Below are 72,089 nucleotides of genomic sequence, written 5' to 3'. Positions count from 1 at the left end.
AGTCTGTGAAAAGAGATTACAAAAGTCATCATTGTCAATCCGGTGGGAGGTGGGGTCGGAATGAGACAACAAGGTATTGACACCGACACCAGAAAGAAACTGAACATAGAGACGTGGCAAACGTTAGTGGCAAGCCAGAGTCAGAGAGAGACACAGCACAGAAACATACCCTTTGGTCCAACTCATCCATGTCGACCAGATATACAAAATTAAACTAGCTCCATTTGGCAGCATTTGGCCAATAACCCTCTAAACCCCTCCTATTCATATACCTATCCAGATGCCTTTTAAATGTCATAATTGTACCAGCACCCACCACTTCCTCCAGCAGCTTTGTACACACACCACCTTCTGCATGAAAAACTTGCCCCTTAGGTCCGTTTCTAACAAATTGCTCTCCATCTAAACCCGTAGCACTATGGCAATCCCAGTCTATGTTTGAAAAGTTAAAATCCCTAACAATAACCATCCCATTACTCTTACAGGTAACTCAAATCTCCATACAAATTTGTTTCTCAATTTCCCACTGACCATGAGGGTGTCTACAACATAATCCCAATAAGGTGATCATCCCTTCCTTATTTCTCAGTTCCAACCAAATAACCTTCCGGGATGTATTCCTAGGAATATCCTCCTTAAGTCCAACAGGAATACTATCCCTTATCAAAAACACCACTCCCTCTCATCTCTTGCCTCCCTTTCTATCCTTCCTGTAGCATTTGTATCCTGAAACATTAAGCTGCCAGTCCTGCCCATCCCTGAGCCACGTTTCTGTAATTGCTATGATATCATATCCCATCTTCCTAATTAAGCCTGGAGTTCAACTGCCTTCCCTGTTAGGCCTCTTGCAATGAAGTAAATGCAGTTTAATTTGTTAGTCCTACCTTGCTCTCTGCTTTGTCCCTTCCTGACCTGACTGTTTGACTCACTCCCTTTCCCAACTGTACCAGTCTCAGATTGATCTCTTTCCTCACTATTTCCCTGGGTACCTCCCCACGCACTCACCTTGCTAGTTTAATTCCTCCCGAGCAGCTCTTGCAAATTTCCCTGCCAGTATATTAGCACTCTTCCAATATTCAGGTGCAATCTATCCTTCTTGTACAGGTCACATCTACTCCAGAAGAGATTCCAATGATCCAAATATGTGAACCCTTCTCCCATTCACCAGCTCCTCAGCCATGCATTCATCTGCTCTATCCTCTCTATTCCAACCCTCACTAGCTCATAGCACTGGCAGTAATCCAGATTTTTCTTGACTCTAGGACCTCTTTTTTAAAATTTGTGCCTGACTTTCTACACTTTCCCTTCAGAATCGCATCCTTTTCCCTTCCTATGTCATTGGTTCCAATGTGTACAATGATCTCCAACTGGTCCCTCTCCCTTTTGAGAACATTCTGCACCCTCTCGGAGACATCCTTGATCCTGGCACCAGGGAGGCGACACACCATTCTGATTATTCGCTGCTAACCACAGAAGCGTCAGTTTGTACCTCTGACTAGAGAGCCCCTTATCACAATTGATCACTTGGAACCCAACGTACCCCTCATTGCATGAGAGCATGTCTCGAGACCAGAAACTTGGCTGTTTGTGCTACATTCCCTGAGAGACCGTCACCCCCTACATTTTCCAAAACAGCAGACTTGTTTGAAATGGGGACAGCCACAGAAGACTCCTGCACTACCTGCCTACCCCTCCTACCTTTCCTGGAGTTAACCCATCTCCCTTACTGTAGCTGTGGCTTTTCTCCCTTCCGATCATTGCCAAACCATCATAGACCCAGGTCTTGTAAATTACTCATTTGCAGCGACAGTTCGAGGTACTTATCCACGCAATCCAATAGGATTTGTAAGCAAACACACTTACTGCAGACATAATCATCAGGAACATGATACTCTCCCTAATCTCCCACATCTGACAGGAAGAGCATATCACTCTCATAAAGGCTCCTTTGCTCCTTCACAATTTACAGACCCAGAAAATAGCACCGTCTTTTTGCTCTTAAAAAGTGCTCCGGGCTAACACAGTACTTGTGGTTTATATTTTTAAAATTTAATCAAGAGACAGATGTCAGTAAAACATATAATCAAGCAAGAATCCACTCCATTCACAACTGCAGACTTACAGCTAAGTTACACGTTAAAGACTATACACTTCTCTGTTCCTGTTCTGTGAGCTCCCCCACACAGGTTCCTCCATGGTCAGCTGTGAAGTTTGCTGTTCATTAACCTTTCCCAGATGCACTGCAATGTCCAGTAACTGCAGATTCACTGCAATGTAAATTTCTTTTTCTCTCTCCCTCACTTTAGACTTCTATCCATGCCCCTTATAAACCTCTATAAAGGTAATCTCTCAGCCTCCTACGCTCCAGGGAAAACAGCCGCAGTCTTTTCAGCCTCTCCCTATAACTCAAACCCTCCAACTCTGGCAACAGCCTTGTAAATCATTTCCAAACTCTTTTAAAGTTTCACAACATCTTTCTAACATAGGAGGCCAGAACTGAATGCAGTATTCCAAAAGTGGCCTAACTAATGTCATGTACAGCCATAACATGACTCCCAACTCCCGTACTCAATGCTCTGCTCAATAAAGGCAAGCGCCACCAAATGCTTTCTTCACTACCGTGTCTTCCTGTGACTCCACTTTCACAGAACTACAAATCTGCACTCCATGGTCTCTTGATGCAGGAACACTCTCCACAGCCTTACCATTAAGTGTGTAAATCCTGCCCTGATGTGCCTTTCCAAGATGCAACACTTCACATTTATCTAAATGAAACTTTATCTGCCACACCTCGACCCATCAGCCCATCCATTCAATTCTAATTTAGATTGAACTTTCTTTCCTCTCTTATTTCCTAAATGCTGAACATCTCCATCCCACACATTCTCCCTCCATTCTCACTTTGCTGAACCTAATCCATGCTGTACCTCATCCTGAAGGGTCTGGTTTACGCTGATTTACAGCCCACGCTTGGGGGATCTAATTGAAACATACAGAATACTGATTCGCCTGGACAGGGTGGATGTTGGGGAGATGTCTCCATTGGTAGGAGAGACTAGGTCCCAAGGGCACAGCCCTAGAGTAAAGGGAAGACCTTTTAGAACACAGATAAAGGGGAAACCTTTGTAGCCAGAGAGTGCGAAACCTATGGAATTCATTGCCACAGAGACTGTGTTGGGCAAGTCACTGAGTATATTCAAGACAGAGATAAATAGGTTCTTGTGTATCAAGGATATTGAGTGTTGCAGGGAGAAAGCAAGAGAATTTGGTTGAGAAACTTGTCAGCCATGATTGAATGGTGGGAGCAGACCTGATTGGCTGAATGGCCTAATTTCTGCTCCTAGGTCTTATGGTCTCTTGCTGTCCTGGACATAGTGAGAGAGAACTGGGAGCAGGAGTAGGCCATTTGGTCTTTCAAGCCTGCACCAACATTGAACTGGATATGAATATACCTACATCTTGGTGGATAGGCTGGGACCTTTTTCACTGGAGCATAGGAGGTTGAGAGGTGATCTTATCAAGCTTTATAAAGTCATGAGGGGTATAGATGAGGTGAATGATGGGTTTCCTTTCCTTAGAGTGGGGGTTTCAAGGTTAGGGAGCAAATTTTGAAGGTGAGTGGAGAAAGATTTTAAAAAGACAGGAGGGACACCTTTGTTTTCCCATGGAGAATGGTTCGTATGTGGAATGAATGTCCAGAGGAAGCGGGGATGCAGGTACAGTTACAACGTTTAAAAGACATTTGGATAAGGACATGAATGGGAAAGGTTTGGAGGAGTTATGGACTAGGCCAGACCACTCAAAACATTCTTAAGCAGGCACCGCAGACCATAACTTTGCTATTTGTTTCAGTAAGTGCACAGTGAAAATTACCCAAAGTTAGCTAGGTTGACTACCAGGATTTAAAACAGATAAATGTATTCACAAGAATACAGAATGAAACACAAAGAACAGAATATAAATACTCACAGAACTCAGTCTATCTAAACTAGACTTAATTATGCTGTTCCTTTCTCCACACAGTCCACTACTGAACTCACTCAAACAAGGCCTCAGCTTTCACAACAGATCACTTGTCTTTCATTATGCAGGTCACTTTGAAAACATAAAAGCTTGGGCCAAAAGTCTCATCGGTTGACATGTAAACAAAAAAGCCAATGAATACTCTTTCCATTTCTGTAAAAAACCATCCATTTTGGAGTCCGGGGCCATTTTACCACCACTCTGAAAAAAACGCCAGGACACAGTATCCTGGAGAAGAAGGACCAGCTTTTTAGAAAAAGGACCAGCTTTGTGACAGAGGGATATGGGCCAAACACTGGCAGATAGGATTAGTTTAGTTTGCAAACATAGCATGGACTAGTTGGACTGAAGGGTCTATTTCTGTGCTGTATGATTCTGTAATGGTCTCAAAACCATTTTCTTTACTTCCCCTATAACCATCCACTTCTTTGTTGTTCAAAAGTCAGATGACCTCAGCCTTGAATATATTCAATGACCAACCCCCCTCCACCCCAACTGCAGGAAGTCAACCCCATTTTTGAACTCAATTCCTATTGCCTTGCTGACTGCTTGCTGCATCTGCCTGACAACTGGTGCAGAAGGACGCTGAGGACCCTTTGTACATCGACACATCATTCCTGATGAAGGGCTCGTGCCCAAAGCATCGACTCTCCTGCTCCTTGGATGCTGCCTGAACTGCTGTGTTTTTCAAGCACCACACTTGACTCTGATCTCCAGCATCTGCAGTCCTCACTTTCTCCACATACCAATATATTATCATTTAAACCATGCACATCCTTTCTGCCTTTTTTTAAAGCAAGAGGCTTTAACTTTACATTGCGGTACTGCATTTGTTGTGCGTTTGCCAACTGAGACACAGACGTGGACCAACTTTTCCAAAGTCTGTCCCCCTCCTGGATTCACTCCCTTTCCCTTCAGTTCGTGCAAGTCAGTAACTGAATCCCAGAACGAAAAAGAAATGAAAAACTGGGTGAGAAAAAAAAAAGAGTGCCGTACCCACAGATGTTGGACAGAGTTGCAGTCTGGCGTGAAGCTCAATCTTCATTCAAAGAGAGAGAGGAACAACCACATCTTGAGAAACTCACAGCCCAACTTCTGCATTCAGACAAAGAGGCGGCTCTGAATGGCAGGAGGACCAGGCTCCTTCCGGTCCTCCGGGTCTCACCATTGGTCCTTCAGAAGGAAGTCAAGCGCTGTTTCCGTGGACAGTTGCTTGCATGCTCAGTGCTTTTGCTGACACCGCAGTACATGCGCAGTTGTTGCTGACACCGCAGTACATGCGCAGTTGTTGCTGACACCGCAGTACATGCGCAGTTGTCGCTGACACCGAGAAGCATGCACAGTACGCTCTGTGGGGGTGGTGGCGTGACTGACAGATTTTAAGCGTCCAAATGTCAATAGCAGAAAAAAAGCTGCAGCCACAATTTTATTTTTCCCTGTGGCTCGACATTTTAATCCTTTTGAATTTCGTCCGGCTTTGTATGTCTTTTCCCCAGGGTAGAGGAAGTCCAAAACTAGCGGCATAGGTTAAGGGTGAGAGGGGAAAGATTTAAAACGGTCTTAAGGGGTAACTTTCATGTAGAGTGTGGTGTGTGTATGGAATGAGCTGCCCAGAGGAAGTGGTGGAGGCTGGTACAATTACAACATTTGAAAGGCATCAGGGCCAGGATGGGTATCTGAATAGGAAGGTGTGAGAGAGATATGGGCGAAATGCTGTCAAATGGGTCACTAGATCAATTTAGGAGATCTGGAGGGGATGGGCGAGTTGGACTGAAGGATCTGTTTCTGTGCTGTATGACTCTATGCGTCTATTTCAATGCAAGTTTCAGAAACATTACTGCAGCTTTTTAAAAAATAAATTAATATGCTTTTAGATGTTAACAACGTTTCTGAATGTATCATTTTAGCTGTTCTTAATTTTAAAGATCAGCCATTTCTTGCGCACCCCTGTCTTCCAGGTAGAGTCATCACTATCGATTCTCTCTCTTTCCTGAGAAAGAGGTACAGCAATCAAAGAGGGCACGAGAAAGCATGGAATGGTAGAAGGGATGGAGAATGGACAGGGGAGTGGGGGTAGAGAGAGAGAGAGAAGATGACAGGGGACAGAGGGTGGGGTGCAGAAAATGAGGGGAAGAGAGAGAAGAAGGCTGAGCACAGAGAATTGGTAGGTGCAGGGTGTGAGGAGAGAGAGTGGACGGTGACCAAAAGTTTGGGGGACTGACAGCACAAATCTCACCTTCCTCAGGACTGGTGTCAGTGTCTCATGAATTGGAACCCACTCCACCCACAGCAGACCTGAGGCAATTGTTTCTCAATAGATGCTTGGCTAATGCAGTAGAATCGTATAATCCTGACAGGCCATTTGGCCCATAAAATTCAGACTGACCTTCCAAACAGTATCCCATCCAGACCCACACGTTTTTCCTGCAGTTCCCCATGGTTAACCGACCCTCAGTTGCACATATGTGGACACTTTAGCAAGGCCGATCCACCCTGAACTGCACCGAGTTAACTCACGCAGACAGAAGGGTGAGAACGTGTTAAAGTCCAGACAGACAGCTGCTCAAGTGTCCCAGGTCCCTGACATTGTGAGTCAGTGGTATGAACCACTGAGCCACCGTGCTGCCCAGAGCTTTCATGTTCTGCTTTGTCCTAGTAGATTCTAACTTCTCATGTGCCCTCAGCAGAGGCTCTCTCCTCCTGACATTCTTGGACCACACCCACTGCAACCTTCTCCAGCCCTGAGCACATCGGTTCCTGAATCCTGGCACCAAACAGACACCAATGCCATCTGTGCTCCTGCTGATAACTGCAGAGAACGGAGACCATCCCTGTCACTGTTCTGTCCCTTACCACCACCTCCCCCTCCCCAATGTTGTTTTTACTCTCACTGCCCAACCAGTTTGCTCCTACCACCTGCAGCCCTCTCTCAGATCCCCTTTACCTGCCAGACCTGCACTTACACCCTCCTGACACTGTCCACTGATGCAAACAAAAGGCTCTCTCCAGAAGGGAATGACCGTCTCCCACAATAAAGTGCCTGGCTAACTTTCCCACTTTATCCTCAACATGTCTGCAGCCTGGCTTCCAGCTCCGTCTCTGTGAACGAATGTCCTCCAGGATGTGTTTGCCCTGGATCACAGCATCCAGAGCCTCCCACCTTCTGCAAATTGAAAGACAAGCCCCAGCCTGCCCTCTCCAATGTGTGTTGTATAACTGATAGCCAAGTACGGAACCCATGAGGATGGCCTCAACATGGACCTTGGTTTCATGTCACACTATAAGTGACCCCACTTACACAGGCTTGTACCCCATTACTTACACACGTTACCAAGCATGGTCGAATGCAAACACATGCTTTTATGCACAAACACACACGCTCTCATGCATGCACACACATCACTTTATGGGGTGAAATTGTAATTGCAGAATTTTATTTGCAGGTACATTATATTTTGCTCAAAAAGCACACAATCTTCAGGCAGTCAATCCATGTGACATGTTATAAATCCTTACTTTGGAAACAGAACCAATCTGACTCAAGATTGGGTTGCAGACAGACTCGAACATGAGTGAATCAGAGGGTTTTCTTTCCCCAGAAAATGATTTCATCATTAGATTCTGAACTCCAGATTTCTGACTGAATTCCAATTCCGCCATCTGCTGTGGTGGAATTCAAACCCAGGAGTCCTGAGAAGTCCCCAGAACTGGGTTGATAGTCCAGTCAATAATGGCACTCGGCCCTTGTTCCTTCAATCACCCTGTGATGGCACATGAACTCACTGGTGCCTCCGCAGGTGGGAGGAGGGGGTGATGCCCTTTCCGCACTGAGAGCAGGTGAGCATGCTGTGCCTGGTGTGGACCCGCTCGTGTGTCTGCAGGCTGGAAGAATTGATGAATCCCTTCCTGTGCTTGGAGCAGGTGATTAGCCATTCTCTGTTGTGGACTCGCTGGTGAACTTCTAAAATCTCAAAACATATAATCAAGAAAGAACCCACTCTATTCACTACTGCAGACTTACGGCAAGGTTACACGTTAAAAACTCTGCAGTAATCTGTTCCTGTGCTGTGAGCTCTCCTACACATGTTCCTCCAAGATCAGCTGTGAATTTTGCTGTTTGTTAATTTTTCCAAGATGTTCAGAGATACATGATTTCAAACAGCAAAGGCAGTAACTATGCAGATTCACTGCTGTATCCGTTAGTAGTATATGTTTCTTTCTCTCTCTCTCTCTCTCTCTCTCTCCCTTACAGACCACGTGCTTGCTGCCTTTGGCTGTCTTTCTCCATTTTGAAATTGCTGTTGTCTTGATTTTTTTTACTCTAAAGTTCCAAAACAATGCATCAGCATATAAAACATTAATTGCTGCTCCTGGAATTCAAGGAAATCGCCTCCAACACTGAAAATACCTCAAAAAAGGAGCAGCTCTTACAGCCACAAATTTTCCAGTCCTCCATCCTGGAGTAGTTCTTGGTGAACCTTCCCATCTCCTAGGTTACAGTTATTCAAATAATTTGCTTTTCTATTTTTGCTAGAAAAGTGGATAACCTCACGTTTATCCACACTAACTGCATCTGACATACATTTGCCCACTCACTCAGACTGTCCAAATAACATTGTATCCTCCTCACAGATCACCCTTCCACCCAGCTTCGTGTCATCTGCAATTTGTGACATATTCCAATTAGTTCCCTCATCTAAATCATTGACACATACTGTGAATACCTGGGGTCCTAGTCCCAATCCCTGCAGTTATAAAACATCGATCTGACTGACCATACAAAATAGCAGATGTTAGCTTGACGATCACAACTGACGAAGACCTGATAACCAATTATGAACCACTGAATTACTAAATCACAGAATCAGGCCATTCAGCCCATCGTGTCCATGCAGCTCTCGAAATGAGCTTTCTGACGTTGTGCAATTTTCCTGACGTTTCCTTGGAAACTGGTACATTGCTTGTCATCAAATAATTTTCCAATGCTCTTACCTGAATCTGCTTCAACCACTGTTCCATGCGATGTCTTCCAGATCTATTTACTCACTGTGTGAAATTTCTTTATCACATCACATTTTCTTCCTTGTAATCGATTTGAAATCTGCATTCTTATTCTCAATGCTTTTACCATGGTGAACAGTTTTTCACTGTCTTTTCTGGGTATGATTTTTCTCATAATTTTCAAAACTTATTTTGAATCTGACTTCAGAGATCAGTCCATGAGGCCAAGCCTCGTCAACAACACAGAAACAACCGAGCATCTAAAGGGACGGCCCCTCAGTCATCGCTGTGAGCCCCATAGCAACCATTGTTACCTGGGCGGCCATGCATTCCAAACCTGGTCTCTCAACATCACTAGTATTGTCCCACAGTTTGAGAAACTGTGATTCTCGTTATGACTATAAAAATGAAACTTTTTAAAAGCGGTTGTTGCTGAGAAGTTTAATCCTTTCTGTCCAGTAGGAAGTCAATGATGTGTTTGAGTTTGAATGATTCAGTGAATCCCTTCCCACATGTGGAGCAAGTGGATCACCACTCCCCCTGTGTGCCTGTGGGGATTACATTCCAGGTCAAACTGGGAATTCGATCTCTTCCTACAGCCTGAACATACTCCTGGTAACTCTCCAGAGGGACTGTGCTTGTGTGGCACAGGTCAGATAATTGGCTGGCTTAGTCCTGCTCCTCGAATGCTGCTGGCCTGCTGTGCTTTTCCAGCACCACTCTAATCTAGATTCTGGTTTCCAGCATCGGCACTCCTTGTTTTTACACAGTACATAAGGATGCCATTCACACTTTCATGTCTGTAATAGTTCCTGAAGCACCCACCTATTCTCCACCCCTATCTCCATCATCTTGCAACTGTCCAGCATCCTCGGTAGTGTAGTGGTTAGTATCCCCATCTGTGACTCAGGACACTGGGGGTGCAATTCCCCGATGGGGAGGATTTGATATTTTTCTGGATGTCATGTCACACAGAGGGAGTGACCCTAACCCTGGATCGGGTTCAAGTCCTGCCTGCTCCAGAGTTCAAAAGTTCACAAATATAGGAGCAGAATTAGGCCATTCAGCCTATCAAGTCTGCTGCATCATTCGATCAAGACTGCTCATCACCCCATCTTCCTGCCTGCTCCCTTGAAAGGGTTCAGAAAAGATTTACACTGATGTTTCCAGAGTTGGAGCATTTGGGAGAGGCTTAATAGGCAGGGGCTGTTTTCCCTAGAGGTTCGGAGGGTGAGGGGTGACCTTATGGACGTTTATGAAACAATGAGAGGCATGGATAGGATAAACAGACAAGGTCTTTTCGATGGGGTGGGGGAGTCCAGAACTAGTCGGCATACATTTAGGGTGAGAGGGGAAAGATGTAAAAGGGACCTAAGGGTCATGTAGAGGGTGTGCTTGTATGGAATGAGCTGCCAGAGGAAGTGGTGGAGGCTGGTAAATTACAGCATTTAACGGGCATCTGGATGAGTAGATGAATAGGAAGGGTTTAGAGGGATATGAGTCAAGTGCTGGCAAATGGGACTAGATTAGGTTAGGATATATTTTGACATGGTCAAGTTGGACTGAAGAGTGTTTCCGTGCTGCACATCTCTATGACTCTATAACAATTGTTCAATGAACTGGTCTGCAATTTCCCACATATGGCCTCCCTCCCATTCTGAATACAGGTGTTACATTAGCATTTTTCCAATCCAATGGAACCATAAGACCATACGACACAGGAGCAGAAATTAGGCCATTCAGTCCATCGAGTCTGCTCCACCATTCAATCATGGCTGAGATGTTTCTCAACTCCATTCTCCAGCCTTTCTTCCCATAACCTTTGATCCCCTTGACAATCAGGAACATATATATATATCAGTCTTAAATAAACACAATGAATCTTTCCCATGTTAAGAATTTTTGGAATATTGTAACTAATGAGTTCACGATCTCCGCTGCCACTTCCTTCAGGAGCCAGGGTGTAGGCCATCAGCATCAGTGGACTTGTCTGTCCTCAAACCAAATAGTTTCCTGTGTACCTTTACCCTCTCAACGTTGATTGTTTAAGTTCTACCCTTTCTATAGCCTCTGACTTGCCAATTCTAATAGGAATAGTTCTGTTGTCTGCCAACATAAAAACTGAGATCATCCCTGCCACTTCAATGTTCCCCCATTAACTCAGTTTTCATCTTCCAAGGTACCACACTTAGCTCAGCGACTCTGTTCCCATTCGCATATCAACAGAAGCTTTTGCTGTCCTTTTTGATATTTAGTGGAGGTCTCTTTTGTAAGTTAACATACCTATTTTTATTTATATTTTTTAATATCCCTTTATTTATGTTTGAAACTTTCCTAATGTTTGACCCTTCCAGAGGTCCTGAATAACATTTCACAACAGGCTGAAAAGTTAAAAAAACACTACGTTTAAACTTTTTTAAATCGCACCTTTCTGGAGGCTGGGGGCCGGCCAAACGATCGCCCCGCCCCCATTGTCACCGATTGTTTGGTGGCCTCCCCAACCACGCCCCCTCAACCCAGGAGACGTCACATACCTGGGCCACACCCCTTGTGAGCTGGCGCATGTGCAGTGCAGGTCCTGCAGCGGGACTGAGGCGGTGTTACTGAGTGTGGGAGGAGAATGGTGCCGGTGGCTGAAGTAATAAGAAGTGCTGGAAAAGCTGAGCAAGTCCGGCAGCTCGTGCCGAGAGAAATCATTTCGGGTCCCGGTGATCCTCCTTCAGAACAGGACCAGGTTTCAGAAACATCCCGGGGAGGTCGCCAGGCCCGAGCGCCAAGACCTGGCTCCTGCCCCCGGAGAGAGGAGACAGTGAGACAGGGTAGGATTGGGAACCGCGGGAGGAGGGAGACTGGGGAGTTTATAAACTCCTAGGGGAGGCCTGAGGCCTCCAATAAAATCACCACAGGCCCAGTGTTTACTTCACGGGCGAAGGCGCTCTCGGGTTGCCCGGGCAACCGGCCGCCATCTTTGTAAGGGTCAGGCGCATGTTGTCTTGGGGCGGGGAGCGCGGGCGGCCATCTTGGTGAGGGCACCATCAACTGTCATTTCTGGGAGAGAATTCCAACCTCGTGGTAACGTCGGCCTTGGCCGAGCTTAATTCCCCAGACTGTCCAGCGATGTGCAGGTTAGAGGGGGGTTCAGCCATGCTAAATGACTGATAATGCCCAAGGATGTTCGAGTTAGTGTATGTTGACCATGCTAATTTACCCCCAGTGTCCAGAGATGTTCAGGTTAGCGTGGATTGGCCGAGGTAAGTTTATCCATAGTGTTCGGGGTTCTGCAGGTTAGGGTGAAGGTCTGGACCCCCTCAATCGGCTCTCTCGATCCGAGATCGGTCAAAAGAATCAGTAGGAGTACGGTCTATTTAAAGCAAGGTTATCAGCTTAATGAGATAAGGCAGCCTAGCACAGATTTGTCCAGCAACACAGGTTAAAAGCTTCTATGTTCCGTGGCAAAATTACATAATTACACTTGAAAATTACGCATTATTTATTTTTGTGACAGCACAGCCTGAATTACAAGAAAAGACCAATAAAATGTAATAAGGTGACATGATTGACAGCAGATTAGTCCAATGATATTTCATGGGAAACCGATTGTTTTACGTGCAAAATCATCCCACGCTTGCTTGTTCAAGATTAGTTCGAATACCAAATTACTTATGATTCATATTATGCAAACTCCATTGTTCTCATTTATTTCTAAATCCAACCAACTCAGTAAAGCAGCAATTCAAGTTCAATGTCAAATCATAACCTGAAGCCATTTTGTTATATTTATTTTAAAATATTATTTACAATTGAAATGCCATTTTGTGGTTAATACAAACCTACATACACCTGTTGCTCCTAACAACAGCCTAAATTCAAATTTTAAATCCTGATCTCAATAAATCAGCAGTTATCTCATTACCCAAAAGGTTGAGACCACAAACGATATAAGTACGGTTTTGATGGCTCATAACTCCTGAAAATCTTCCTACAGAAAAAAGTCACCGAGAGCTGCATATCCCAAAGAGTGATATTACTGTTTTGTAGAGCTTTTGGATTCTTCCATTCGATGCAAAACTCAGGGGAGACTACATTCCTACAGTTACAGCACGAGAAGTACTTACTTTATTCAAAATAAATACCAGGTTTAGTATAGCTAAGGGAGGGACCTTGCCAGTAAGAGGCATGCCTGTCTTTGTGACTTCCTTGAGGCTGTTCAATAGATAGGTCTTTTGGTAAGAGATGCAGTTATTGTCCCAGAACAGTTCCACCCATCCCATAATTGGGAAGACATTGGTGCCAGTAGGGGTCAAAGATTCTTTTGCTGAAGTCAGCACATAACAGACCACTTCATCTCTGCCAAATATTCTATTGTGACTTTGAAGAAACAAATTGTAATCGAAAGATAATATTTCCCTGTCTTCTCTTTTGTGGTGTGACCTATTTGGATGGGGCAAGGCTTACCAGGGTAGCTCATAGCACAACTGGTATCAAACTGGCACACAACACCTTTCCAGGGTAAAGACCATTTAGACTTGTTCTGGAAATGAACTGTTCAATCTCTGACCACTGCAATAGTCATTCTTGGTAATGTTCAGTCCCTCAGCAGACGAGGACATCTTCCTGGCATAGTTGGTACACAGTCTCTGGTTGCTCAGGATCGCACAGGTAAACTGTTCCTTCTTGTGCACCAATGCTGGCAATGGCAAGTCCACACAGCAGGGCAAGTTTGATCTTTATCATCCACCCCCCTTCCCTTGCTTGCAAGGGGCTCGTCTGATGAGCTTGCAATGATGGAGATGAGCCCAGGGGGAGGTGAGAATTTAAAATTTGATTTTAGGCTCTTGTTAGGAGCAACAGGTGTATGTAGGTTTTCATTAACCACAAAATGGCTTTTCAATTTAAAATAGCTTCAGGTTATGATTTGATCCTGTGAACTTGAATTGCTGCTTTGCTGAGTTGGTTAGCTTTGGGGAAAAGAAAACAATGGAGTTTAATAATATGATTCATATGAATTTGGTATTCAAACTAACCTTGAACTCGCAAGCACGGGATGATTTTGAGAGTAAAACCATCTGTTTCCTAGGAAATATTGGACTGGCCTGCTGTCAATCATGTCACCTTATTACATTTGATTGGTCTTTTAAGGCTGTGCTCTCTTAAAAAACATGTAAATGATGCGTAATTTTCGAACGTAATTCTGCAATTTCGCCACGGAGCTCAGAAGCTTTAACTTCTGTGTTGCTGTACAGAATTGCGTCAGACTGCCTTGCTTTATTAAACTGATAACTTTGCTTTGTACAGTCCGCATTCCGTTTGTTCTTTGACCGATCTCGAGACGGAGGGGTCCCGCCTGGGATCCAGATCTTCAAGGGTGGATTGGCCATGCTAAATTCCGTCCATAGTGTCCCGGGATGTGTAAGTTCGGTGTATTACTCTGGGATAAATGTAGGGCAATAAGGGGAGTGATATGGGTGAATTACCATTCAGAACGTTGGTTTGGACTTGTTGGGCCGAGTGGCCTGCTTCCACACTGTGAGGATTCTTTGAAGGGAAGGGATTTTTGCAAACTGCTCTCCTTCCATCTGCTGCAGAGTTCTGCTGTCGGCCTGTCCCCGCTCCCTGCCCCATTTTTGACATTACATCGTGAAAGTGGCCAGATTAGTTTCAACGTGAAATACCCTCCTCTGGGCAACTCCTCATCCTGGGACGGAGAGAGGGAGGTGGTAATCTGTTCACTTGTAGCAACTGGAGTGAATCCAAGGAGGGAATCTACTCTGACAACTCAGGTATGTGTCTTAATTACCGAGGTGAGGAGGGACGGATGATAGCAATTGGGGAGAGGAAGATACTTTATTTTTATTTTTAAAATGCATCTGATTCCCACAAATAAATGCATCAGGTTCAAGTACAGCACGTGCAATGATCCACATTGCAGCTTCAAGCTGGCTGCAACAGTTTTACATCCTCTGTTCTTGCTCCGTGTTGGCTGCAGCACATTTGGTTTCCTTCCCTCATCTCTTCTTTCTGCTCCCCCCACCCCCGAAGTGTTGATGCTTCCAAATTGACCCTCAAAAGTTCAGGTTATACTTCCATTCTTTCCCAGTTTTCAAAACCCACAAAATACAACTTTCCCAATCCTCTGAGTATCGGAGTTGGGAGGTTATGTTGTGGCTGTGCAGGACATTGGTTAGGCCACTTTTGCTCTCACTCCTATCAAAAGGATGTTGTGAAACTTGAAAGGGTTCAGAAAAATTTACAAGGATGCTGCCAGTGTTGGAGGGTTTGAGCTGAATTGTTTTGGGCTGTTTTCCCGAGTGTGGCAAAGGTGTTTGTATACATTTATAAAATCATGAAAGGCATGGATTGGGTAAAGAGACGAGATATTGTCCCCTGGGTTTGGGGGTGTCCAGAACTAAAGTGTAATAGCTTTAGGGTGAGGTGGATGAGCAAACATTTAAAAGAAACCTAAGGGCAACTTTTTAACTCAGACGGTGGTGAGCGTAAAGAATGAGCTGCCAGAGGAAATGGTGGAGGCTGGTACAATTACAATATGTGAATGGCATCTGGATGGTTTCTGAATTGGAAGGGTTTAGAGGAGTATGGGCCATGTGCTGGCATACGGGACTAGATTAATTTAGAATATCTAGTCAACATCAATGAATTAAGACCATAAGACACAGAAGTGGAAGTAAGGCCATTCAGCCCATTGAGTCCATTCTGTCATTTAATCATGGCTGATGGACATTTCAGCTCCATTTACCCACACTCTCCCCGTAGCCCTTAATTCCTTAATTAAGAATTTATCAATCTCTGCCTTGAAGACATTTAAGGTCCTGGCCTCCACTGCACTCCCTGGCAATGAATTCCACAGGCCCACACTCTCTGGCTGAAGAAATGTCTCCTCATTTCTGTTCTAAATTGACCCCCTCTAATTATCAGGCTGTGTCCCTGGATCCTAGTCTCCTCCGCCTAATGGAAACAACTTCCCAGTATCCACCCTTTCTAAGCCAAGCATAATCTTGTAAGTTTCTATTAGATCTCTCCTCAACCTACCGAACGCTAATAAATATAAACCCAGGATCATCAGCCATTCATCGTATGTTAGGCGTACCATTCCAGGGATCAATCGTGTGAATCTCTGCTGGACACACTCTAGTGCCAGTATATTCTGCTGTTACTGCCGCTGAGTCACACCTTGAACCCTGTTTAGTGGGTGAAGTGGGAGGGGCAAGAGGATCCTTTCTTTCGGACTTGCTGCTCTCGCACCCACTTTACTTCTAGTGCTGTCTGACAGCACCTGCCCTACTGAATTGATCTGCAGGAGCAGGTGGAGGACATTTTTACCCTGGATGGAGCATAATGTTTGTCCAACCCCTGCAGGTTGGTATGAAATAGATACATTTGTCTCTGTCCCATTGAGGCTCCAGCACAGGGCTAGGCTGGTCGGCTCAATTGGCCTCTATCAGTGTTTTTGCTCTGCCTGAGCCTCCACCCACCCCTCTTCATCGCCCCTTCCCATCCCACATCAGCAAACTGGTATCCCCCACTATCGCACGTTTGCTTTATGCTGCTTTGCTTTTACAAAAGACCCACATTAGTACCTGTTTTCGCTAATCAAAAGAAATCCAAAGAGGATTTTTGCTTTCATGAGAGGCAACGTCCTAGTGAACCTTCTCTGCACCCTCTCCCAGAGCATCCACGTCCTTCCGGTAGCATGCTGGCCAGAACTGCACGCAATGTTATGAACGTGGCCGGAATAAATAGCTGTAACATAACTTGCTAACTCTTACACTCTAGGCAAGTGTGCTGTATGCCTTCTTGACCATGTGCCTGCCTGCTTTGCCACTTTCAGGAATCTATATGCCCAGATCCCTCTGTATGCCAGATCTCCTATGCGTTCTCTAATTTAATGCACACTTCTTGTATTTCCTTCTCTTCCTTTCTCCCTCATCTGGATCCAGCTTCCCCTTAATTGTATTCCTCTCTTCATCTCTTTTCCCCCCCTGTTCCTCACCCCTCCACACATCAGTGTATCATAAGACCATAGGAGCTGAAATTAGGCCATTCAGCCCATTGTGACTGCTCTGCGATTCAGTCATGGCTGATCAGTTTCTTAACCCCATTCTCCCAGTAACCTTTGATCCCTTTCATACTCAAGAAACTATCTTTCACAGCTTAAATGTACTCAATGACCTGGCCTCCACAGTCTTTGGTGGCAGTGAATTCCATTTATTCACCACTCTAGCTGAAGAAGTTTCTCTTTACCTCCACTCTAAAGGGTCTTCCCTTTGGTCTAAGGCTGTGCCCTCGGCTCCTAGCCTTTCCTACCAAAGTAAACATCTTCCCAACATCCAGTCTGTTCAGAATTCTGTCGGTTTCAATTAGATCCCCCGTCATCGATCTAAATTCCATTAACTATAGACCCAGAGTCCTCAAACATTCATTATTTGTTCAAATGTTCATTCCTGGGACCATTCTCGCGAACCTCCTCTGAACACACGCCTAGGCCAGTACAGCCTTCCTGAGATTTGGGCCCAAAACTGCGCACAATACTCCAAATATGGCCTGACCAGAGTGTTACAAAGCCTCAACTACATCCCTACTTTTACATTCAAGTCCTGTCAAATTAAATGTCATCATTGCATTTGCCTTCCTAACTACTGTCTCAACCCGTAAGTTTACCTTGAGAGAATCCTGGACTAGAACACCCAAGTCGCTTTGCACCTTAGATTTCTGCACTTTCTTCAGTTCCAAGGGTGACTGTTGGTGTCGGGGCAGCACCAGAGATTTCCTGACATGCGGATTGTATTCGGGGGTACCAAGTAATCTGAGGAACTGGCAGTATTTCGGGAGAAATTGTTATTCCTGGAGAAGGTAGAGAGGAATGTGGTGTGATTCTGTAAACTCGAGGTCTCCAGAAGTGTGCAGAGGTGGTGTTACAATTTAACAACATAAATTTGAAAGCGAGGAAACTCCACCAGAATTCAATTATCAGACATGACAGGCCAATGGTGTCTATCTGTGATGTTCGAATTCTATGATGCTTGGAACTGAAACATAACTTTTAACCCCATGTATTTAATCTCCTTTGTAATAGAGGTCTCTATTTGTATTTTTCAATTGGTTTTTGTACCTGTCTGCTACTTTTGATGATTTGTGTACTTGGTCTCCAAAGTCTTTTTCTCCCCCTTTTATAGTGCTTAGTTGCTAATAATTTAGCAGTTCTCCAATCAGTCTTTCTTGGGTGAAAAGTAAATGGTTCTGATGTTGTCGTATTGGGTGACATTAAACATTTTTTCCACTCATTCGTTTAACCCATGAATGCTGTTTAGCTTCTTCCTGCTCCTTTCTGCACAAGTTGATGCCCCTCTGCCCCTGGATAGTTGATAGTTGACCAAGAACTGGATAGGTGTCCCCTTCATCCAACCTCTCGAGCAATAAGCTATCAGTAACCAAGGACAAAGGTCTTGGACTCCAATTGTTAGTAGTAAACCTCCACTAGGGACAGATTCTTTGGACATGATCTTTGATTTTGGCACAGAGGCAGGAAACATCTCACCTGTATCAGATAAATCAAATTACTGACTGTCAACTGCTTTGATACTGAGCAGCGTGAATTGAGTATTTACTGGCCCAACAAGAATGGATTTCCCAAACTGCCACAGTGTTTGTGACAATCATACACCCAAACCAGCTGCGAGTCGGGATCAACCTTCTCTCTGAATCAGGAGGTCACAGGTTTAAATCACAGGATGTTGCTGGTAAGAGGTTCAGTGATGGAACTGTCATTCAGCGGAAAATACTAATAGCTCCCAGAAATTATGGCGAATGTCGGGGCTAGTATAAATGAAGAACTGAAGGATATTAATAAGTATGAAACAAAAATGCATCAGAGAATTGAATAGGATTTAAAGTAGCTAAATTCCCTGGGCTTGGTGGTTAACGCTAGTTCACTGGAAAGTGGTAATTGGAAAGTGGCACATGTCATCCCACTGTTTTATAAAGAAGGAAGAGAGCACAGGGAATCTATAATGAAAGGTACAACAACAGGACAGTTAAATATTAATGATAGGACTGAGCAGAATCAACATGGGCTTATTGGAAATATATAGTGGTCAAACTCAGGTCATTATAGCTAGCAGAATATATGAATGTCCAAATTAGGAGCTGAAGTAAGCCATTCGGCTCATTAAGCTGCTCCACTCCAAGAAGATAATGGCTGATTACTTTGTGTTATACATTGCACATTCGCATCCATCCCCATAACCTTAGATTCTTCTTAAGCAAAGGAATTAATTTACTTCTGCCTTAGAAATATTCAATGGTCCTGCCTCCACTATCTTCTGTCGCAAAGTATTCCAAAGCTGCACAACCTTCCAAAAAATTTCCCTCCTTTGTCACAAATGATTGTGTTTTTTGAAGAAATAACAGAGAGGATTGATGAGGGCAGAGCAGTAGATGTGATCTATATGGACTTCAGTAAGGCGTTCGACAAGGTTCCTCATGGGAGATTGATTAGCAAGGTTAGATCTCACGGAATACAGGAGAACTAGCCACTTGGATATAGAACTGGCTCAAAGGTAGAAGACAGAGGGTGGTGATGGAGGGTTGTGTTTCAGACTGGAGGCCTGTGACCAGTGGAGTGCCACAAGGATCGGTGCTGCACCCTCTACTTTTTGTCATCTACCAAAATGATTTTGATGCGAGCATAAGAGGTACAATTAGTAAGTTTGCAGATGACACCAAAATTGGAGGTGCAGTGGACAGTGAAGAGAGTTACCTCAGATTACAACAGGATCTTGACCAGATGGGCCAATGGGCTGAGAAGTGGCAGATGGAGTTTAATTTAGATAAATGCGAGGTGCTGCATTTTGTGAAAGCAAATCTTAGCAGGACTTATGCACTTATTGGTAAGGTCCTCGGGCTTGTTGCTGAACGAAGAGACCTTGGAGTGCAGGTTCATAGCTCCTTGAAAGTGGAGTCGCAGGTAGATAGGATAGTGAAGAAGGCATTTGGTATGCTTTCCTTTATTGGTCAGAGTATTGAGTACATGAGTTGAGAGGACATGTTGTGACTGTATTGGACATTGGTTAGCCAACTGTTGGAATATTACGTGCAATTCTGGTCTCCTTCCTGTTGGAAAGATGTTGTGAAACTTTAAAGGATTCCGAAACTATTTACAAGAATGTTGCCAGGGTTGGAGGATTTGAGCTGCTGGAGCATCGGAGGCTGAGGGGTGACCTTATAGAGGTTTACAAAATTATGAGGGCATGGATCGGATAAATAGGCAAAGACTTTTCCCTGGGGTCGGAGAGTCAAGAACTACAGGGCAGAGGTTTAGGGTGAGAGGGAAAAGATATAAAAGAGACTTAAAGGGCAACTTTTTCATGTATGGAATGAGCTGCCAGAGGAAGTGGTGGAGGCTGGTACAATTGCAACATTTAAGAGGCATTTGGATGGGTAGATGAATAGGAAGGGTTTGGAGGGATATGGGCCGGGTGCTGGCAGGTGGGACTAGATTGGGTTGGGATATCTGGTCAGCATGGACGGGTTGGACCGAAGGGTCTGTTTCTATGTTGTACATCTGTATGACTCTATAAATGGGTGATCTAATTGTTCGTTCACAACAGTAAGTAAACATCCCTCAACATCCATTTTTTGAAGACCATTCAGGCTCAAAGAAACTTCAATCAAATCACCCCTTGCTATTCCAAACTCTGGTTGAAAGTCAGACCTGCCTGTCTAATGATTTTCCATTAGACAGTCTGTTCATTCTGGGTGTCAATCTAGTTTACCTTCTGTGAATTGCCTTTAATGCATTTTCATTCTTCCTTCGGTAAGGATATCAAAACTGAGCACCGTGTTCAAGATGTCGTCCCACCATTTCTCTGTAACTGAGGCATAATCGCCTTACATTTATGTCATTGGCCTTTCTAATCACTTGCTGTGCTTGCATTCTAACTTATGACTTATTTGCAAGGCCCACGGATCCCTCTGCATCTCAGAATTATGCAGTTGTTCTCCAAGTATGTAACAAATTGCATTTTACCATTTTGTACACCACTTGCAAGAGTTTTGCTTATTTATTTAACCAATCTAACAATCTGCATCCTTGATATGTCATCCCCACAATGTACATCTCCATCTATCTTTGTGTTGCCTGCAAATGTTACCACATACCTTTGATCCCCTCCTGTAAGTCATTGTGGAAAGTTGAGGAGCCAGCAGAGGTGCCTGTTGGAACCCCACCATACATTGTCATTTACAACCAATTTGACAAAAGAACCATTTTTGCATATTCTGTTTTCTGCCAGTCGGTTGATGTTCTATAACTATACTTTACACCATGAGCTCCTCTGTGCAATATGCTTTTCGTGAAAACATGTCAAACAGCTTTAGGATATTCAAGTTCAGTATATCCACAGGCTTCAATTTACATACTCTTTCAAATAATTCCTTTCGGACAGCATGGTGGCACAGTGGCTCCCTCTCATGGCCAGAGACACCTACTTGATTTCAGCCTTGAGTCGACGATCTGGAGTTTGCATGTTCTGTCTATGTCTTTGTGAGTTTCCACTGGGGGCTCCACAGTCCAAAGATGTGTAGGTTGGGTGGAGTAGCCATGCTGGATTGCGTAATGTCCTTGGATGTACAAGCTAGGTGAGTTAGCCATGCTAAATGCAGGGTTACGGAAGTAGAGTGGCGGTCTGGATCTGGGTGGGATGCACTTGAGGGTTGGTGCAGGACATGATCGGCCAAATAGTCTCTTTCCACACTCTTGGAATTGTATGAATAAATTGGTGAAACAACATTTCGTTTTCATATTAGCATGCTGATTCTTTTCAATTACCACGAGCTTTTTGACATGGTGGTTATAATCTCCTTAATTGATTCAAAAACAAATGTTTAATTGCCATAGACTCAAGGGACCACATCTTTCCCTTCGAGAACAGAAATATTAAATATGTTACTCTCCAGTCTGAGGAAAACTTGCCTGAATCTAATAAATCTTGGAAAATTAACATTAATGCAAATATGAACTCATTAGCCACCTTTTAAAATTCTATGATGAAGTCCACCTGCACCCAGAGATTTGCCAGCCCATAGCACCATCAGTTCGCTCAATAGCATTTATCTAATGATTCTCATTTCACCAAACTCCTCTGTTTGTTCAACCTATGGGGTTAAAGGCAGGATTCTTGACCATGTGGTGGAACAGCGGGATCTTGGAGTCCAAGTCCATAGCTCGCTCAAAGTTGCCACCCAGGTTGAGAAGGTTGTTACGAAGGTGTACAGTGTATTGGCTTTCATGAGCAGCGAGTTTGAGCTTAAGAGCTGCAAGGTTATGCTGCAGCTGTATGGAGTATTGGTTAGATCACGCTTGGAATATTGTGTTCACTTTTAGTCACCTAATTTTAGGAGAGATGTGTAGGAAAAATGCCAGAGGAAACATCACAGAAGCGCTTCACAGGAGGCTGCCAAGCACTGAGGATGTTACCTAGACAGGGGACAAAATGTCTGCAACACAAATTCCCAGCTCGGCGAACAGACCCACAACAGGAAGCTGTGTAAGCTGAGAGAGGGTACAGAGGAGATTTACCTCGATGCTGCCTGGAATAGAGGGGATGTCTTAGGTTGGGGGAGCTAGGGCCTTTCTCATTGGAGCGAAGAAGGATGAGAGGTGACTTTATAGAGGTGTACTATATGTTGAGAGGCATAGATAGAACAAATAGCTAGAGACTTTTTCCCCAGGTCAGAAATGACAGGGCATAATTTTAAGGTAATTGGAAGAAGGTTTCGGGGAGATGTCAGAGGTAGGTTTTTTACTCCGATGGTGAGTGCATGGAATGCACTTCCAGGGTTGGAATGAGAGTCAGATACATTTAAGGACATTTAAGCGCCTGCTGAACAAGCACATGGACGGCAGTAAATTGAGGGGTGTGCAGGCTAGTCTCATCTTCAAGTTGGATAAAAGGCTGGTACAACATCGAGGGCTGAAGGGTCTGAACTGTGCTGTATTGTTCTATGTTCTCGCTCCAGAACGATGCAGCAGCAGTATTGGATGAACAATATTGCGTCAAACCCCTTGACCCTTCCAGAGATGGGCACTGTCGATGGAAACTCGGTGAAATTCTGCCAGCAATCAGGTGATAGCCGGGTGGGGGGAGGGTGGCAGCCGTGAGACTGAACTTGCTTACTTGAGGGTTTTTAGTTTTAGTTGCTACGTGCAATGAAGTGTGAATCATTGTTTCAGCAGTTGGTTCTGTGTGTTGTTTCTGAGTCAGTCGCCAAATTAAGGCGATTCACCCACAACCAGAGCAAGAGGCTGGGATTAATATTGACTCCTCTGCATTCAGCATGACATCACGTCAATACTGTTAGAAAGGGAAAGCTGACACCAACTCCCACCCCACCAGAGATCTCAAACCGAAACACCCAAAGACAAGCGCATCACCCTATAATCTGTAAAATTAATGTGAAAAGTGGTGTAACCTGCTCTAATGTTTAAAAATAAATCCCTAACACTCAACAAAAATCCATTTATTTATCCAACAGTAACGGTGAACAGATGAACTAAACTATTAAAAAACTGAATAACTCCCTTCTAACGACTGACTGTTCCAGAATAAAACAAGATTCTCGTGATATGCAGATCCAATAAATATGATTCCCTCTCGTAACAAAAAATGAAATTTAGTCTCTCAGATTACAGCCAGGTTACGTGTCTGTTGGAATATTCTGTGCCGCCTTCTGTTGAATCTTCTGTCAGGAATGCCCTTCTCAGTTTTTTTTTAAATGATGCATTCTCTAATACAGAGATGACTGACATCCAATTTCCCCCTCTCAATAAAACTGAGGATTCTTGGTTCTCACGAGGGGGAGTTAGAGATCTGGGCGTTCAGTCGATTGTACCCTGAAGGTGCATATCTTTTATATCTTTCCCTTCTCACGCTAAACCATAAAGCCCTCTAGTTCTTGACTCCCCGACCCCAGGGAAAAAGACTTTGCCTATTTATAAAGAGACCGAAGGGGCAACTTTTTCATGTCGGGGTGGTGCCGATCCTTTAAGGCGTGGGAACATTTTGACGACATTACTTTCTCTGTCTAGACTTCGCATGACTTGAAAAGCTTCAATCGGGCCAGATTTCAAACTTCCGGACTCCGAAGAGAGCTGTCCCAAATTTCCAATCGACCCTCATCGCTGACATCCCTCAAACACTGCACCACTCACGTCAACTTATTCAACGCTATCTCCAATCATTTCACTTCGCTGCTTTCTGTCCCATTGGTCCTCCAGGGAGCCCAACCTCGTTTTACGAAGGTGCTTTTTGAGAAAATTAAACAAGCACTTTCGCGCGAGTGATGAAACTCGGGCTCGTCCGGGATTTGAACCCGGGATCTCTCACACGTCTGCGTCGACGAAGACCCAAAGCGAGAATCATACCCCTAGACCAACGAGCCCCACGGTTGGTGCGCCGGCGTCCCTGCCCCCGCCCTACCTCTTGAACCAGCTGAGTCTTGCTCATAGTAAAGTTCCAGTTGACATTGGACAGGCTGGGGCTGTTTTCTCTGGAACGTCGGAGGTTGAAGGGTGACTTTATGGAGGCTTACAAAATTATGAGGGGCATGGATAGGATAAATAGGCAAAGTATTTTCCCTGGGGTCGGGGAGTCAAGAACTAGAGGGTTTTAGGGTTTAGGGTGAGAGGGGAAAGATATAAAAGAGACCTAAGGGGCAACTTTTTCAAGCAGCGGGTGGTGCGTGTATGGAATGAGCTGCCAGACAACATGGTGGAGACTGGTACAATTGCAACATTTAAGAGGCGTTTGGATGAATATATGAATAGGAAGGGTTTGGAGGTATATGGGCCGGGTGCTGGCAGGTGGGACTAGATTGGGGTGGGATATCTGGTCGGCATGGACGGGTTGTACCGAAGGGTCTGTTTCCATGCTGTACATCTCTATGACTGTATGAACAGCTGCTTCTCATTCTGTCTCTCTGCTGCCGTTTGCCCGTCCCCAGGAACCGGGCCCTCTCTACTGGCAGAAAATTAAACCGTTTTCTTTCTCAACTTTTCTCTGACACCGGAGTGACCGGTGACAAGTATTGCCCTCCTCAACATAGGGGAGAGAGAACAGGAGAAGACCCCGCAGACCTCCACGAGTGTGTCATCTCAACTCTGCATACTGGGCCTGTGTATCAATGTGAAATATTTACGTCGAAGTTTTTTGGGAAGTAGATGAGAAGGCGAGGTGCATAACAGTGCGCCGTTATACGGGAAAGCTGCTAAACTCGACATTGAGTGAAGAGGGAAGATGGTTTCCCTTCTGGGTTATGCTCCCATCGCGCACCGGCAGACATATCGCCGACGAGCAAATATTAACTCTGTCTAAATTGCCACATTCTGTTTTTACGAACCGTGATTTCACTCAGAAGCACAATTTACCTGCTCCCTCCTGAATATCCTTCCAGGTGAAGCAGCACTTTACCTGCACGTTTGCCGCAACCTAGTCTACTGCATTCGCTGCTCACAGTGTCGTTTCCCCAACGGAGCACGAAGTATAAAGTGGATGACTGCTTCGCAGAACATCTCGGCTCTGCCCGCAAAAAAAGGCCCTGAGCTTCTGCTTTCCTACCACTTTAACACGCCACCATGTTCCCTGGCCAACATCTGTGTCTCAGGCTTGCAGCAGTGTTCCAGCAAAGCTCAGCTCCAGATGGAAGAACAACGCCTCATATTCCACTTCAAAACCCTACAGCCCTCCGGTCTTCCAGATCGAGTTCCATGAGTTTAGGGCCTGAAATCCCCCATGTCCTTGACCCCTACCACACACATACGAGCCCTTGTTATCACATAGTCTGCTACGACACACTACTTATTGTTAGTCACTAACGGTCTCCATTAACAGTTATTCACCCTCCCACACGGTTCGTTATTTACTCCTTTGTCTCTCCTATTGTTCTCTCTCTGAGCTGGCAGGAAAGAGAGCAATGTACACTGGAGACTCTGAGCCAGCTGAAACTTGCTCAGTGTGAAATACATTCCACTTTGCTCCAAGAATTGCAAGCAGCAAAGAGTTTGCAGAACATCTGCTTGTCATTCTGTCCACGGGATGCGGTTTCCGACATGCGGATCGTCTTGTCATTCACGTCGGAACGGACTTGGCGAACTACTGCAGGGAAGGCACGCGTTTCAATTTTATCAGTTCATTGGCATCTCAGAGAAGTGGTTTTGCGATTCAGTTCATAGGAAACCGACGAAGAACAGGAGAAGACCACTCAGACCTCCAAAAGCACGTCACTTGAACGGTTTGAAAGGCAAGGTGCGAAACAGAGTACCATCGCAAAGGCAAGTCGCTCATGGAGGCACTGAACAATAGCAGAGGATGGTTTCGATCCATCGACCTCAGGGTTATGGGCCCAGCACGCTCCCGCTGATTTACTGACCCCAACCACTCCCTGTCCTAAAGCATTCTTCCGAATGTCACTTTTGGTTCTTTTCCTCATGCCTTTAAAACTCTGCCGAATCGTTGCCGATCCTTTCAGGCATGGGAACATTTTGACTACATTACTTTCTCTGTCTCGACTTCGCATGACTTGAAAAGCTTCAATCGGGCCAGATTTCAAACTTCCGTACTCCGAAGAGAGCTGTCCCAAATTTCCAATCGACCCTCATCGCTGACATCCCTCAAACACTGCACCACTCACGTCAACTTATTCAACGCTATCTCCAATCATTTCACTTCGCTGCTTTCTGTCCCATTGGTCCTCCAGGGAGCCCAACCTCGTTTTACGAAGGTGCTTTTTGAGAAAATTAAACAAGCACTTTCGCGCGAGTCATGAAACTCGGGCTCGTCCGGGATTTGAACCCGGGATCTCTCGCACGTCTGCGTCGACGAAGACCCAAAGCGAGAATCATACCCCTAGACCAACGAGCCCCACGGTTGGTGCGCCGGCGTCGCTGCCCCCGCCCTACCTCTTCAACCAGCTGAGTCTTGCTCAGAGTAAAGTTCCAGTTGACATTGGACAGGCTGGGGCTGTTTTCTCTGGAACGTCGGAGGTTGAAGGGTGACTTTATGGAGGCTTACAAAATTATGAGGGGCATGGATAGGATAAATAGGCAAAGTATTTTCCCTGGGGTCGGGGAGTCAAGAACTAGAGGGTTTTAGGGTTTAGGGTGAGAGGGGAAAGATATAAAAGAGACCTAAGGGGCAACTTTTTCAAGCAGCGGGTGATGCGTGTATGGAATGAGCTGCCAGACAACATGGTGGAGACTGGTACAATTGCAACATTTAAGAGGCGTTTGGATGAATATATGAATAGGAAGGGTTTGGAGGTATATGGGCCGGGTGCTGGCAGGTGGGACTAGATTGGGGTGGGATATCTGGTCGGCATGGACGGGTTGTACCGAAGGGTCTGTTTCCATGCTGTACATCTCTATGACTGTATGAACAGCTGCTTCTCATTCTGTCTCTCTGCTGCCGTTTGCCCGTCCCCAGGAACCGGGCCCTCTCTACTGGCAGAAAATTAAACCGTTTTCTTTCTCAACTTTTCTCTGACACCGGAGTGACCGGTGACAAGTATTGCCCTCCTCAACATAGGGGAGAGAGAACAGGAGAAGACCCCGCAGACCTCCACGAGTGTGTCATCTCAACTCTACATACTGGGCCTGTGTATCAATGTGAAATATTTACGTCGAAGTTTTTTGGGAAGTAGATGAGAAGGCGAGGTGCATAACAGTGCGCCGTTATACGGGAAAGCTGCTAAACTCGACATTGAGTGAAGAGGGAAGATGGTTTCCCTTCTGGGTTATGCTCCCATCGCGCACCGGCAGACATATCGCCGACGAACAAATATTAACTCTGTCTAAATTGCCACATTCTGTTTTTACGAACCGTGATTTCACTCAGAAGCACAATTTACCTGCTCCCTCCTGAATATCCTTCCAGGTGAAGCAGCACTTTACCTGCACGTTTGCCGCAACCTAGTCTACTGCATTCGCTGCTCACAGTGTCGTTTCCCCAACGGAGCACGAAGTATAAAGTGGATGACTGCTTCGCAGAACATCTCGGCTCTGCCCGCAAAAAAAGGCCCTGAGCTTCTGCTTTCCTACCACTTTAACACGCCACCATGTTCCCTGGCCAACATCTGTGTCTCAGGCTTGCAGCAGTGTTCCAGCAAAGCTCAGCTCCAGATGGAAGAACAACGCCTCATATTCCACTTCAAAACCCTACAGCCCTCCGGTCTTCCAGATCGAGTTCCATGAGTTTAGGGCCTGAAATCCCCCATGTCCTTGACCCCTACCACACACATACGAGCCCTTGTTATCACATAGTCTGCTACGACACACTACTTATTGTTAGTCACTAACGGTCTCCATTAACAGTTATTCACCCTCCCACACGGTTCGTTATTTACTCCTTTGTCTCTCCTATTGTTCTCTCTCTGAGCTGGCAGGAAAGAGAGCAATGTACACTGGAGACTCTGAGCCAGCTGAAACTTGCTCAGTGTGAAATACATTCCACTTTGCTCCAAGAATTGCAAGCAGCAAAGAGTTTGCAGAACATCTGCTTGTCATTCTGTCCACGGGATGCGGTTTCCGACATGCGGATCGTCTTGTCATTCACGTCGGAACGGACTTGGCGAACTACTGCAGGGAAGGCACGCGTTTCAATTTTATCAGTTCATTGGCATCTCAGAGAAGTGGTTTTGCGATTCAGTTCATAGGAAACCGACGAAGAACAGGAGAAGACCACTCAGACCTCCAAAAGCACGTCACTTGAACGGTTTGAAAGGCAAGGTGCGAAACAGAGTACCATCGCAAAGGCAAGTCGCTCATGGAGGCACTGAACAATAGCAGAGGATGGTTTCGATCCATCGACCTCAGGGTTATGGGCCCAGCACGCTCCCGCTGATTTACTGACCCCAACCACTCCCTGTCCGAAAGCATTCTTCCGAATGTCACTTTTGGTTCTTTTCCTCATGCCTTTAAAACTCTGCCGAATCGTTGCCGATCCTTTCAGGCGTGGGAACATTTTGACTACATTACTTTCTCTGTCTCGACTTCGCATGACTTGAAAAGCTTCAATCGGGCCAGATTTCAAACTTCCGTACTCCGAAGAGAGCTGTCCCAAATTTCCAATCGACCCTCATCGCTGACATCCCTCAAACACTGCACCACTCACGTCAACTTATTCAACGCTATCTCCAATCATTTCACTTCGCTGCTTTCTGTCCCATTGGTCCTCCAGGGGGCCCAACCTCGTTTTTCGAAGGTGCTTTTTGAGAAAATTAAACAAGCACTTTCGCACGATTCATGAAACGCGGGCTCATGCGGGATTTGAACCCAGGAACTCTCGCACGTCGGCGTCGACGATGACCCAAAGCGAGAATCATACCCCTAGACCAACGAGCCACACGATTGGTTAGCCAGCGACCCTGCCCCCGCACTACCTCTTGAACCAGCTGAGTCTTGCTCAGAGTAAAGTCCAGTTGACATTGAACAGGCTGGGGCTGTTTTCTCTGGAACGTCGGAGGTTGAAGGGTGACTTTATGGAGGTTTACAAAATTATGAGGGGCATGGATAGGATAAATAGGCAAAGTCTTTTCCCTGGGGTCGGGGAGTCAAGAACTAGAGGGCATACGTTAAGGGTGAGAGGGGAAAGATATAAAAAAGATCTAAGGGGCAACTTTTTCACGCAGGAGGTGGTGCGTGTATGGAATGAGCTGCCAGAGAAAGTGGCGGAGACTGGTACAATTGCAACATTTAAGAGGCGTTTGGATGGATATATGAATAGGAAGGGTTTGGAGGTATATTGGCCGGGTGCTGGCAGCTGGGATTAGATTGGGGTGGGATATCTGGTCGGCATGGACGGGTTGGACCGAAGGGTCTGTTTCCATGCTGTACATCTCTATGACTGTATGAACAGCTGCTTCTCATTCTGTCTCTCTGCTGCCGTTTGCCCGTCCCCAGGAACCGGGCCCTCTCTACTGGCAGAAAATTAAACCGTTTTCTTTCTCAACTTTTCTCTGACACCGGAGTGACCAGTGACAAGTATTGCCCTCCTCAACATAGGGCACAGAGAACAGGAGAAGACCCCGCAGACCTCCACGGGTGTGTCATCTCAACTCTGCATACTGGGCCTGTGTATCAATGTGAAATATTTACGTCGAAGATTTTTGGGAAGCAGATCAGAAGGCGAGGTGCACAACAGTGCGCCGTTATACGGGAAAGCTGCTAAACTCGACATTGAGTGAATAGGGAAGATGGTTTCCCTTCTGGGTTCTGCTCCCATCGCGCACCGGCAGACATATCGCCGACGAACAAATATTAACTCTGTCTAAATTGCCACATTGTGTTTTTCCGAACCGTGATTTCACTCAGAAGCACAATTTACCTGCTCTCTCCAGAATATCCTTCCAGGCTCGAACATACCTTCCAGGTGAAGCAGCACTTTACCTGCACATTTGCCGCAACCTAGTCTACTGCATTCGGTGCTCACAGTGTCGTTTCCCCAACGGAGCACCAAGTATAAACTGGATGACTGCTTCGCAGAACATCTCGGTTCTGCCCACAAAAACAGGGTCTGAGCTTCTGCTTTCCTGCCACTTTAACACGCCACCATGTTCCCTGGCCAACATCTCTGTCTCAGGCTTGCAGCAGTGTTCCAGCAAAGCTCAGCTCCAGATGGAAGAACACCGCCTCATATTCCACTTCAAAACCCTACAGCCCTCCGGTCTTCAAGATCGAGTTCCATGACTTTAGGGCCTGAAATCCCCCACGTCCTTGACCCCTACCACACACATACGAGCCCTTGTTATCACATAGTCTGCTACGACACACTACTTATTGTTAGCCACTAACGGTCTCCATTAACAGTTATTCACCCTCCCACACGGATCGTTATTCACTCCTTTGTCCCTCCTATTGTTCTCTCTCTGAGCTGGCGGGAAAGAGAGCAGCGTACACTGGAGACTCGGAGCCAGCTGAAACTTGCTCAGTGTGAAATACATTCCACTTTGCTCCAAGAATTGCAAGCAGCAAAGAGTTTCCAGAACATCTGCTTGTCATTCTGTCCCCGGGATGCGGTTTCTGACATGCGGATCGTCTTGTCATTCACGTCGGAACGGACTTGGCGAACTACTGCAGGGAAGGCACGAAACCACAAGGTATGCGTTTCATTGGCATCTCAGAGAAGTGGTTTTGCGATTCAGTTCATAGGAAACCGACGAAGAACAGGAGAAGACCACTCAGACCTCCAAAAGCACCGTACTTGAACGGTTTGAAAGGCAAGGTGCTAAACAAACAGAGTACCATCGCAAAGGCAAGTCGCTCAAGGAGGCACTGAACAATAGCAGAGGATGGTTTCGACCCACCGACCTCTGGGTTATGGGCCCAGCACGCTCCCGCTGCGCCACTCCGCTCGTACGCACAACGTGACGCTCCACAGGTCCCTTCAGCCTTTCGTCTGGCGCGTGGCATGCACGTTCAAGACTGATGTCAAAGATCCTCACTGCTGTCGTCTTCTCTGGCGTTGCGCAGACGTATGGAGGCTGTGTAAATATAAACTTTTTCTAACTTCCCACATTCTCTTGTGATTTCACTCTGAATAGACGCCATGCGGCCCTCCTTCGCTCTGCTGGGTCGACACAGTAAGTAAACGTGGGTCTCTATTCGTATCATTCTCTTGCCTTCTCCATGTAATTCTGCACATTGTTACTTTAAACATGATCACCGAATTCCCGTTTGCGTCTAATGAATCTGCCTCTTTGTCAGTGTCAGTTAGGGATTTACTGACCCCAACCACTCCCTGTACGAAAGCATTCTTCCTAATGTCACTTTCGGTTCTTTTCCTCATGCCTTTAAAACTCTGCCGAATCCTTGCCGATCCTTTCAGGCGTGGGAACATTTTGACTACATTACTTTCTCTGTCTAGACTTCGCATGACTTGAAAAGTTTCAATCGGGCCAGATTTCAAACTTCCGTACTCCGACGAGAGCTGTCCCAAATTTCCAATCGACCCTCATCGCTGACATCCCTCAAACACTGCACCACTCACGTCAACTTATTCAACGATACCTCCAATCATTTCACTTCGCTGCTTTCTGTCCCATTGGGCCTCCAGGGAGCCCAACCTCGTTTTACGAAGGTGCTTTTTGAGAAAATTAAGCGAGAACTTTCGCGCGATTCACGAAACTCGGGCTCGTCCTGGATTTGAACGCGTGATCTCTCGCACGTCTGCGTCGACGAAGACCCAAAGCGAGAAACATACCCCTAGACCAACGAGCCACACGGTTGGCGCGCCAGCGTCCCTGCCCCCGCCCTACCTCTTGAACCAGCTGAGTCTTGCTCAGAGTAAAGTTCCAGTTGACATTGAACAGGCTGGGGCTGTTTTCTCTGGAACGTCGGAGGTTGGAGGGTGGCTTTATGGAGGTTTACAAAATTATGAGGGGCATGGATAGGATAAATAGGCAAAGTCTTTTCCCTGGGGTCGGGGAGTCAAGAACTAGAGGGCTTTAGGGTTTAGGGTGAGAGGGGAAAGATATAAAAGAAACCTAAGGGGCAACCTTTTCACGCAGGTGGTGGTGCGTATATGGAATGGGCTGCCAGAGAAAGTGGCGGAGATTGGTACAATTGCAACATTTAAGAGGCGTTTGGATGGATATATGAATAGGAAGGGTTTGGAGGTATATGGGCCGGGTGCTGGCAGCTGGGATTAGATTGGGGTGGGATATCTGGTCGGCATGGACGGGTTGGACCGAAGGGTCTGTTTCCATGCTGTACATCTCTATGACTGTATGAACAGCTGCTTCTCATTCTGTCTCTCTGCTGCCGTTTGCCCGTCCCCAGGAACCGGGCCCTCTCTACTGGCAAAAATTAAACCGTTTTCTTTCTCAACTTTTCTCTGACACCGGAGTGACCAGTGACAAGTATTGCCCTCCTCAACATAGGGCACAGAGAACAGGAGAAGACCCCGCAGACTTCCACGGGTGTGTCATCTCAACTCTGCATACTGGGCCTGTGTATGAATGTGAAATATTTACGTCGAAGATTTTTGGGAAGCAGATCAGAAGGCGAGGTGCACAACAGTGCGCCGTTATACGGGAAAGCTGCTAAACTCGACATTGAGTGAATAGGGAAGATGGTTTCCCTTCTGGGTTCTGCTCCCATCGCGCACCGGCAGACATATCGCCGACGAACAAATATTAACTCTGTCTAAATTGCCACATTGTGTTTTTCCGAACCGTGATTTCACTCAGAAGCACAATTTACCTGCTCCCTCCTGAATATCCTTCCAGGCTCGAACATACCTTCCAGGTGAAGCAGCACGTTACCTGCACATTTGCCGCAACCTAGTCTACTGCATTCGCTGCTCACACTGTCGTTTCCCCAACGGAGCACCAAGTATAAACTGGATGACTGCTTCGCAGAACATCTCGGTTCTGCCCGCGAAAAAAGGCTCTGAGCTTCTGCTTTCCTACCACTTTAACACGCCACCGTGTTCCCTGGCCAACATCTCTGTCTCAGGCTTACAGCAGTGTTCCAGCAAAGCTCAGCTCCAGATGGAAGAACAACGCCTCATATTCCACTTCAAAACCCTACAGCCCTCCGGTCTTCAAGATCGAGTTCCATGACTTTAGGACCTCAAATCCCCCACGTCCTTGACCCCTACCACACACATACGAGCCCTTGTTATCACATAGTCTGCTACGACACACTACTTATTGTTAGCCACTAACGGTCTCCATTAACAGTTATTCACCCTCCCACACGGATCGTTATTCACTCCTTTGTCCCTCCTATTGTTCTCTCTCTGAGCTGGCGGGAAAGAGAGCAGCGTACACTGGAGACTCGGAGCCAGCTGAAACTTGCTCAGTGTGAAATACATTCCACTTTGCTCCAAGAATTGCAAGCAGCAAAGAGTTTCCAGAACATCTGCTTGTCATTCTGTCCCCGGGATGCGGTTTCTGACATGCGGATCGTCTTGTCATTCACGTCGGAACGGACTTGGCGAACTACTGCAGGGAAGGCACGAAACCACAAGGTATGCTTTTCAATGTTATCAGTTCATTGGCATCTCAGAGAAGTGGTTTTGCGATTCAGTTCATAGGAAACCGACGAAGAACAGGAGAAGACCACTCAGACCTCCAAAAGCACGTAATTTGAACGTTGTGAGTTTCGCGACAGTATCGGTATGATACTGGGCATGTAGACACTCAGGAAGTAGTTTGAAAGGCAAGATGCTGAACAGAGTACTCTCAGGGAAGATGGTTTCCCTTCTGGCTTATGCTCCCATCACGCACCGGCAGACATATCGCCGACAAGCAAATATTAACTCTGTCTAAATTGCCACATTCTGTTTTTACTCAGAAGCACAATTTACCTGCTCCTTCCTGAATATCCTTCCAGGCTCGAACATACCTTTCAGGTGAAGCAGCACTTTACCTGCACATTTTCCGCAACCTCATCTACTGCATTCGCTCGTCTTCGTGACTTTAAATCTCTGCCGAATCACTATAGATCCTTTCAGGCATGGGAGCATTTTCACAGCATTATTTCCTGTTTCTAGGCTCCTACTGACTTGGAAACCTTCGGTTCTCCGAGGAGAGCTGGCCCAATTTTTCAATCGACCTTTATTGCTGACATTCCTCACACACCGCACCACTCACGTCAACCTGTTCAACGCGATCTCCAACCATTTCACTGCCCCATTCGTACTCCAGGCAGCCCAACCTCGTTTCACGAAGGTGCTTTTTGAGAAAATTAATCGGGCATTTTTGCACAAATCAAGTTAAGAGACGCAGCCTCGTCGGGGATTTGAATCCCCGACCGCGCACAAGTCTGTACAGTTAAAGACTCTCTGGGAAAATTATGCCCCTAGACCAACAAGCCAAAGAACGGTTCATTCCTCATCCACCACACACCTCTTGAGCCAGCTGACACTTGCTTAGTGTGAAATACATTTGACATTGCTCTCAGAATTGCAAGTGACGAAGAGTTTCCAGAACAGCTGCTTCTCATTCTGTCCCCCTGCTGCTGTTTGTCCCGTCCCCAGGAACCGGGCTCCCTCCACTGTTTCGAAGCTTTTCTCTGACACCCGAGTGGCCAGTGACAAGCATTGCCCTCCTCAACATAGGATACAGAGAACAGGAGACCACTCAGAGGTTGTCAGCTCAACTGTACACATTGGGCCAGTATATCATTGTGAAATATTTATGTCGAAGCTTTTTTGGGAAGCAGATGAGAAGGCAAGGTGCAGAACAGAGCGCCATTATACGGGAAAGCTGCTAAAGACGACGTTGAATGAATAGGAGAGAATGGTTTCCCTTTTGGGTTACGGTCCAAACACACACCCGTTGTGCCATTCTCCTGCATTGCTCGGCAGTTTTTCCAGATAAATATTCAGCTTTTCATCTGGCGTGTGGCAGGCACGTTTGAGAATGACGTCAGAAGATCTTCTCTGCTGTCGTGTCATATGCTGTTGTGCAGACATATCGTCGATGTAAAAAATAAACTCTGTCTAAATTCCCACATTCTGTTTTTCGAACTGTGACTTCGCTCAGAATCACTAATTTTCAAAACTCGCAATATTCAAACTTTAACAAAGTGCTCATAGAAATGATTAGTGAACACCTGGAAGAAATTCTTCCAAACTTACCTGGGGAATTTCGCTTTGAGGGGACTTGAACTTTAAGTGGAAGGAAGGGAAGTTTGTCTCGAGGCTGTTTATTGTGGAGATGTGTTCTCCATGTAAACTGGTCGTAGTTGACCATCCCAGTGCTTCCCGATGCAGGGCTGTGTGACCCCCAGGGAGGTTTACTTGAAGCAACTGGAGTGAATCCAGAGAGGGAGCAGATTCTGCAAAGGTGCTCAAATACTTTCTATCTCCCTTTTAGGTATTTTCCTTGTGTATTCCCTCAGTTTGACACGTATGCAGTTTGCACCCTGGAAAATGATTGCTTTTTTCCTCATGTTCACAATTAAAAGTGTAGTTTCTCATGGAACTGAGCAGCATTGAAAGGATTGGCATATTGATATATATATATATATGTACACGTATTTAGTTTAAGATTAGATTAGATTTGAATGAAGTTTTCCTCTAAACACACCTAAGCCTATCTGGCTGCATGAGGGATTTCAGGTTTCTGTGTGCTGGGTATTATGTGATCACCAGGCATCTGGCAAACTACACAAACTGCCACCTATGTTATGTTCGTTAAAGTGTACTGACAATGACCACTTATTTTGTGATTTTTTTTGCAGGAAGACATGCCGAAAGAAATCTGAAAACAAATGATACATCAACTTCTGACAGAGCCACTTGATTCATTGGGACTTGAATATCAGCAGCCATTCCAATCAAGAAGACATGGTTGCTTTTGTTTGCTTGAGAGATTTTGGACACTGGTGTGGCAGGAAGAATACTGAGACACCGAGTGAGGGAGATTCATTGCGCTGACTGTGAAAAGTGCTTCACACCATTTACTCAGCTTGGGGGAATCAAAGTCTCATCCCTGACGGTGGGGATAGACTATGTCCCCGTTCTGATTGTAATTTCAAACCCAGACCAACACAAGGAAAGCTCCCCCAATGGGGAAACTGTGGAAATGTGGGGACTGAGGGAAAGGATTCCCTTCCCCATCCGTGTTGGAAACCCAAAGACGTATTCACTGCGGGGAGAGGCCATTCACCTGCTCGGTGTGCAGGAAGGGCTTCAGTCGGATCAGCCATCTGGAGACGCACCAGTGGGTCCACAAGTGAGAGAAGCCATTCACGTGCCCCATGTACGGAAGGGGGTTCACTCAATCAGCTGCACTGCTGACCCACCAGTGGGTCCACACCGGAGAGAGGCCGTTCACCTGCTGTCAGTGCCGGAAGGGCTTCACCTGCTCCTCCCACCTGCGGAGGCACCAGCGCGTTCACGTGCCATCGCAGGGGGGATGGAAGGAGCGATGGCCGAGCGCCGCTAACAACCCAGCTCTGGGGACTCTCAGGTTCGAATCCCGTGGCGGCAGATGGCAGAATTTGGATTCGGTCATTAATCTGGACTCCAGAAGCTAAGGATGAAACCATTTTTAGAGGGCAAAAACACGGCTGATTTATTCATGTCCTTTTCAGTGATGGAAACTGCCGTTGCAGGAAAGGATTCACTCAGTCGTCCCAGCTGCATGCTTTACCCGGCTGTACGAAGGATCCAGTTACAAAAGGACAACTCAACTAGCCAATAATAAAGAAAGTGTGGTGGGAGGAGTGGGGGTGAGCGTGTGCACTTTTATTTTAGAAAAGCTACTTTTTGTACGCCTTGTGATGTGGAGATCTGAAGCTGCAACAAAGTTGGGTCGCAGTGAAGGTTACCTGAACTTTCCGTCAGGCTTAAACTCTCATTGAAAGCTGGGAGATCCAACAGCTTCTCATTTCTTTCAGCCACCAGCACCGAGTTTCCAATGTCGTGTCTCAGAAGAAACAGTGAATGAGTAGATGGTATTGTTCGAAATTGTAAATTTTTTAGGACTGCAAGCTTATTGTTTCATTGGCATTGCAAAGTTTACTGGCAACAGAGGGAGGTGCGGGCTGTATTCACTGGAAACAAAGTTTAAAATGACACAAACACCAGGGTATAGTCCAACAGGTTTATTTGGAAGCACTCGGTTTTGGAGCGCTGTTCCTTCATCAGGTTGCTGTTGAGTAGGATGGTAAGTCACAGAATAAATATCAAGAGATTATAGTGTAAGTAATCTAAAAGAAATTGAGGTAAGGTGGGGGGAGGGGAAATGAGGAAACTGATGAAGTCCACATTGATGACCTGGGGTTGAATTTACTCCAAGCGGAAGATGAGACGTTCATCCTCCAGGCATCGGGTGGGGAGGGAGCGGCGATGGAGGAGGCCCAGGACCTGCATGTCCTCGGCAGAGTGGGAGGGGGTTTGAAATGTTGGGCCAGAGGGCGATGGGATTGATTGGTGCGGGTGTCCTGGAGATGTTCCCTCAAGCGCTGTGACTTGACTCTGCGAGGAGTCTCCAGTCTCCCCAATGTCGAGGAGACTGCATCAGGTGCAATGGATACAAGAAATGACATTGTTGGATACACAGGTGAAAGCCGACGACCGACCATGGCGCGGATTCCATTTCCGGGCAGGGAAGTAATTTTCAGTAGATCTATCAGGCAGCACTTGTATCTCCCTGGTGGTCTAGTGGTTAGGATTCGGCGCTCTCACCGCCGCGGCCCGGGTTCGATTCCCGGTCAGGGAACCTGTTTTCAGGGGGTTTATAGGCTCCCCGTTCTTCTGAAATTCTCTGTACAGTTATTTGTTGATTTTCGTAGTTCCTGGGTGCTGCAGTGTGCCGTGGCTCGTTGAAATAGTGTCCTGATTCAGATATGTTTGTGTGTGTCGGGGTGATTGCTTCTGTAGTTAAGTTCTTGGTTCGAATGCATTGTTTTCCTGTAGACGCTGTTTTGAATTTACCATTGACTGTTCGCTCTACTGTGACATCTAGAAATGGCACTTTGTTGTTGTTCTCCTTTTTTGTGAATTTTATGCCAGTAAGGAGATTGTTGATGGTGTTGTAGGTTTCCTCTAATTTGTTTCCTTTTTTGATGACAAAAGTGTCATCGCTGTAGCGGACCCAAAGTTTGGGTTGGATCGTTGGAAGGGCTGTTTGTTCGAGTCTCTGCATTCTTGCTTCTGCTAGGAATCCTGATGCTGGAGGTTTCGTGCGTATTTCGTTGATTTGTTTGTAGGGCTTGTTATTGAATATGAAGTGGATGGTAAGGCACAGTTCCACGAGCTTGACAGTGCTATCTTTGCTGATGAAGTTGATGCTGCGTTTGTGTCTTTGGTTCTTCGAGTCGTGTCTTCAGTTTTCTTTGGCCACGTTGATGTTAATGGATGTGAACAGGACTGTTATGTCAAAGGACAACATTAATCCATCCTCTTCAATCTCAGTGTCTTTGGTGTTCAGGAATTCTTGGATGGAGTAAATGGAGTGGAGTGAATCTTCGACTCGGTGTTTTAGCCTTCAGTGGAGGCCTTTGACTCGTCTGTATATTGGTGTTCCTAGTAGTGAGACTATGGTCTAAGGGGGGCTCCTGGTTTGACGGGGAGGAGAACAACAACAAAGTGCCATTCCTTGATGTCACAGTAGAGCGAACAGTCAATGGGGAACTTCAAACTGGCATCTACAGAAAAACAACAGACCCAAACCAAATACTTAACTGCAGAAGCAATCATCCCAACACCCACAAACGAAGCTGCATCAGGAGATTATTTCAACGAGCCACTTCACACTGCAGCACAGAGAAACTACGAAGAGCACAAGAGAATTACATATATAGTGTATTTTTAAGGAGAACGGGTACCCAATAAACCCTCTCTGCCGATTTCTCATTGATATTTCAAGGTGACTCTCAAAAATTTGGTTTGACCCTCCATTCTTTCCTGTTTGTTTTTTGTGGGTTTTGAAAGCTTTCGCAATCCTCTGACTGCGTATTGGAGTTGGAAGGTTGTGTTGTGGTTGTACAGGACACTTTTTAGACCACATTTGAAATATTGTGTACAATTCTAGTCTCCCTCCTATCAGACGGAATTTGTGAAATTTGAAATGGTTCCGAAGCACCAATGGGTCCACAGAGGGGAAGAGGCCCTTCTGCTGCCCTGAGTGTGGGAAGGCCTTCAGTGATTCCTCTGCCTTGCTGACACACCAGTTGGTCCACACCAGGGAAGGCTGTTCTCTGGCCCCAAGTGCGAGATGGCCTTCAGCAGTTCTTCTCACCTGCTGAAACACCAGTGGGTCCATATTGAGGAGAGGCCGTTCTTCTGCCCCGAGTGCAGGAAGGGCTTTGCTCTTTCTTCCGACCTGCTGCCCCATGGGTGGGTCCACATGGGGGAGAGGTCGTTCAGTTGCCGAAGTGCAGGAAGGCTTTCATCAATTCCTCAGCCCTGCTGATGTCCCAGTCCGTCCAAACCGGGGAGATGCCATTCTCCTGCCCGAGTGTGGGAAGGGCTTTACCCGCTCCTCCACACTGCTGAAGTACCAGCTGGTCCACACGGGGGGATGGGGGGTGGAGAGGGGAGGCCTTTCTGCTGCCCTGAGTGCGGGAAGTCCTTCAGCAATTCCTCCGCCCTGCTGAAGCACCAGTGTGTCCACACGGGGGAGAGGCCCTTCAGCTGGCCCCAGTGTGGGAAGAGGATCATGTTTTCCTGCAACTTGCGGAAGCACCAGCGGGGGCACCAACGCTCCCAGCAATCAGATCCCACCAGTGACGCTGCCTTCGGTCACCCCCCAGGACTGAATCTGGTGCCAGTTCTGACAGTGGGTGCAGTGGGAGAGTAGGTGGGCTGTTTTTGTTTTCTGATGGACTGCAATTGCCTGTCCCACCCCCTACAACTACAACCCCATGGTGGCTCAGGGTTAGCACTGCTGCCTCATGGCACCAGGAACCCAGGAATACTTCTACCCTTGGGGGTCTGTGTGCAATTTATGGAGGGTAGGAAAATGGATCTGAGTGGGTTACCCTTCGGAGAATCTGTGCAGATGTGTTTGGCTGAAGGACCTGTTTCCACACTGGAGGAGTTCAACCAACATATGAGCTTTGCTTTCATTGGAAACTGCTGCTCATTGAGCCAGGGACTGCACATTGCCAAATGAAATGATCCAGAGAAAAGTAAGACCGCAAGACCATCGGAGCAGAAGTGAGGCCATTCGGCCCATCGGGTCTACTCAGCAATACGTTAGTGACAAAAGTAGTGCAGATGAGATTAGCTACAGTGTGGAAACAGGCCATTTGTCCCAACAAGTCCACATCGACCCTCCGAAGAGTAACCCATCCAGACCCATTTCCCTCTGACTAATGTACCTAACTCTATGGGCAATTAAGCATGGCCAATCCACATGACCTGAACATCTTTGGACGATGGAAGAAAACAGGACCACCCAGAGAAAACCCACGCAGACACTGGGAGAATATGAAAACTCCTCACACACAGCCACCCAAGGCTGGAATCAAACCTGGGTCCCCGGCACGGTGAGCCTGCAGTGGTAAACACTGAGCCACTACATATTGCAACCCGAAGTAGGCAAGCAGGAGGTTGGGAGAATGCAGCAAGCCAGGCAGCACCAGGATGTGGAGAAGTCAGCGGTTTGGGAATTAACCCTTCTTCATGATTGAAACGTTGACTTCTCTGTGAGAAAAGATTTACAGGAATGTTGCTGGGGGTTGGAGGATTTGAGCGACAGGGAGAGGCTGAATAGGCTGGGACTGTTTTCACTGGACCATCAGAGGCAGAGGAGTGACCTAATAGAGGTTACAAAATCATGAGGGGCATGGACAGGGTTATAGACAAGGTCTTTTCCCTGGGCTGGGGGAGTCCAGAACTAGAGGGCATGGGTGTAGGGTGAGAGGCGAAATATATTAAAGGGACAACCTCTTCATGCAGAGGTTGGTACTTATATGAAAGGAGCTGCCACAGGATTTGGGTGAGGCGCTGTCAAATGGGACTAGATTAATTTAGGATATCAGGTCAGCATGGACAAGTTGGACGAAAGGGTCTCTTTCCATGCTGTATGTGACTCTGATACTAGTCCTGATCTAAGTTTAAAATAGAGTCCAAGTAACTTTGAATACTTCAATCTTGTTGAGCTCACCTCCTGAAAAGTTTCACATGAATCCTTCTGAGCGATACTGTTTAAACGTGCTGAGTTGCACAAAGTATCCCATCAAGTTCAACACAAACCCAGAGTTGAAGAAGTCAGAAGTCAGAACATCAAGGGGACCAAAACTGATCATAATATTCCAGGTGCAGCCTCATCAACGTCCTGTACAACGACAACATAACTATATCTATACTCAATTCCCGAACTGATGAAGGTTAGTGTGCCTAAACCTTTCTTCACTGCCTTGTGTATCGATGTAATCAGAGATATAGGACCTACTTTAAACTGAACCACAATCCTGCTTCTGGGAACACAGCGACTAATAGGGAAGGCAAAAGGGAGATTGACCTTTAAATGGAGTATAAATGTCGGGAGGTTATAGTGGAGGTTTTGATTGAAAGGGCTGTGAAGGAGCAAGAGGTTTTAGCAGCTGCTAAGTTGTTGATATTACACAATGGAACATCAGCACTCTCAGTAATGGCACATACTGAAGTCAGTGTCCTGTATCAGAGGGAAGGGCTCGGGAACCATAAGAAATAGGAACAGGAATATGCCATTCAGCCCCTTGAGCCTGCTTCTCCATTCAGTAGGATTCTGGGTGATCTGGCATTCCCCACATTCACTTTCCTGCCCTTTTCCTGCAACTGTTCATCCCCCGACTCTTCACAAATCTATCGTTCCTAGTTTTAATGTGACATGAAGGCTGTCAACAGAGTTACTGGGGTGGGGGTGTGGCGGGGGGGGGGCGGGGGACGGGGGGACGGGGGCTCAGGTCGAACTTGGGGACTAAAATAATGGCTTCACACTTCACAATATTTAACTAAGGGAATGTTTATGGTTGTCCAATGCTGGAAATTGGGCAGGCATTCAGATGAGATTATTGGAAAATCATGAATGACAGATGAGTCGGGAGAGAAGTGGTGTTCAGGCACAGTTGGATATCATCAGTATAGATGCCAACACCAGCAGCTACGGTAAAACAAATAAGAACGGAAGACGCTAAAATCATACCCTCCCAGAGGATAGAGTGATGCTGGAGAGGGTCAGTACTATCATTAACCCTGATCAAGGTTGTCCGCAGGTCGACGAGGGAATGTTCATCCCTGTCACCTTTACAAGGGATGTCAAATATGACCTTGATATGAACTGTTTCAGGGGTAGAAACCAGACTCGAGGGCCTTAATCACAGAATTCTGGAAAAGATGGGAATGGCTAATTCAACAATGTTACATCCAAACCTACACTTCTATTCATGCGATAACAATATAAGTGTTTTGGTTTTTATTTCGAAGATTCTCAGCAACACTGAGTAAGAAGCAACAAAATTAACACAAGAAATACTGCAATTGCAACAATGTGCCTGCTCCCAATAGGGGGCCATCGGTGTGAAATTAACTGTCTACAAGGGGCAATATTGGAAAGGAATTACCCAGTTCATAGCTATAAGAGGGGAGACACAGACTGCTTGATACAAACATATAATGGGTGGGAGTAGGCCACTCGGCACTTCGAGCCTGCTGCAACATTCAATAAGATCATGGCTGATCTGAATTCAACCTCAACTATACATTCCATCACATCCCCGACAATCTTTCATCCACTTGGTTATCAAGAACCTATCTACCTCTGCCTTAAAGATTTTGAATCCACTGCCTTTTGAAGAAGACACACAACCCTCAGAAAGAAAATCAATCATCCTCAGTTTTGTCTTCTACATTTAAAATATGACCCTGTACTTTCAGATATTAAGATAGGGACACATGCCGCATTCAAATAATACCTGTGGTACAGTTAACTATCTCAAAGTGCTTCACATGAACATTATGAGAATTCCTTTAAAAATCACAAGACCGGAGCACAGATGAGACAGGTGACCAAATACTTGGTCAAAGGGACAAGTTTAGGGCAATCTTTTAAACAGGTTCAATTTCCCAAACATCAGAGGACAAAGACGTGAACAACAAACACAAAATAGCAAAGAATGGGAAACAACAGTGTAGTCATAACGTCACAGGATGAGTAATCCAGGGAACATGAGTTCAAATCCCACTACAGCAAGAGGTAATATGTGAATAATTCAAATCATAAATGGGGAACACAAAGTAAGTCTCAGTATGGTATCGATGGCACTGACGTCAATTGTCCTAAAAACCCATTTTCACCAATGTCCTTTCAGGAGGGAAACTGCCATCCTTGCATGGTCAGTCTAACATGTGACTCCAGACCTACAGCAATGTGGTTGACTCTTAAACTGCCCTCTGAATTGGCACAAGCAAGACACCTTGCACTTAGGGTTGGATAACAAATATCAAGCTTGTGAAAGTGTCATAACAGAAATTGCTGGAGAAACTCAGCCAGTCTGGCAACACTGGTGGAGAGAGAGAGAAAGACACAAAGACAATATCCTAGCTTGAGTCCAGAACAGTTTTGAAGAAGGGTCACAGCACTTGAAATGCAAACTCTGCTTCTCTATCGACATGTGCTGCCAGTCCTATTCAGTTTCTCCAGCATTTGACGCATTTTTCTGTTTCAGATCTCTATCATCTGCAGTTCTTCATTACACTGACTTAGGGAAGCTCAAATCCCATAAAAGGGTCGAGCAGAAGGGCTGGAATTACTCAGCAAGTCTGGCACCAGTTATGGAGATAAAAACAGTTCGTACTTCGGGTCATTGAATGATCTTACATCAGGGACAAACTTTTGGGGAAGCTGCAAGAGTAAAAGGCACTGGTGTAACTTCAACATCTGGGAGAACTCTCTCAGCCTTGGAGGTCAGGCTGACTCAGCATTCTGGTCCTGTTCATTACCAGTTAACTTCTCAATTTGTTGTTCTTGTTATATTTCTACATGGTTGACACATTCCTTTGTTTTAAAATGAAATTATAAACAGACAAGAATTTTCCATGTAAGTCATCATACATTAGAGGGTTTGGAACGTGAATGTAAACTTTTAAACAGAAAGTATTTATTCATGCATGGGGTGTGGGCATCGCTGGCAATGCCAGCATTTATACCCATCCTTAACCACCCTGTGGTTGGTTGGAAAAGTGCATGAAGGTGTCTGAGATTGTCTTGATCAGCACAGCAATCTCAAAAATGGGCGTGCTCAGGTTCAAGTACCCTCCACTCCCACAGCCAAGTCTGCATTCACTTCAATTATAGATGCCATCTAAACCTCCCAGCACAAGGACAGCATGGGATGACAATCAGAATAAAGCTTCCTCTACTCTTCAATTGCAAGTGAAGCTACCTCAACGCTGTCCCCAACAAACACTGCCAAGACAGAGACTGCATTGGGTTAGATACAGAGTAAAACTTCCTCTACACTTCCCCATTCATACAGTCCCAGGGGAAGGACAGCAAAGGGTTAAATAAACAGTCGAGCTTCTTCCAATCTGACTGACACTTAGTCCGTTCTATACCAATCCTCAAGGAAAATTCAGAACTGAGACTATTATCTGGTGCTGAATTCACACATCCTCATGGGAATGACAACAACAGAAAATCATGTCGTGACACACAGATAAAACACACACAATGTACAACAAAACTAGACTGTTATTGGGATCAAAGACATTTAAATGACAGGAGACATAGTCCCTGCAGTGATCCAAATGCGAGCTGAACAAATTTCACACTTGAACAATATTCTCTGGGAATGCAATGTCCACCTCACTGCTGTCTATTCAGTTCCTCTGCTCTCGTTCAGGGCTGAGTTGCGGCTGACCACATTGTGGCGTGGGGGTCAAGAGGTTGGACACTTAAGGTCAACTTGGATTGAGGGCATCCTTTGTCATGCCAGTGAGGTCGAGGGTCGCTCATTTACTCAACTTATAATCGGGGAAAAGGGGATGTCAGGCTAGGCTTGTATCAGTTGGAGTTCAGAAGAAACAGATGATCCGATGGAGCTGTATAACATCTGGAGAGGACTTAATGTAAATGTAATGTCAACTCAATTCTAGCCAGAGACTAGTCTCTCATTTAAGATTGGAAAGTTTTGTTTTTCTCACAAGTGTTCTCGAGTCTTTGAAATTCACTTCTTTCGAGAGCAGCATGTGGTGGTGGGTAACGAACTGGGTCTGGGTTGGACGGTCAGTCAATGGTGACTCGATGGGCTGAATGGCCTACTTGCTCGCAATTGGCCTATATCAATCAATTGTATGCACTTGCTTTATGGTTACCAACATCAAATTACATGAGTGGTTTTGGTTATTTCATCTCTTATTATCGTATTCAACCAACTACAGCATCTAGAAACTTGCTTAATTACAATATCCAATATCTGCTGAGTACTTTTTCTGTTTGTCACGACCAATATCTTGAACTCTGACGTGTGACCTCTTCATTACTGTCAAAGTTCCTGATTTATCCCGATATTGTCATGGTTTTACTTTGTCGAATGTCTTCCTGGCATTTGCAGTTAAGACCCTATATTCTGCCCTTGTCAACATTTTCCCTTACAATTCTCTACTAAGGATTTCATGAAAAACCTCAGAGTGTGGTGAGACTGTTGAACTCACTACCATAGTGAATAGTTGGGGTGGAAGACACTGCAACTAAGGGTAAGTAACCCAATACAAATGAATGTCACTGTCACCAGATTCACAACACAGTGAAATTTAAACATGCAATGTCCCTCAATTTCTCAACTGTCCCGAACCAGACTTGATGAAGAACAGATTTGCACATCAACATTATAATTTAAACAACAACCAAATTATAAATATGGCAAATTTTCTAGGGCAAAGTTAAAGAAGATAATCTAATTAATAGCAATGATTTAAACCGTTTGATCAAGCCCCCCACCATCTCAGAGACAGAGACTTAAGCGGAAAATTAAGAAAGAATTTTTTTTAAAACTTACCAATTCAAGCAAACAGTTTCCAACAATGGATTGCCAAGCCTTTGTGCAATCTTTGGACTATGACTGTTTCACAGACACGTAACTGTAAATCTAATTTAAAAGTCACTGCTGAATGTGAATAGACACCCCAGTATTCAGCCATTTCTTACAGGCTGGGACTCATTCCCAGAAAGAGCCGACAATTCTTTAACTGGACAGCTCTTGGTCTCAACGAGCAGCAGTGCCCAATGGAAGCAAAGTTGCAGGGATGGGGGAGCACGACGGCATAAAACAAAAAAAAAACCGACCGACTCTCCCACTATAAGCACTGTCAGAATGTGCAGGGGTTCAGTCCTTTCAGTGACCCACAGCAGCTTCACCAGCAGAATCAGATTGTTGGGAGCACTGGTGTGCCCGCTGGTGCTTCTGCAAGGTGCAGAATGATGAGAACCTCCGCTTCCACTCGGGGCAGGTGAACGGACTCTCCCCGGTATGGCCCCACCTGTGCCTCAGCAGGTGGGAGGAATTGCTGAAGGCCTTCCCGCACTCTGGGCAGGGGAAGGGCCTCTCCCCCGTATGGACCCGAAGGTGGGATGCCTGGGTAAATCCCTTCCCGCATTTGAGGCAGGAGAACGGGCTCTCCCCGGTGTGGACCCGCTGGTGCCTCAGCAGGGCAGAGGTATCATTGAAGGCCTTCCCGTACTTGGAGCAGCTGAAGGACTTCTCTAATATGTGGACCCGGTGGTGGGTCAGTAGGACGGAGGAATAGCTGAAGGCCTTCCCGCATTCGGGGCAGGAGCATGGCCTCTCGCCTGTGTGGTCCCCCTGGTGCCTCTGCAGTGCAGAGGAATTGCTGAAGGTCTTCCCGCACTCAGGGCAGGAGAACAGTCTCACCCCGGTGTGACTGCGCCCATGAGTCTCCAGGTCAGGTGGGAAACTGATGCCTTTCCCACAGTTGCCACATTTTCATGGTTTCTCCACGGGACGGGATTCCTTGGCTTTCTCCATGACCGAAGCTTCAGCTGCACACAAACGCGTGTACAGCACCTCCCTGCCGTGAATTCCTTTTCCCAGTCTGTATAACTTTTACTGGCTCCTGCAACAGTCGGGTCTCTCTTCCAGTCTCACTGATGCTGAAAACGTACTGAAAGAGGAACCAAAAAGCTGGGTTCCTTCTCACAGAATCAAAGTCGAAAATTGTTATAGTCCCGATGGATTCAGTGACTGCCAGACATTGACGTGAAATTGAGGGCTGCAAATGCTGGAGAGGCAGAGTCAAAGCACAGCAGATCAGGCAGCATCTGAGGAGCAGTAGAGTCAATGTTTCAGGCAACGCTCTTCATCTATTGATATTGAAACGTCCGTCTTCAGATCTTCAAATAATCCATAAAAAGAGATGACAAAAGACATTACTGTCAGTCCAGGTTAGAAATTCCAAACAAGCAATTCTACTTTCCGCAGAACATTCTTTTCTTTTCCCACAAAATTGAAAGCACCATCCCACCCCCTCTCACCCCTCTATTCTCACTCCGCTCAAACTAATCCTCCCGATGGTACTGATTCAGGATCTTACAGAGACCGAAAAGTGAAAACATCAAGACAGACACCTTAGAATTTTGGATACTTCCACCTGAAAGTTAGTATCTTTCACGACATCTAGGAGTGAGTAAGTCTGATTTTGGGAAGCAAAAAAAAGTGTTAACTCAGGATGAACCTTCAATGCAGCTTCTTGAGAAACAACCAGACACGAAATGGTTAACATCTGGGGAGGTGGAAGTGGGGAGATGGAGGAAATGAGATATCAAGGCATTGACACCGACACCAGACAGAAACTGAACATACAGGCATGGCAAACATTACGGGCAAGCCAGAGTCACAGAGATACACTGCACAGAGACAGGTCCTTCAGTCCAACTCATCCGTGCCGACCAGATAGCCTAAATTAATCTCGTCTCATTTACCAGCACTTGGCCCATATCCCTCTGAATTCTTCTTATTCATATACCCATCGAGATGCCTTTTAAATGTTATAATTGGACCTACATCCACCACTTCCTCCGGCAGATCATTCCTTACACTTGCCTCCCTCACCTCAAACATATTATCCTCCTGTTCTAGAGTTCTCCCATCCCAGGGAAATGACCTTGTCTATTTACCCTGTCTATGCCTCTCATGATTCTATAAACGTCTGTAAGATCACCCCTCAGCCTCTGGTATACCGGGGAAAACAGCTCAAGCAATGCACTGCGTTTCCTTTTAGCTTCACACTCACAGAACCTTACTCCCGTGTAAAACATTGTTTCCCTCCCCCACACTGTCCATGGGAACAGCCAAGAGTGCTGAGACTCTGGAGTTGGGGGAATGCCACGTAGAATTCCTGCAATGTGGAAACACGCCATTCAGCCCAACAAGTCCACATCGACCATCCAAAGCGTAACCCATGTGGACACATTCCCCTATCCCATTCCACTACACTTACTGCACACTATGGACCCATTTAGTATGGCCACTTCTCCCGAAACTGAACACCTTTAGATGTTGGGTGGAAATCAGAGCACCCGGAGGAAACCCAGCAGACACGGCAGGGAGAATGTGCAAACTCCACACAGAGAGTCGCCCCAAGGCTGGAATCGAAAGTGGATCCCTGGTGCTGGAAGGCATCAGTGCGAACCGCTGATCCATCGTGCTGCCCATGTGTGCAGAAAGAGGTGGGGGCTGGGAACTTTGTTAATTGTACTACGCAGTGGATTGTAGAGCAAGGTTAAATCTCACGGGATCCAGGGAGAGCTAACCAACTGGGCGCAAAATTTAGATGCGCGTTGTTGTGGATGCTGGAATCCTTCCTGAAAACAACAAATGCTGGAGATCACAGTGGGTCAGGCAGCGCTGTGCTACTCTATGACTGGATAGTGTGGACGTGGAGATGATGTTTCCACTAGGAGAAGGGTTGAGGATGCCAAGTCATTGAGGGCATTTAAGACAGAGATAGGTTCTTGATTAGTAAGGGGTCAAGGGTTATGAGGAGAGGGCAGCAGAATGGGATAGAGAAACATATCAGCCATGATCGACTGGTGGTACAGACTCGATGGGCCAAATGGCCTCATCCTGCTCCTGTGTATTGTGGTCTTAAAGCTGGGCAGGTGACTTAAGGGGTTCTCACAAACTATTTCAGAATCCTGAAGAGGGGTTGTTGGACTCGAAACTTTAACTCTGCTTTCTCTCCACAGATGCTTCCAGTCCTGCTGAGCTTTTCCAGTGTTCTCAGTTTTTGTTTCAGATTTCCAGCATCCACAGTTCTGTGTCTTATTTATCAAATTCATTTCTTGCCCTTCCCAAGTGTCTGGAACTTCATCTCCCTGATCTACAAACTGTTCACTTACCCTAGAAATGACCAAACCTCCTTATCAAAGTAGATCCCTTTGTTGCAAAATGATTGTTCAATTCTGTGACCAAAATTATTGCATTCGTAATTACTTACACCAGGGACTCACAATATCTCAGGCCAGAACACAGCTAGATTGTTTCAGACAGTACATTTATGTGATTTGATACAATTCCCTATTCCCGACATTACCAGCGTGTTGCAGGGAATAGAGGGTTTGAGTAAAGAAGAAGCTGGGACATTTTTCCAATGGAGCCGAGGAAGTTGACAGTTAACCTTTCAGAAATTTTTAAAATCAGAAGGGGTATAGATAAGGTGTCATTCCCAGGAGGCTCAGAATATTTTATTGCTCCAGAAGGTGTAAAAGGGGGTCAAAGCTTCAACAGAAATCGAGCAGAGCTGAGAACAGACAACATTTAACTCTGTGGGAACAGGGAGATTAGAGGACAGAGAAATCAGGACCTGAAATCCAAGCTGACACCAGACTACCATGCTATCAGTGCTTTGATTAGCAGTGCCCACCCTCTACCTTTACTGAGCCTCTCACTCGACTTGAATGCCACGTATCCCCTCGATATTCCGGATCCAATCCTTGTCATTCTGAAGCCATATCTCTGTAAGGAGTCTCAGATCATAATTATTCTCTTCAACGTGTGCAGTCAATTAATTCGCTTTTGTTGCAATGCAGCACACATTCACATACTGAGCTTTTAGTCTTATTTTTTGTGATGGTTAGAATCCAGTTTTGATTGCTAGTACATTTATTCTCCTTGTCCCTTTCTATCATTCTCTGGTGTTTGGTTTCCACATCACTACATTGCTCACTGGCCTTGATTTGGATAGGCTGTGGTAAATTGCCCAGTGTCCAGGGATGTGCAGGTTAGGTGGGTTGGCCATGGGAAACGCAGGGTTATCGTTTCAAAGGAATAGAGGGAGTAGGCCATTTGGCCCATCGACCCTGCTCCGCCATTCATTAAAATCATGGCGGATCGATCAATCGTCTCAGGTCCTCCTAATTGCATTATCCCAACTTTCCTTAATTCCCCGACCACGCAAAAAACCCATCCAACAGTGTCTTAATGAAGCTGCCTCTACTGCTTCCTTGAGCACAGAATTCCATTAATTTACCATTAACTATATTGGTCCTGCCCTGAGTTGCCTCATCAAAATGCAACAGCTCATATTTGTCTAAATTAAACTCCATCCACTACTCCTTGGCCCATCGGCTCATCTGATCAATTATAATTTATATTAAACTTTCTTTCCTACCTTCTTCCCTAAAAGCTGAAAATCTCCATCCCACACTCTCACCCTCCATTCTCACTTTGTTGAATCTAATCACGGATGTCCTCATCCTGAAGGGTTTGGTTCATGCTGATTAACAGGCCCACATTCAAGGGGGATCTAACTGAAACGTACAGAGCATTGAACGGCCTGGACAGAGTGGACATTGGGAAGATATTTCATTGGGAGGACAGACTAATACCCATGGGCATAGCCTAAGCATAAAGGGAGAATGGAGATTAGGAGCAATTTCTTTCGCCAGAGAGTGGTGAATCTATGGAATTCATTGTCACAGAAAACTGTGGAGGCCAGGTCACTGAGTATGTTGAACATTGAGATAGAGATGTACAGCACAGAAACAGACTGTTTGGTCCAACTTGTCCATGCCGACCAACTATCCCAACCCAATCTAGGCCCACCTGACAGCACACGGCCCCATATCCCTCCAAACTATTCCTATTCATACACCTACCCAAATGCATTTTAAATGTTGCAATCGTACTAGCCTTCACCACTTCCTCTGTCAGATCATTCAATAAACGTACCATCCTCTGCGTGAAAGAGTTGCCTCTTAGGTCTCTTTTGTATCTTTCCCCTCTAACACGAAACCCATGCCCTCTCGTTCTGGACTCACCCACCCCAGGAAAAGACTTTGTCTATTAATCCTATCCATGCCCCTCATTATTTTATACATGTACAGTTACAACGTTTAAAAGACATTTGGATAAGTACATGAATACGAAAGTTTCGAAGGTTTATGGGCCAAACACTGGTAGGTGGGCCGAGTTTAGTTTGAGAACATACTCAGCACGGACTAGTTGGATGAAGGGTCTGTTCAGTGCTGTCAGACTCTGTGAATGACCTGTACTGGTCTTAAAACCATTTTCTTACCTCCCCCGATAAGCATCCACTTCTTTGTTGTTCAAAACTCAGATGAACTTAGCCTTGAATATGTTCAATGACCCCACTTCTGAACTCAATTCCTCTTCGTAATATACCACTTGCCTCGCTCATTGCCTGCTGCATCTGCCCGACAACTGGCATTGACTGGTGTGGAGGGACTCTGAGACCCCTTAGTACATCCATACATCATTCCTGATGAAGGGCTTGTTCCCGAAACGTTCCCTGTCCTTCTCCTCAGATTCTACCTGACCTGTTGTGCTTTTCCAGTGCCACATTTTTCGACTTTCACCTCCAGTCCTCACTTTCTCCACATTCCAATATGTCACCATTTCAACAATGCACTGCTTTTCGTTTAAACAGCAAAGGCTATAACTTCACATTGCAGCACTGCACTTGCCATGTGTTTGCCAATTGAGACACAGACCTGGACCAACTTCGGGAAGAGGCAAAACACTGAGTTCTGAACAAAAACCGTAGCACACTCAAAACGTCGGCTCTGTTTACCTTTCCACTGATGCTACTCGACCGGTTGGCTTTCTGCAGTATTCGCTGTGTTTGTTCTACACAAATGCTGCTTTCCATTAAAGAACTGCAATCCCTGTCCTCTGGTAACTGACCCTAGTCAGTGGCAATAGGTTCTTCTGATCATTAAGGTAAAAACAATGACTGCAGATGCTGAAAACCAAATACTGGATTAGTGGTGCTGGAAGAGCACAGCAGTTCAGGCAGCATCCAACGAGCAGCGAAATCGACGTTTCGGGCAAAAGCCCTTCATCAGGAATAAAGGCAGCGAGCCTGAAGCATGGAGAGATAAGCTAGAGGAGGGTGGGGGTGGGGAGAGAGTAGCATAGAGTACAATGGGTGAGAGGGGGAGGAGATGAAGGTGATAGGTCAAGGAGGAGAGGGTGGAATGGATAGGTGGAAAAGAAGATAGGCAGGTCGGACAAGTCAAGGAGACAGTAACTGAGCTGGAAGTTTGAAACTGGGCAAATGTGGCTGTGGTACCGAGTTTGTTTCACAACATGGTTGAAGAGCTTCAGAGCAGAGGAAATGACCTGGGAGTTGCAGTGGGAGAGGGACTCCCTGAGATTGTTGTAGAGAGAGGAGGAAAACTTCTTCAAGGCAGGCATCCTTGCAAGAGGATTCGCAGTAGGGTTAAAATCAACAAGGTAAAAACAATGACTGCAGATGCTGAAAACCAAATACTGGATTAGTGGTGCTGGAAGAGCACAGCAGTTCAGGCAGCATCCAACGAGCAGCGAAAACACCACGTCTTCTCCCATCATTGACAAAAACCCCTGGAAATCTCCAGTTAACATTCTTTGCTCCAAAGAGAGCATTCCCAAACTTGGGAATGTCTCCACAAAATGAAAATTGCTCATCCCTGGACATGATGCAAGTGTTACAATAGGAAAGAGGTTTTGGCAAAATATTGTCAGTTAGCAGGTGGAAAAATGTTCAGGAAGTAAAACACAAATCCCAGTCTCCAGCTTTGTGAATCTTTAGAAACACTTTGGGAAGTGTAATTAGAGGAGAATGAAGGATGAACTGACGGACTGAGCAGAGATAGTCCAGACACCGTCCCTTTGTTTAAGAGGATGATTGACTCTGATATTCTCGGGACATGAACTGACCCGAGGCATTGAAAGAATTCTCTCACATCAGGAATTCAAACCCCTTCTCGGCTCGGGGCCAATGAGAAAATTCGGGAAGAGGCAAAACACTGAAAGGCTCGGAGGGCGACGGTCCCGGTGTAGGAAAGCTCGTTCCTCGTGACATGGATGTGCCTGCAGATGGTGGGATCAGGCTGTTCCCATGTCTCCATACTGAATGTCCAAGGCTTTATTATGGAAAAGTAACACTGATAGAAGACAATGGTAATTTTGGGCGGGGCGGGTTGAATTATGAATTGAATAGTAGCTTCCTCAAAGACACTGTGCGGCTGGAACTCGGACCTGTCTCTGTGGCGCAATTGGTCAGCGCGTTCGGCTGTTAACCGAAAGGTTGGTGGTTCGAAACCACCCAGGGACGGAGTGTTTCTTATTCTCGCTCCTACCGCTTTCTTGGCTGCGAAAGTGCACGTTTTTAATGGTGTCAGGAAAATGTTTCCCAAACGGAAATCTTTTCCACTGAGGAAGCACAAAGAGGTTTCTGAATTGATTGAATTTCTAACGTGAAGGACTGCGGGTGCTGAGAATGCGAGACAGAAAGCGAAACTGCTGGAAAAACTCAGCAGGTTTGGCTGTACCTGGATGAGGGAAAAAAGAATTCTGAAATGTTGTCTCTGATTCTCTTTTCACGGATGCTGCCTGACCTGCTGAGTTGCTCCTGCAATTTCTGTTCTTGTTTTTAACTGAACGTCCATTTCATCTTTTGGGATGAAACATCCAGACTCGCCATTTGCAGATATTTAACCCTTTTGAAACCTGTGAAGTGATTGGATTCAAACAAACTCTGCAATGAATCACTCTTTCTCAGCTCCACAAGCAGAGAGACCTGGGAAATGAAGCTGTCAGTGTGATTCTGTATTGATGGGCCGAATGGTGAATGCGATGGACATGAAATCCATTGCGGTTCCCCCACGCAGGTGTGAACCCTGCCGATTCCAGTTGAGAACTGTCGTCAAAAAGAAAGGGAGATTGCTCCACGGTTTTTAAAAAATGCAAATCAGTGGAGCGGTTGAAGCATTTCAATCACATTGGGACTGGTCGGGAACCTGTAGCCCACTGCCCGTCTGGGTGGAACAAGCAGATACCCACAGAGCTGCTATTGAGGCGATGAGCCAAGAGTTTGGAAATGAGACTAGAACAGTGAGGGGCGTGAAGCCGTGATCGAAATGAAGCAGTTACCTGAGAATTAATGTGTTTTATTTGCCAGTGAAAGATACTGCTTCACAAAGTTGGGCCTGTGGAAGGGAATCAGTGACGGTGATTATCTTTGGTTGTTCACATTGTGAATGTTCCCATTGCTGCGCATGTCCGTGTTAACGTCAGAACTCTGCAGCATGGCGGCGTCAGGAACGCACAGGCCCGGGGCGCAATGGATGACGCATCTGACTCCACCTACCTGTTTGAAATGCAGCTCACAGCTTCTTCACACACACCAATTAATCTTTCTCATTGTCCTGAAGCCGGCATACGGTTTGAATTCCCGATCTGCAGGATCAAGACTCCTTTCACTGTCTCGCGTCAGTCAGTGTCCCTGATAACATCAGAGTCAAGTCACAGCGCCGTCAGAGGAGGGGAAGCTGAAATAGCCCCTCACGCTGCTCACCGGCACATTGCACTTTCCCCAACACACCGCCCCAACCACTGCGGCTCCCGGGAGTGGAAAGCGAACAAACACCAAAACCCAGTCTCAGCTTTGTAAATCTTCAGGAAATAAGAAAACGGTACATCCCTTCGGATCTTCCATCCTGGGCAGACAGCGTTGATTTTAAATGGCTGTCCAGTCAGTGCCGATTCGTTTTGGCTGAAAAAATCTTCCTTCTCTCATCCCAGCGTTTCTTGCCACAGAGAACTGTGTGGCAGAGTTCATGTATATATTTCCTTGTATGGTATTTTGTAAATAACATTCGTTTGCTGGTTGTTTGTATCGGGTATTTCAGGTTCATTAGCCGCTGTTTCAGTCTGTTGGTAGGTTTGTGGGCTACCATGATGCTGAGAGGGTTGAGTTGTCTGGACATCATTTCCCAGATGTCTTTAATGTAAAGTAATGTGGCTAGGGCTTCTGCAGACGTTGTGTCTGCTTGTGTAAGTTTGTTGATGTGTAATTGGCACACTGAGTTTATTGGGTAGGCAAAAGTGAGGACTGCAGATGCTGTAAACCAGAGTTTAGATCAGAGTGGTGCTGGAAAAGCACAGCAGGTCAGATAGCTTCCGAGGAGCAGGAAAATCGACGTTTCGGGCAAAAGCCCTTCATCAGGAATAAAGGCATGACGCCTCCAGGGTAGAAAGATAAATTGGAGGGTGCTGGGACGAAGTATCAAATAGTACAGTAGGTGAATGGCGGAGGGGATGGAAGTGACAGGTCAGAGAGGAGGGTGGAGCGGGTCGTTGGGAAGAGAGATTGGCGGGTCGGACAGGTCATGAGGACAGCGCTGAGGTGGAAGGTTGGAACTGAGGTAAGGTGGGGGGAGGGGAAATGAGGAAACTGGCGAAGTCCGCATTGATGGCCTGTGGTTGAATTTATCTGAGGCGGAAGGTAAGACGTTCATCCTCCAGGCATCGGGTGGGGAGGGAGCGGCGATGGAGGAGGCCCAGGACCTGCATGTCCTCGGCAGACTGGGACGGGGTTTGAAATGTTGTTCCAGAGGGCGATGGGGTTGATTGGTGCGGGTGTCCTGAAGGTGTTCCTTCAAGCGCTGTGACTTGACTCTGCGAGGAGTCTCTAGTCTCCCCAATGTAGATGAGACCGCATCAGGAGCAATGGATACAAGAAATGACATTGATGGATACACAGGTGAAAGCCTTCGAACAACCGTGGCCCGGATTCGATTTCGGGGCAGGAAAGAAATTTTCAGTGGAGCTATCAGCGACTACGCGAATCTCCCTGGTGGTCTAGTGGTTAGGATTCGGCGCTCTCACCGCCGCGGCCCGGGTTCGATTCCCGGTCAGGGAAGCAATTTTCAAGGGCGTTGGAAGGTTGCCCGGTCTTCTTAAATGAGGCGCACAGTGATTTATTGATCTTCGGAATTCCTGGGTGCTGCAGTGTGTAGTGGCTCGTTGAAATACTGACCTGCTTCAGTTTTGTTTTTATGTGTAGGGATGATTACTTCTGTAGTTAAGTTCTTGGTTCGCGTGCGTTGTTTTCGTGTAGACGCTGTTTTGAATTTACCATTGACTGTTCGCTCTACTGTGACATCTAGAAATGGCACTTTGTTGTTGTTCGCCTCTTTTGTGAATTTTATGCCAGTAAGGAGATTGTTGATGGTGTTGTAGGTTTCCTTTAATTTGTTTTATTTTCTGATGACAAAAGTGTCATCGCTGTAGCGGACTCAAAGTTTGGGTTGGATTGTCGAAAGGGCTGTTTGTTCGAGTCTCTGCATTATTGCTTCTGCTAGGAATCCTGATACTGGTGGTTTCGTGCGTATTTCGTTGATTTGTTTGTAGGGCTTGTTATTGAATATGAAGTGGGTGGTAAGGCACAGTTCCACGAGGTTGACAGTGCTATGTTTGCTGATGAAGTTGGTGCTGTGTTTGTGTCTTTGGTTGTTCGAGTAGTGTCTTCAGTTTTCTTTGGCCACGTTGATGTTAATAGATTGAACAGGGCTGTTATGTCAAAGGACATCATTATTACATCCTCTTCAATCTTAGTGTCTTTGGTTTTCAGGAATTCTTGGATGGAGGAAATGGAGTGGTGTGAATCTTCGACTTGATGTTTTAGTCTTCAGTGGAGGCCTTTGACGAGTCTGTATATTGGTGTACCAAGTGGTGAGACTTTGGGCCTGAGGGGGGCTCCTGGTTTGAAGGGGAGGAGAACATCAACACAGTGCCATTTCTAGATGTCACATTAGAGCGAACAGTCAATGGGGAACTTCAAACAAGCGTCGACAGAAAAACAACACACACAAACCAAATACTAAACCACAGAAGCAATCATCCCAACACCCACAAACGAAGATTCAACAGGACATTATTTCAACGAGCCGCTACACACTGCAGCACAGAGAAATTACGAAGAGCACAAGAGAAATACGTATATAGTATATTTAAGGAGAACAGGTACCCAATAAACCAGGTCTGCCGATTTCTCATTGATGCTTCCAAGCTGACTCTCAAAAATTCGGTTTTTCCATCCATTCTTTCCTGTTTGTTTTTTGTGGGTTTTGAAAGCTTTCGTAATCCTCTAACTGAGTGTTGGAGTTGGAAAGTTATGTTGTGGCTGTACAGGACATTGGTTAGACCACTTTTGGGATATTGTATGTAATTCTGGTCTCCCTCCTATCAGAAGGATATTGTGAAATTTGAAAGGGTTCTGAAGCACCAATGGGTCCACAGAGGGGAAGAGGCCCTTCTGCTGCCCTGAGTGTGGGAAGGCCTTCAGTGATTCCTCTGCCCTGCTGACGCACCAGTTGGTCCACACCGGGGAAGGCTGTTCTCCTGCCCCAAGTGCGAGATGGCCTTCAGCAGTTCTTCCCACCTGCTGTGATACCAGTGGGTCCACAATGAGGAGAGGCAGTTCTTCTGCCCCGAGTGCAGGGAGGGCTTTGATCTTTCTTCCGACCTGCTGGCCCACTCGTGGGTCCACATCGGGGAGATGTCGTTCAGTTGCCCTAAGTGCAGGAAGGCCTTCAGCAGTTCCACAACCCTGCTGAGACACTAGTCCATCCACACCGGGGAGAAGCCGTTCTCCTGCCCCGAGTGTGGGAAGGGTTTTACCCACTCCTCCACACTGCTGAAGCACCAGCTGATCCACCCGGGGTGGTGGAGGCGGGAGGTGGTGGCGGAGGGGGGAGGCCGTTCTGCTGCCCTGAGTGCGCCCTGAATTCCTACGCTCTGCTGAAGCACCAGTGTGTCCACACTGGGGTGAGGCCCTTCAGCTCTCCCGAGTGTGCGAAGAGGTTCATATTTTCCTGCAACTTGCGGAAGCACCAGCAGGGGCACCAAAGCTCCCAGCAATCAGAACACACCCGCGACGCTGGCTTGGGTCACCCCCCAGGACTGAACATCCTGCCAGTCCTGACAGTGGGTGCAGTGGGAGAGGAGGTGGGCTGTTTTAGTTTTCTGCTGGACTTCAATTGCCTGCCCTACACCCCACAACCACAACCCCATGGTGGCTCATGGATTGCACTGCTGCCTCATGGCACCAAGAACCCAGCAATAATTCCACCCTTGGGGGTCTGTGTGCAATTTATGGAGGGTAGGAAAATGGATCTGAGTGGGTTACTCTTCGGAGAATCTGTGCAGATGTGTTGGGCTGAAGGACCTGTTTCCACATTGTAGAAGTTCAACCATCCTATGAGCTTTGCTTTCAGTGGACACTGCTGCTCATTGAGCCCGGGACTGCACATTGCCAAATGAAATGATCCAGAGAAACCTAAGACCGTAAGACCATCGGAGCAGAAGTTAGGCCATTCGGCCTGGCGAGTCTACTCTGTAATTCGTTAGTGACAAATGTAGCGCAGATGAGATTAGCTTCAGTGTGAAACAGGCCATTTGTCCCAACAAGTCCACATCGACCCTCGGAAGAGTAACCCATCCAAACACATTTCCCTCTGACGAATGTACCTACCTCTACGGGCAAGTAAGCATGGCAAATCCACAAGACCTGCACATCTTTGGTTTATTAAAGAAAACAGAATCACCCAGAGAAAACCCACGCAGACACTGGGAGAATGCGCAAATTCCTCACAGACAGTCACCCAAGGCTGGAATCAAACCTGGGTCCCTGGCACTATGAGGCTGCAGTGGTAACCACTGAGCCACTACATACTGCACGCCGAAGTAGGCAAGGAGGAGGTTGGGAGAATACAGCAAACCAGGCAGCACCAGGATATGGAGTAGTCAGGGTTTTGGGTATTAACCCTTGTTCAGGACTGAAACGTTGACTTCTCTGTGAGAAACGATTTACGGGAATGTTGCAGGGGTTTGGAGGATTTGAGCTACAGGGAGAGGCTAAATAGGCTGGGACTGTTTTCACTGGATCATCAGAGGCAGAGAAGTGACCTAATAGAGGTTACAAAATCATGAGGGGCATGGACAGGGTAATAGACAAGGTCTTTTCCCTGGGATGGGGGAGTCCAGAACTAGAGGGCAGAGGTTTAGGGTAAGAGACAAATATATTAAATGGGCAACTTCTTCATGCAGCGAGTGGTATATATATGAAATGAGCTGCCAGAGTATATGGGTCAGGTGCTGTCAAATTGGACTAGATTAATTTAGGATATCAGGTCAGCATGGACAAGTTGGACCGAAGGGTCTGTTTCCATGCTGTATGTGTCTCTGACGACTGGTAATAATGTAACTTTAAAATAGAGTCCAAGTAACTTTGAATAGTTCAATCTTGTTGAGCTCACCTCCTGAAAAGTTTCAAATGAATCCCTGTTTAAACATGCTGAGTTGGACAAAGTATCCCATCAAGTTCAACACAAACCCAGAGTTGAAGAAGTCAGAAGTCAGAACACCAAGGGGACCAAAACTGAGAGAGATCTAGGGTTGCGGGTTATTAGCACCTAGAAAATGGAGTCGTGGGTAGACAGTGTGGTGAAGAGGGCTTTTGGCATGCTTGCTTTCATTGGTCAGAGCATTGAGCACATGAGTTTGGACGTCTTGTTGCAGCTGTCACACATGCCACACAACAACGATAGGCGTGGCCCTGCCCCCCTCTGACTGGCTGTCCCTTTGAATATCTGGGGGAAGATTAGACCCATCTGCCTGTGTGTGGCTCATATGTACTTATCCAAATAATTTTAAACATTGTAACATGACCTGCATCCACCACGTTCTCTGACAGTTCATTCCACACACGAACCACCTTCAATGTAAAAAACGTTGCCCCCCTCCGTCCTTTTTAAATCTTCTCCCTCTCATCTTAAAAATATACTCCCAGACTTTGAACTCCCTACCCTTCAGGAAAAGACGCTGGTTATTCACCTTATCTTTGTCCCTCATGACTTCATAAACCTCCATAACGTCCACCCTCAACCTCCTCCACTCCAGTGAAAGAAAGTCCCAGCCTATGCCGTCTATAAATCATTCTGGCAACATCATAGTTAAAAAAGGTGAGCTTTAAGAATTGACTGAAAGGGCAGTGAAGATTCAACCAGCTGACAGTGGATCTGAAATCACATGTAGATCAGATCAGATCAGGTTCGGAGAGCAGGAAACCAGATAAGTTTTTACAACAAACCACAACAGTTTCATCATTAGACTCTTAATTCCAGTTTTATATTGAATTCAGATTCCACCATCTGCCGTGGTAGGTTTTGAACCTAGGTCCGCAGGACATTACCTGGGTGAATAGTCTGGTGACAATAAAGTCGGCCATCACCTCCCCTGGACACATTGGCATATTGTGTTTAGAGGTAACAAAGGAGCAAGAGGTTTCAGCAGCTGCTAAGCTGTTGATATTACACAAGGGAACATCAGCACTCTCAGTAATGGCACACACTGAAGCCAGGACCCTGTTTCAGAGGTAAGGGCTCGGGAACCATAAGAAATAGGAACAGGAAAATGCCATTCAACCCCTTGAGCCTGCTTCTCCATTCAATAGGATTGTGGCTGATCTGACATTCTCCACTTGCACTTTCCTGCCCTTTTCCTATAACTGTTCATCCCCCAACTGATCACGAATCTATTGATCCTAGTTTTAAATGTGACACGAAGGCTGTCAACAGAGTTACTGGGATGGGGGAGTGGGGAGCTCAGGTCGAACTTCGGGACTAAAACAATGGCTTCACACTTCACAATGTTTAACTAAGGGAATGTTTATAGTTTATAGCTAAAACTTCCTGAAGAAGGGCTCATGCCCGAAACGTCGATTCTTCTGCTCCTTGGATGGTGCCTGACCTGCTGCGCTTTTCCAGAAACACATTTTCAGCTCTGATTTCCAGCATCTGAAGTCCTCACTTTCTCCTGAATAATCCCATGGAGTCTCACAGAGTGACACAGATGTACAGCATGGAAACAGACCCTTCGGTCCAACTCGTCCATGCAGCCCAGATATCCTAACCTAATCAAGTCCGATTTGCCAACACTTGGCCCAAATCCCCATAAATATTTCCTATTTTTATACACATCCAGATGCATTTTTAATGCTGTAAATATACAGCCTCCACCCCTTACTCCAGCAGCTCATGCCGTACATGCATCACCCTCTGCGTGAAAAGGTTGCCTCTTAAGTGCATTCTATATATTTCCCCTCCCCTTCCTAAAACTATGCCCTCTAGTTCTGGACTCCCCCATCACAGGGAAAAGAACTTGTCTATTTGCCCTATCCATATCCCTCATGATTTTATAAACCTCTATAAGGTCACCCCTTAGCCTCCGACGCTCCAGAGAAAACAGTGGATTCAGCCTCGCCCGATAGCTCAACCATCCAACCCTGGCAACACCCTTGTAAATCTTTTCTGCACCTTTTCTAGTTTCACAACATCTTTCCGATAGAAAGCAGATCAAAACTACATGCAATATTCCAAACGTGGCCTGACCAATGTTCTGTACAGTGGCAACATGAGGTCCCAACATCTATCCTCGATGCTCTGACCAACAAAGGAAAGCATACCAAACACCTTCTTTACTACCCAATCTGCCTGCGTCTTTACTTTTAAGGAACGATCAACCTGAATTCCAAGGTCTCTTTGTTCAGCAACACTTCCAAGGAACTTCCCATTAAGTGTAAAAGTCCTGCTCTGATTTGTTTTTCCAAAATGCAGCACCTCATATTTATCTATATTAACCTCCATCTGCCACTTCTCAGCCCATTGGCCCATCTGATCAAGGTCCCATTGTAATCTGAGGTAACCTTCTTTGCTGTCCACAACACCTCCAATTTTGGTGTCATCTACAAACTGACTAACTATACTCCTCCGTTTACATACAAATCATTTATATAAATGACAAAAACTAGCGAACCCAGCATCGATCCTTGTGGTACACCATTGGTCACAGGCCTTCAGTCTGAAAAGCAACCCTCCATCACCACCCTCTGTCTTCTGCCTTCTAGCCAGTTCTGTATCCAAATGGCGAGTTGTCACTGCATGCCATGAGATTAAACCTTGCTCACCAGTCTCCCATGAGGAACCTTGATGAATGCCTTCCTGAAGTCCATATAAATCACGTCCATCGCTCTGCCCTCATCAATCCACTTTGTACTTCTTCAAAAAACTCAATCATGTTCGTGAGACATGATTTCCCAAGCATAAAGCCATGTTGACTATCCTTAATCAATTCTTGCCTTTCCAAATACATGTAAATCCTATCTCTCAGGATTCTCTCCAAAAACTTGCCCGTCACGGATATCTGTCTCACTGGTCTATAGTTCCCAGGCTTTTCCTTACCACATTTCTTAAATAGTGGCACCACGTTAGTCACCCTCTAGCCTTCCGGAACCTCACCTGTGACTATTGATGACACAAATATCTCAGTGAGAGGCCCAGCAATCACTTCCCCAGTTTCCCACAGAGTTCTAGGGTACTCCTGATCAGGTCCTTGGGATTTATCCACTTCTATGCATTTCAAGATATCCAGCAATTTCTCATCTGTAATATGGGAATTTTTTCAACATGTCACCATCTACTTTCTCACATTCTATATCTTCCATGCCTTTCTCCACAGTAAACACTGATGCACAAAATCCGTTGAGTATCCCCCCACCCCCCTCCCCGCCCAATCCGATCGACTGCAGCTCCACACAAAGGCTGCCTTGGTGATCTTTGAGGGGCGCTATTCTCTCCCTTGTTATACTTTTGGCCTGAACGTATTTATAAAAAACCCTTTGGGTTATCCTTAACACTATTTGCCAAAGCTATCTCATGTCCCCTTTTATCCCTCATGATTTCTCTCTTAAGTATGCTGTACTGTCTTTATTCTCTCAGGATTCATTCGATCTCTCTGTCGATACCTGACGTATGAATCCTTCGTTATCTTTACCAAAATCTCAATTTCTCTGGTCATCCAGCATGCCCTACACCTACCAGCCTTTCCTTTCACCCTAACAGAAATATTCTGTGTGTGGATTCTTGATATCTCATATTTGAAGGCTTCCCATTTTCCAGCAGTCCTTTAACCTGCAAACAACTGCCCCCAATCAGCTTTTGAAAGACCTTGCCTAATACCTGAGTCTTCCTCCAATTTACAACTTCAACTTTTAGATCTGATATATTATTTTGAATCACGATTGTAATGTTAATAGAATTATGGTTGCTGGCCCTTAGGTTTTGCACCCTCGCCAGTATGTACATCCTCATTGTGAATTAGAAAATTTCCTTGTGCACACTTTAAAAGTTTCTCTATTTGGCGGATAAGTAAATGGGCAGACGTTTTCGCTTGGGTCAACTCTTCCTTCATTCCCATCAACCCTAACCCCATTCCCACCCCAATAGTCCAACGGCACTTTACCTTGCAACTGCCGAATGTGAGACACTAGCCCATTTACCTGCTCCCTCCTCACTATCCAAGGGCCAAACTTACCTTCCAGGTGAAGCGGTACTTTACCTGCTCTTCCCACAACCCAGTCTACTGCATTTGCTGCTCACAATGTGGCCTCTTCTGCATTGGTGAAAACGAAACATAAACTGGGTAACTGCTGCACAGAACATCTACGTTCTGCCCGCAAAAAGACCCTGAGCTTCCAGTTGCCTGCCAATTCCACACCCCATCCTGTTCCCTGGTCAACATCTCTGTCTCAGGTTTGCTGTAGTGTTCCAGTGAAGCTCAGCACCAGCAGAACGAAGAACACCGAATATTTCACTTCGGGACCATACATCTGTCCGGTCCCAATATCGAATTCAATAATTCTAGGGCCTGAAATCCATAGTATCCTCGTCCCGACCACACACACCAAGACTTGTTATCACGCAGTCTGTCATTGCACACGATGTATTCTGAGCCACGAACAGTCTCCATTCACCCTCCCACACGGATCGTTATCAACTCCCTTTCCTGTCCAACAGTTCTTCCCTCGCTTTGGGCTCTGTCCTGATCTGTCATTTACTGCATCTGCTTTCCTCCAACAATATCTCCTGAATATAAACCGACATTTTCCCAATCACCATCAGTTCTGTGGAAGGGTCACCGGCAACTCCTGTTTTTTTGTTTCTGATATACACCATCCACAGTTCTTTCACCTTTTTATTGAGGTAGAGTTGGCAATTGTTTCGCGAGACAGAAGGAGAGGGGGGAGAGACAGAACAGACATGAACTATTGATCTCCGTTGTTACTCATAATGTAAAATCATTGCAGTGCGATCACTTCCCTGAAGTATGAATAGAGGGAAGGAGCCATCCGTGACCGTGTAGCGGAAAGGTAGCGTGTCTGACTCCAGCTTGGAAGGTGGCGTGTTTGAATCACGTCAGATTCACTGACGTCGTTGTTGGGCTAAATGCTCCTCTCCCCCAGTTCATCACGGGGTTTAAACACAGCCGTCTCCCTCTGGGCCGCCGCTTCATTCAGTTGGTGACAGCGCGGTGTGAATAGCATATTACCGATATTTTTACAACATAATCCAGAGACTCCCGTCTTTATGTTTCAATCTATCAGGAGAGTGACAGCGAGTTCAGATAGAAATGTTTCCCACCAACAGCAAATCCTTTCCTCTCACCAGACACAGTTAAAATTATCTTTATTCAACAGAAGGAGCGGAAACTACAGTCTGACGGCCGCTCTCCACATTAACGGTGAGCCTGAATTTTATAAACGGTGTCAGTAAAATCCAATGGCGGACACTGATTTGGTTCAATCGATTTTTTTTGCCAAGTGTAATTCACCGAGAGGATGCTGCTGTGTGAAACAGCGTGGGGAATTACTGCAGGGCCTCATGCGAGATGGGACACACCGCAACTGATGTGTTTCACCTTCACCAGTTTATTCCTATCTCGGAGAAGAGAGATTTGATGATGAGGACCATAGCAGCCAGACAGGAAACAGGAGAAGAGCACTCAGACCTTCACAAGCTTGTCACCACAGCTGGGTCATCGTGGCCCGTGTATCAGTATGGGATAGTAATCTGCATCTACTGACTGGAAGCACAGCAAATTGGAGTGCTGGTGGGACTGTCACACAGGAGAAAACGGCTTCGACCTATCAACTGGAGTGGCTCCCAATGCGCAACTCCGCTCACCTCAACTGAATAACTGTAAACAAATTACTCAGTAATTCAAAGGAATACTCGGTTTTGAATCTGCATTGTGTCATGTACCTTCGAGAATGATGTCAAAACAGCTTCGTTGCTGTGATGGATAATCCTGTTGGGCAGAATATATCCGTTGTCAAATTTCCTACATTCTGTTGGTCCAACTCCGATTTCACTCAGAATCACGAAATGTGTGACAGCGCAGACTGAGGCCATGCAGCCCACCTTAGCTCTGCTGGTTCAACACAATATGTAAATAAGTGTCTCATTCTGTCGCCTTCTCCCTGTAAATCTGCACATTGTTACATTGAACATGCCCACCGAATTCCCTTTTGTGTCCATTGAATCTGCCTTTTTGTCACTGTCAGACAGTGACTTACTGACCCCACTCCCTGTGCGAAAACGGTCTTCCTAATGTCACTTTTACTTATTTTCCTGATGACTTTAAATCTCTGCCAAATCGTTCTCGATCCTTTCAGGCCTGGGAGCATTTTCACTGCATTATTTCCTCTGTCTAAAACCCTCATGACGTGGAAAACTTCAATCAGACCAGCTTTCAGCCCTCTGTTCTCCAAAGAGAGCTGCCCCAAACTTTCCAATCTCCCTTCATTGCTGACATTCCTCAGGACGGTACCATTCACGTTAACCTGTTCAGCGCCGTCTGCAATCACTTCACTTCCCCGCTTCCTGAAGTATCACCCTCAGAATTGAGCATAATACAGGTGGAGGATTCATTCAGACTCGCATTGCGCGGGCGAAAAATCTGCAATACTTGTTCTCACTTTCACCACGTGTTTCCCTTCGCCGTGTTCACTGCAATAGCAGCTCTGCGCCGTCCCAAATTCAGGCAGTCCGATCTAAATTAACGAAGCGGCTTTAATTGACAAAATTGATCGGGCATTTTTGCTCATATCAATTTAAGGAATGATTATTCGCCTGGGATTGGAACCCGGGAACTCTCACACGGCTGAATATGCTCGAAGACCCAAAGCAAGAATCACATCCCAGACTAACGAGCCACCAGCCATGGGTGCAGTCACCTCCTGGAGCAGCTGAGACTTGCTCAGTACGAAATTCATTGTACATTGCTCCCAGAATTGCAAGCAGGGAAGAGTTTCAAGAACATCTCCTTCTCGATCTGTCTCCCTGCTCCCTGGGCGCTGCTGTTTGTACTGTCCCCAGGAGCCGGGCTCTCTCCACTGTTGGATAATTGAACCATTTCGTTTCTACTTAAAAGCTGTGCTGGTGGAAGGCAGAGCCCATTCACTCTTCTGCTCTCTCACACTATTACGTGAGGCAGGTTAAGTCAGTTACAGTCATGTGTAGGAAATGGGCAACTTTGAACTTGATCCAAAGGTCTTGTTAACGGAGAGACAGAAAGATGCTGTGCTGTCGGGACAGAGAGAAATGGACACCGGAGACTCTTCCCTCAGGTAAATTGATATGAGTGCATTTTTGTGCAGCCTGCTTGGTGTTCAGAATTTGTCCTCACACAGCAATCCTGTAGAAAGTCATTTATTACACGGACGTTCGTTTCTTTACTGCAGGAAATGGATTAAAACAGCAAGTCATGTGTTTCGACTTCACCGGTTCATTGCCATCTGAGATAAGAGTTTTCACACGAGATCAGGCCACAGCGACGGAGAACAGGACAAGACATCTCAGATCTCCACAAGGCTGCCAGCGCAACTGTGTAAATTTGACTTGTGCATCGATATTGAGCTCAGATACCCGAAGTTTTGGGAAGCAAACGACATGGCAAGGAAAAGAACAAAGCGCCGTAAAAGATATTTAGACACTCCGGAAGTCGTTTGAAAGGCAAGATGCTGAACAAAGTGCCACCACCAATGAAAGTCGCTCAAGGAGGCACTGAACGATAAGAGAGGACAGCGCCGATCCATCGACCTCTAGGTTATGGGCCCAGCACGCTTCCCACTGCACCACTCTGCTCCTACTCGCCTAAGCCGTTGCCACCGGTCCTTTCAGCCTTTCGTCAGGCGCGTGGCATGCACGTTAGAGACTGATGTCAAAGATCTCCACTGCTGTCATCTTATATGGTGTTCCACAGACATATGGAGACTGTGTCAATATAAACTATTTCTAACTCCCCTCATTCTCTTGTGATTTCACTCTGATTAGACGTCATGCGGCCCACCTTCGTTCTGCTGGGTCGACACCGAAAGTAAACGTGGGTCTCTATTCGTATTCGTCTCTCTTGCCTTCTCCTTGTAATTCTTCACATTATTCCTTTCAACATGACCACCGGATTCCCGTTTGCGTCTAATAAATCTGCCTCTTTGTCAGTGTCAGTTATGGGTTTACTGACCCCAACCACTCCCTGTACGAAAGCATTCTTCCTCATGTCACTTTTGGTTCTTTTCCTCATGACTTTAAAACTCTGCCGAATCGTTGTCGATCCTCTCAGGCGTGGGAACATTTTGACTACATTACTTACTCTGTCTAGACTTTGCATGACTTGAAAAGCTTCAATCGTGTCAGATTCAAACTTCTGTACTCCTAAGAGAGCTGTCCCAAATTTCCAATCGACCCTCATCGCTGACATCCCTCAAACACCGCACCACTCACGTCAACCTATTCAACGCGATCTCCAAACATTTCACTTCCCTGTTTTCTGCCCCATCCGTATTCCTGGCAGCCAAACCTCGTTTCACGAAGGTTCTTTTTGAGAAAATTAATGGGCCATTTTTGCACAAATCAAGTTATGAGACGCAGCCTGTTTTGGGAGTTGAATCTAGGACTGTGCACAAGTCTGTACAGTTAAAGACTCTCCCTGAGAATCATGCCCCTAGACCAACAAACCAAAGAGCGGCTATTTCCCCACCACACACCTCTTGAGCTCGCTGAGACTTGCTTAGTGTGAAATACATTTGACATTGCTCTAAGAATTGCAAGTGACGAAGAGTTTCCAGAACAGCTGCTTCTCATTCTGTCTCCCTGCTGCTGTTTGTCCCGTCCTCAGGAACCGGGCTCCCTCCACTGTTTCGAAACTTTTCTCTGACACCCGAGTGGCCAGTGACAAGCATTGCCCTCCTCAACATAGGATACAGAGAACAGGAGACCCCTCAGAGGTTTTCACCTCAACTGTGCACATTGGGCCAGTATATCATTGTGAAATATTTATGTCGAAGCTTTTTTGGGGAGCAGATGAGAAGGTAAGGTGCAGAACAGAGCGCCGTTATACGGGAAAGCTGCTAAAGATGACGTTGAATGAATAGGAGAGAATGGTCTCTCGTTTGAGTTATGATCCCAATAAGCACGCGTTGTGTCATTCTCCTGCATTGCTCGGCTGTATTTCCAGAGAAGTATTTAGCTTTTCATCTGGTGTGTGTCAGGCACGTTTGAGAATGACGTCAAAAGATCTTCTCTGCTGTCGTGTCATCTGCTGTTGTGCCGACATATCGTCGATGTGCAAAAACAAACTCTGTCTAAATTCCCACATTCTGTTTTTCGAACTGTGATTTCGCTCAGAATCACTAATTTTCAAAACTCGCAATATTCAAACTTTAACAAAGTGCTCATCGAAATGATTAGTGAACACCTGGAAGAAATTCTTCCAAACTTACCTGGGGAATTTCGCTTTGAGGGGTCTTGAACTTTAAGTGGAAGGAAGGGAAGTTTGCCTCGAGGCTGTTTAATGTGGAGATGTGTTCTCCATGTAAACTGGTCGTAGTTGACCATCCCAGTGCTTCCCGATGCAGGGTTGCTTGACCCTCCAGGGAGGTTTACTTGGAGCAACTGGAGTGAATCCAGAGATGGAGCAGATTCTGTAAAGGTGCTCAAATACTTTCTATCTCCCTTTTAGGTATTTTCCTTGTGTATTCCCTCAGTTTGTCACATATGCAGTTTGCACCCTGGAAAATGATTGCTTTTTTCCTCATGTTCACAATTAAAAGTGTAGTTTCACATGGAACTGAGCCGCATTGAAAGGATTGTCACATTGATATATATATGTACACGTATTTAGTTTAAGATTAGATTAGATTTGAATGAAGTTTTCCTCTTAACACACCTGAGCCTATCTGGCTGCATGAGGGATTTCAGGTTGCTGTGTGCTAGGTATTATGTGATCAGCAGGCATCTGGCAAACTACAGGAACTGTCACCTATGTAATGTTCGTTTCAGTGTACTGACAATGATCACTTATTTTGTGACTTTTTTTTGCAGGAAGACGTGCCGAAAGAAATCTGAAAACAAATGATACATCAACTTCTGACAGAGCCACTTGATTCATTGGGACTTGAATATCAGCAGCCATTCCAATTAAGAAGACATGGTTGCTTTTGTTTGCTTGAGAGATTTTGGACACTGGTGTGGCAGGAAGAATACTGAGACACAGAGTGAGGGAGATTCAGTGCGCTGACAGTGAAAAGTGCTTCATACCATTTACTCAGCTTTGGGGAATCAAAGTCTCATCCCTGACGGTGGGGATACACTATGTCCCCGTTCTGATTGTAATTTCAAACCCAGACCAACACAAGGAAAGCTCCCCCAATGGGGAAACTGTGGAAATGTGGGGACTGAGGGAAAGGATTCCCTTCCCCATCAGTGTTGGAAACCCACAGACGTATTCACAGCGGGGAGAGGCCATTCACCTGCTCGGTGTGCAGGAAGGGTTTCAGTCGGATCAGCCATCTGGAGACGCACCAGTGTATCCACAAGTGAGAGAAGCCATTCACGTGCCCCATGTGCGGGAGGGGGTTCACTCAGTCAGCTGCACTGCTGACCCACCAGTGGGTCCACACCGGAGAGAGGCCGTTCACCTGCTGTCAGTTCCAAAAGGGCTTCACCTGCTCCTCCCACCTGTGGAGGCACCAGCGCGTTCACGTGCCATTGCAGGGGGATGGAAGGAGCGATGGCCGAGCGCCGCTAACAACCCAGCTCTGGGGACTCTCAGGTTCGAATCCGGTCGCGGCAGATGGCAGAATTGGGATTCGGTCAGTAATCTGGACTTCAGAATCTAAGGATGAAACCGTTTTTAGAGGGCAAAAACCCATCTGATTCAGTCATGTCCTTTTCAGTGATGGAAACTGCCGTTGCGCGAAAGGATTCACTCAGTCGTCCCAGCTGCATGCTTTACCCGGCTGTACGAAGGATCCAGTAACAAAGGGACAACTCAACGAACCAATAATAAAGAAAGTGTGGTGGGGGCAGTGGGGGGTGAGTGTGCGCACTTTGAGCTTGAGGTGCTTTTTTTTAAAAAAAGCTACTTTTTGTACGCCTTGTGATGTGGAGATCTGAAGCTGTAACAAAGTTGGGTCGCAGTAAAGGTTACCTGAACTTACTGCCAGGCTTTAACTATTTCAGAATCCTGAAGAGGAGTTGTTGGACTCGAAATTTTAACTCTGCTTTCTCTCCACAGATGCTTCCAGTCCTGCTGAGTTTTTCCAGTGTTCTCAGTTTTTGTTTCAGATTTCCAGCATCCACAGTTCTTTGTCTTATTTATCAAATTCAATTCTAGCCCTTCACAAGTGTCTGGAACTTCATCTCCCTGATCTACAAACTGTTCACTTACCCTAGAAATGACCGCTACCTCCTTATCAAAGTAGACCCCTTTGTTGCAAAATGATTGTTCAATTCTGTGACCAAAATTATTGCATTCGTAATTACTTACACCAGGGACTCTCAATATCTCAGGCCAGAGCACAGCTAGATTATTTCAGACAGTACATTTATGTGATTTGATGCAATTCCCTATTCCTTACTTTGCCAGCGTGTTGCTGGGAATGGAGGGTTTGAATTAAGAAGAAGCTGGGACATTTTTCCAACGGAGCCGAGCAAGTTGACAGATAACTTTATCGAGATTTTTAAAAACAGGAGAGGTATAGATAAGGTGTCATTTCCAGGAGGCTCAGAATATTTTGTTGCTCCAGAAGGTGTAAAAGGGGGTCAAAGCTTCAACAGAAATCGAGCAGAGCTGAGAACAGACAACATTTAACTCTGTGGGAACAGGGAGATCAGAGGACAGGGAAATGAGGACCTGAAATCCGAGCTGACACCAGACTACCATGTTATCAGTGCTTTGATTAGCAGTGCCCACCCTCTACCTTTACTGAGCCTCTCACTCGACTTGAATGCCACATCTCCCCTCGATATTCTGGATCCAATCCTTGTCATTCTGAAGCCATATCTCTGTAAGGAGTCTCAGATCATAATTATTCTCTTCAATGTGTGCAGTCAATTAATTCGCTTTTTTT

At 46.0% G+C, this 72,089-nt stretch overlaps 5 non-coding genes across 5 annotated transcripts; 3 read left to right on the top strand and 2 right to left on the bottom strand.

Annotated features, from left to right (window-relative positions):
* Positions 1-24,390: 24,390 nt before the first annotated feature.
* On the bottom strand, positions 24,391-24,480 carry trnap-ugg (transfer RNA proline (anticodon UGG)). The gene is given in 2 exon segments: positions 24,391-24,426; positions 24,445-24,480. It is a non-coding gene; the product is annotated as a tRNA-Pro (tRNA).
* Positions 24,481-26,867: 2,387 nt separating this feature from the next.
* On the bottom strand, positions 26,868-26,957 carry trnap-ugg (transfer RNA proline (anticodon UGG)). Its single transcript is given in 2 exon segments — positions 26,868-26,903; positions 26,922-26,957. It is a non-coding gene; the product is annotated as a tRNA-Pro (tRNA).
* An 11,239-nt stretch (positions 26,958-38,196) lies between these two features.
* Positions 38,197-38,268, top strand: trnae-cuc (transfer RNA glutamic acid (anticodon CUC)). The gene has a single exon. It is a non-coding gene; the product is annotated as a tRNA-Glu (tRNA).
* Positions 38,269-54,039: 15,771 nt separating this feature from the next.
* trnan-guu (transfer RNA asparagine (anticodon GUU)) lies at positions 54,040-54,113 on the top strand. Its single transcript has one exon. It is a non-coding gene; the product is annotated as a tRNA-Asn (tRNA).
* A 2,517-nt stretch (positions 54,114-56,630) lies between these two features.
* trnae-cuc (transfer RNA glutamic acid (anticodon CUC)) lies at positions 56,631-56,702 on the top strand. The gene has a single exon. It is a non-coding gene; the product is annotated as a tRNA-Glu (tRNA).
* The last annotated feature ends 15,387 nt before the right edge of the window (positions 56,703-72,089 follow it).

This window comes from Chiloscyllium punctatum, chromosome 36, assembly GCF_047496795.1.
Source record: "Chiloscyllium punctatum isolate Juve2018m chromosome 36, sChiPun1.3, whole genome shotgun sequence".
In the NCBI taxonomy this organism is placed as follows: domain Eukaryota; kingdom Metazoa; phylum Chordata; class Chondrichthyes; order Orectolobiformes; family Hemiscylliidae; genus Chiloscyllium; species Chiloscyllium punctatum.
Note: the sequence above shows the minus strand (reverse complement) of the source record. Positions and strands in the feature narration are given on the sequence as shown.